General features: G+C 32.6%; 3 pseudogenes; all 3 read right to left on the bottom strand.

Annotated features, from left to right (window-relative positions):
* Positions 1-35,985: 35,985 nt before the first annotated feature.
* Positions 35,986-36,619, bottom strand: LOC149538794 (glycine dehydrogenase (decarboxylating), mitochondrial pseudogene; annotated as a pseudogene).
* A 13-nt stretch (positions 36,620-36,632) lies between these two features.
* Positions 36,633-37,416, bottom strand: LOC149538793 (glycine dehydrogenase (decarboxylating), mitochondrial pseudogene; annotated as a pseudogene).
* Positions 37,417-37,666: 250 nt separating this feature from the next.
* On the bottom strand, positions 37,667-38,107 carry LOC149538792 (dynamin-2A pseudogene; annotated as a pseudogene).
* Between the last annotated feature and the right edge of the window lie 33,982 nt (positions 38,108-72,089).

Raw genomic sequence — 72,089 nt, 5'->3', positions numbered from 1 at the left:
ATTTCCATCATCACTTTTGGTGTATCACCTTTTTCTTAATTTAGGCTATAGGTTTTAGGTTTACTCTTAGCAATTTCTCTCCTCTTTCCTACAAGTTTAAATTAAGTTCATAGAGATTTCACTGAAATATTGCATAGGAGCTAGCTTAGAACCCAAAGGTTTCACTTTATTTGCATGTCCCACATAGTGAAGTGATTCCCATGTTAAGTCAGGATTGCTGAACTCTTTTAGTTTAGTAATGGGTGCAAATTATAATACTTAACAGTACTATTTTACTTAATTATTTTCAGTTTTATGTTTTATATATACATCAAATTTTATTTTATTTTTTAGTTTTAATATACATAAAATTGTAAATTTACATTTTTAATGAGTATTATCTTATCTGTTAATTTAAACAATAGTTTCATAGATGTTCGTTTAAAAATTATTATTTTAGATGTTTTGAAATGTATTTAATTTATGTATTTATTACAATATTGAATGATTAGATTAGATGTAAATTCATTGTTTAAACATGTAATTACAAATAAATATTGATTTCAAATAACTAGTGATTAATTATCTAGATTAGTTTGTAAACCATATAACAAAGAAAGTACTTAAACTAACTATAACCTCAACCTAACCATATAGTTATGTACAATAAAACCCTAAACATATAACTAAGTATTTAATTACATAACACTCCACCAAGGGATCCAAACACAAAACTTAGTATTTAATGATTTTACTTATTGTATTGTACTTTGTTTCATGGATCGAAAATGGATGATGTAAACTATTTTATAAATGTATATTCTTTCAGGCTTTCATACCTTGTGACATGTACAATGGATGATTGTGCATTCTGAATTAATTTTCCAAGTGGCATTTGGAACAAATGTATATTATTTAATTGGATTGAACTCAAGTAGTTATTCTTTAATGTGGTTGTGTTATTTATTTTACTTCTAGTACTTATAATTATTTAAAAATGAAATGTAAATGTGCTCGTTAAGGAATGTAATCTCTTATTTTTTTTTATGTAAATTATTGTACATGTTATTGCTTGCTCAGTAAAACTTTAGAATAGTTCTTTGGATCCCTTGGCTAGGCATCATTTAGGATTAACTATAATCCCAATTTTAACCAAAATCCTAACCATATGTAATCTTAATTTTCTAAAACCTACACCCTAATATATAAATAATTGAATAACTATCCTAAGAACCAAGTACTAATTATAAATGTCAAACCATAATCGTAACCTTAAATGATAAACTATTATCCTAGAGGAGCATTATATCTACATCTACATGTCATATGAATCTAAAAACATTTACATATCTAATTACATCATTTATTGCATAGGAAGGATTTAAAATTTTCATTATATTATCCATGCATATCATATCAAAAGAATTATATAGAGACATGTCATTTACTACATCCATCATAGATAATCAAGAATGACACTCTGGTAAATTTATATATAACACAATATTATAAGAAAATAAAAACATCATATAGGAGAATCTCATGTATAAACTAGAAAAAATGATCATGACACATGTAATGAGATCAAATAATATTTTTAATCATCGCATATACTATCAATGTATGGGGGTGATATAATCAAAATATCAAAAAATGAGTGATAGATCAGAGCATTATCAATATCAAGATCTCAAAATGATACAAAGACAATGATACATCATAAAAAAAATAGAAGAGAAGAAGGAATCATGCATCTAATTAAATAACCCTCCCTCACCATCAAGAGGTGGAGGTGGAACATCAGTTTGAGTAGGAGGGACTATACACCCTTGGATGCCTAAGAATATATAGAGAAGTGAATAACTTGTTTTTCCACTAGAATAGTTGCCGAGTATTCATCATAATAGTAAGCCTCTCTAGAGTTATGATAAGTGGCCTCACCTTGTGTAATCCTTAGTTGAGAAGTTAGCTCTACAATCTGCCTATCATGATCAATTACCATGCTAACTCAAATGACCACCTATGTCTAGACTATCACCTAGTACTGTGATACTCTCAATATTCTCTAGAGTCCCCTAATGACATCTTCTTATGTGGGCTCTCCTTCAGCTTCCTGCTCTAGAGGCCCATGATAAAACATTAATAATTTAATATAAAAAATCAATTTTAAAAAAGGGGCATTAATTAATTAATTAATCCTCACATAATTAATCAAATCAGGTTTTTAAATCCTATGGCTAGAACTAAAATAAATAAATTAAAATGATCAATTATCCATATCATCACTAATGGAAAATGAAATTAATTCCCACCAATAAAGCGTAATCATGTATTGATCAATCAAGGATTCAACCTCCACCACTCATGGAGAATGAATCCAAACCATTGAACTCCCAGAGATTTCTATAAATGTGCCATCAACTCAAGCTTTTGAGATATCTACATTTTTTGTAATAAGGTTATGCAAATCATTCTAGGTGATTTGCAAGCTCTTTTGAGTGAATTATGGGCATTTGAGAGCTAATCCATGTATTACAAGATGATAATCTCATTACACTTTATAGATTTCTAGCATCATGTAGGGTTTATTTAGTGTGACTTGAGTTCATGATTACATCCATTTTATGATTACATGCACCTAATTTAAAAAATATTAAACTTTGACATTAAGTTTTAAATTCTAATTATGTCAAGTCTAACCCTTATCCTAAACCTTTATATCCTAAATTCTTAACACTTAGACTGACTAAGTTATGGACTAAATGCTAAATCTTCTATCTATGTCTTGTCATATATACTTCTATCTACCTCTATATCAAATAATATATCTCAAATTCTTTAAATTAAATATACTATAATATTCACTATTTAAAATCAACTAATATATCTTAAATTCACTTGTGAATTGAAATCATTTAAAAAAATAAAAATATAGAACAACAACCAACTTACCAAACATATAAGAATTTTCCATTCTTTAATTCTTTAGTGCAATTACTTTCCCATTGTTCTTTGATGAATCCAAAAGTATAATAATTCTTCAAAATGCAATTAATTTCCTTTGCCTATCCATTTTTCAAGAGTGTGATCAATTTATCTTATAAAAAGGCCTAATAACCTCCAGGAGACTAATCTTGTGTCAATATGGAAAGTGGAAAAGATTTTCAATCCTTGGAAGTTGTGAAGAGTGCACAAGACTATATCAAGGTGCATTTTATAGTCATTTAAGTTAGGAATATAAAGATGAAAATGCTAGTTGGTCATTATGGATAAAACAAAAGACTGATAGGAAATAAAGTAATGAGTCCACCTCAACATATTCCAAAGGGAGATCATTGTCATTGGTATTATTTTCTATAAAATTAGCAATATTATTAGTTTCATGATAAAAAAGTTTAAAATTGTATTGAGATAATTTATGGAGATGAAAAGGAACCTCATCCAAATAATATTAAAGCTTCTAAGAATAATTTGTTGTATAAAAAAAGTGCATGATAAATGACCATATAATCCCCTTGGTGATAAATATTTGATATATGATGGAAGAGAAGATGAAATAGCTAAGATTAAAGCTTCTATTTTATCCACATTATTAGAAATTAACTACATGAAGTTTATTAGAAATGACTTTGATGATTGAGCTAGAGAAATCCATTTTTACAAGATGATCACAAGACAAACTAGGATCAACCCTAAAAGAATCTTCGAATGTTATTGGATCAAAACAAGTTCATTTTCTAGAGGGTTTAAAATAACCATGTTCTCTCATTTAATTCTAATTCTAAGGCACATGTAAGCTCATAAGGAAAATTGAGGACATGAAAACCATAAACATAACAAAATTGTAAACCATAACCTTGCCATAATCTTATCTTTTTTTGATCTTGAGATGAACATATAATCCATAATGAGAATACAATTCCCCACTGTCATATAATCCATAGAAAAGAAACCTTGAAGTAACCTATATAGGTTTAATGGAGTATTATTCTATGATTAGACTTAAATTTGGTATTTAATGTTCAATTAGACTTAAGTGTTTAACTTTATTTATTTAATTGATATGATTTTAACGATTTGTGCAGTTATATTTAATTGATATTTTAGATTTAAATTTTATTAAATAGTAATTTTGTCATTTTTTATGTTGTTTAAACATATATGCAGATTATATTTGATGGACCTGCCGCCACCCCCTCCCGCTCCCCCACCCCTGCTTCCACCCCCTCCATCTCCACCTCCACCTCCACCTCCACCCCCACCTCCATCACCCACCATAAATGAGCTCTGTGAGAGCATGAGGCATAACCTTAATGACCTCATGTGTGATATTGAGGCTATCTGAAATGAGACCCACCCCCCTCCTCACCTACTATGCCTTGTAGATAGCATGCAAGGTGTCATTCACTCCATACAACATTTAGAGTCTGATATTGATTCATTCAGATTATGGAGGCAAAACATGTGTGCCTTCTATTTTGATGACTTATCATATAGAGAGGTTCATAACCTCAATATAGGTAGAGGAAACTTTAAAAACTATTTTCTAAACTCTAAGATGGGTGAGGAGATTAATGAGAAGAAGCCTTGCATTTCTATTAGGTGGTGCACACATCCACGTATAGCAACACATTTTTGGGAGTGGTAATGGATGGTATTTGACCATCCACCACACACTAATCATAAGGTGCCCATGTAATTCCTTAGGAAGCTATGGGATGAGCTTGAATTGGGTTTGAAACCCAATTATTTTGATATGAAAGCATTTCAGGGGGTTGGTGAAGGGATACCACAGGGTAGGCTTGGGAAAAAGTTGAGTGATAGAATGAGAAACCATAGGCAAGCTTAGCCCCTTGTACCTCTTCTTGTGACTATTGTACCAGCTCCACACCATCACCAAGAAATTTTATCTACTCTTAGCTCTTTGAGTTCCCTTTCAGGCAATTTAGTACAGTAGTGGACACAAGTGAGACATGTTCGTCCACTTGGACATATTTGTACTAGTTGCAGAGGCATATGCATAGGCACCTAGAGTGATGCTAATGCAACACATGATGACCATTATGCTGAGGGTGTTAATTTTTATGATGACGTATACACTACCCATGGTGATGGTAGTGATGAGATTGATGAGTCATCATTTGTTGACCTCATGCAACAGGGAGAGCTGGGAGAGGGTCAAGAGTAGCAGGTAAAATTTTAATTTTAATTTAAATATAAAATACACATAATTATTTACTTTCTACATACATGTGTAATTGTATTCACCATATTAATTTGGACTTTTGAAATAATAGAGGATGGATGATATTGTTCCTCTTAGGAGGTAGTATAGTCTTTTTTCGAGACCTACAAACATTGGCATCCCTCATACGGTATGCACTTTGAATTACACTATAAAAATGTACATTCAAACTCAAATTTAATAACATGTGCTCATATGTTATTTTTATCTAATTTTGTAGGGATTATCTGTAGCTACATAGTTTGATGTCAGCATAGGCCTTACTCTAGTTACCACTAAAGCATAGCCTACAATACATATGTAATTTGTACTATTTTATGTATGTACATTGTTATTAACTTATAATCTGAATTTTTTTGACTCATGTATATATAATTTATGTGTTTTGATTTGATAAATAGGAGATGGGTTGTACTCATCCATATAGGGCTCGATATAGTCTATTTTTTACTCCATCTTATGATTATCATGCTAGCATAGCTGTAGACACATTTGTGACATTGGCTAGTACTTAGGTATGATATATATACACGTTAAATTTATAGTGTATAAAAAATGTAGTGTACAAATTATGTACTTTTTAGTTTGCGTACTTTGTAATTATTCATGTATATATAATTTTGACCTAACATTTATGTATCCATAATTTTAGGACTATGTCACCATTAGTGTTGTTGAGATCATAGGACTTAGCTAGATGGAGGTACCTACATCATCCTTTGAGGTCAGTATTGTGATTTATGTACATAATGTATAGTTTATTACACTCTAAAATCAAATTTTAAAAATGTATGTATTGTAAATTATAGGACCTCACTACTACTGCATTTGGTAGTTTTCACAGTGCGCCTCCTCCCATTACTGAGGGACACCCATCTCACGTGGTATTTATTTTATTATGTAGTGAATATTTAATTTATTTTCAAGCTAGATTTTGAAACCCATTTAAATTAAGCATGTACATTATGAGATGTGCCTCATGTCACATAGGGTGATCCATCTACCTCATAGGATGTCCCAGATGATGAGACAACTCATATTACACAGGTTGATCCATCTGAGTCCTCTTCACGTGGAGTAAAGAGGACATTCAATCAGATAGATTAGGTCTTGTTGGCACCTGTAGATTTTGTTTTTATGACACATATTGTATATTTTGATACACTTTGTGTTAGGATAGTTAAAACTATATTATATATGTATTTTTTAATTTTATAGATCATGTTATGATGTATGTTAGACCATGTACTATTTTTTATGACTTCTTATCATGATTGTGTATGTAGTATATATTATTATGTTTCATCATGTTTAAAGTATTCAAACCATTTTCTTAATTGCAACATATCTTATTCATGAACATATGACACATTTTATAAGTATATATGCTAGATGAACAATAATTTCAACTATTTATAGAGCATTAGTACTAATATAAAAAGCTTATTGGATAAATATCACATCAAATTTATGCATTGAGATTCATACAAATAAAATTGACCTACTATTAAATAAATATTTTTCATCCTAAAAATTTAAATTTATAAAATTTAGGTAAAGATTGAAGATTTTTTTAATAAAATGATGGATGGTACCCTTTCACACATTATGAACCCTTATGATACATTACAATCATTAACATCCCATTTGTGTGTCCTATCATAGTTAATGTGTTCTAAGGGGTCCTAATAGGCCCTAGTATGTCTTAGGACTACTAAGAACCCATTATGACCCTTCATGATATATTAAGACCACTTACAAACTATTATAATGGCTTTGGACATTAGGACCTAGTAGGACTCCCTAAGTCCTATTAACACACATATGAATTAGAGTACCTAGAAATGTATCATAAGGAGTCCTTATGTGTTTTATGTTAATGTAAGACTAATTATTACATACTAAGACATGTTAAGACCTATTAGAACCTATAGCATATATCAGGACCAAGTAAGACTCTCTAGGTCCCCTTAATACAAATATGGATCTAAGTACCTAGAAATTTATCATAAAGGGCTCTTATCTGTTGTTTGGTAATGTAAGACTTATTATTACATAATAAGACCTATTAAATCCTAATAATACATATTAAGACTTATTAAAACCTATAAAAAAATGATGACCTATTAGGACTCCGATGTCCCCTAATGACACATATGTATGGATAACGTACCTAAAATTAATCTAAAATTAGGACCTAAAGTACTAATCCTAATTGACATAATTTTGACTATTTATAAAGCATTAGTACTGATATCAAAAAGATTATTGGATAAATATCACATCAAATTGAGGTAGTTTTAATGTGTCCTAATTGGTCCTAATATATTCTAAGGTTTTGTAATGGGTCCTGGGGCAACTTACAATCCATTTTGACCCCTTATGATACATTAGAATTATTAACATCCCATTTGTGTGTCCTATTATAGTTAATGTGTTCTAAGGGATCCTAATAGACCTTAAGATGTCCTAGGACCACTAAGAACCCATTATGACCCTTCATGATATATTAAGACCATAGTTTAAAATCCAAGAGGAAACATTAGGATTGATTACAACCACTTAGGAACTATTATAATGCCTTTGGACATAGTAGTGTATCATATGATGGTGAATGTGTTCAGAGGGGTTATAATTGGTTCTTATGAGTCCTAAATGCCCCTAATTGATTATAAGGGTTCCTAACAGGTCTTAAAAGGTCATGGGATCACTTAAAACACATTAGAACCCCTTAAGACACATTAGGACCCATTAGGGCATATTATAACCCATTAGGTGTCTTAAATGCATGTTAAGATTATATAAGGGTCATTAATGGATTTTAATATGTTTTAAATGGTCATAACATGCACCCTAAACAATATTAATGGGCTTTCAAACCACATAGAACCAATCATGATCCATTGTGGGATATTAGGACCACTTAGGACACATTACTATGTCTTGCAATGGTTAATGTGTTATAAGACGTTTTAATGGGGTCTAATGGGTCCTAATGTGTGCGAGTGGATCCTAATGTGTCCTAATGAGACCTAATGTGTACTAACGGGTCCTAAAAATCCCTAATGTCCCTTTAGAACATATGATTAATATGACTATAAAGGTTCATAATGGGTCATAATGGTTCTTAGGAGGTTGTAATTAGTCTCAAGGATTCCTGGAACCACTTAGGACCCACTAAAACTCCTTAGTAAAAAATAGGATTGAATAGGACACATTACAACCCTAAAATGTATCCTACAATGATTAATGTGTTCTAAGGTTTCATAAAGTGTGTTAGTGGTATGAATGGGTTCCAAGGAGTCATAATGGGTCCTAAGGTTTCTTACGAGCACATATGACCCATCAAACCTCTTGGAAACATTAGAATGTACTAGGACACATTAGAAAAGAATATTTTTAGGACTGCAATTATAACTAATGTGTTGTAAGGGGTCCTAAGAGGTGCTAATTTGTCCTAAGGTGTCGTAATGGGACCCCTTTCTGATAAATTACAAGCACTTATAACCCTCTCCATATCTCTCCCTCCCTCTCTCTCCCTCTCTTCCTCTTCCCTTCCTCTCACTTAACATGGTTAACATGGTTAAACATACATGTCAATTATCAACATAATAATAGCATATAATCAATACAATGAGTAATGATCTTTAAATTATCATGTACAAGTGAAGGGTTATTAATTACAATCAATAGTAATTTGAAACTTCAAACAAACATTAATTTAAACATGCTTGAATGTAAAAGTAATGGAAAAAAATAGGATGCCATTACTTATATTGACAATTAATTTATAATATAAAGTGCACACCTTTAACTTTCAAATAGAAGTAAACTCCTATTTTTAAATTTGTTTGTACAACATATTTCAATATATATGTAAGACAATGTCAATGATAAAATATAGAAGCACGAACTCAAAATATAAAATTGGTTCAACACATCTCTTCAAATGAGGTCCTGTAAAATAAAATTGTAAAACAAAAACATATGTTAATAAATACATAAATTAATATGAGGTAGCTGAACTATGTAAATATATGTGTAATTTGTATGTACTCACTATGTGGAATTGCACAAGATGTTGATGCTCGATCCACTTTAACACTTAAATTTGCATAAATTGTAATTGAGACCTAAATAAGAGGAATATATATAATTACATATATCAAAATACATACATGTAATTAAATTATATAAGTACATATATAAAAAAAACACACTAAAGGAAAAACTTACTTGTGTTTGATTTAAATGTAGTCATCCCACTATACCATCTGCATCCTCTCTCTTTTGCAATGCATCTATGATTGTCTCATGCTCATCCATTGAAATTCCATTGAAATTGTCCATAATAACTTATTGGTAGGTCTCCCTTTCTATCTTTCTAATTTGATATTCATTGCCACAACCAAATGAGAATAGTGTAAAATCTTCTTTTCGGTTTGGTAGTCTTCAAATTCTAGTAAACCATTTCTTCGTGTTAGATATCTACGTAGCCAAGTGCCAGCTACAACAATAGACCCAATTGGATACTCAAAACCATCATCATCTACTTGATGACGTATCAATTTTTTCTTAGGTTCCACACATCTAGCAAGCCAATACTCAGCCTATTCATCATCATTACTAGGTGCAATAATAACATAAACATGTCCTACAAGATATGATAAAGCAAAGAAACACTTTAATCACTTGAGTACATATGAAAATTATAAAAATTGAAGCATGAGATCACAACAAAATCTAATTAAATTGTGCATACCAGGTTCTATGAGATCTAAAATATGATCATAGTCTTCTGATGCAAAAGTAACATTCTGACCTTCATTTACTATATCATCTTCAAAATGCATGTCAGTAGGTGCTAATGATCTTTGTTGCCAATCTTCAACCCATTATGTATTCTCACATTCTTCCTATTCACCTGCAAGACAAAATTGACAAAAACAAGCAAGCTCCCTAGTCCATATAGTCCAAGTGTTAGAATCTAAACTCCTAAATGAATGCCATTTAGCTGACCCACTAATTCTATCATAGTCATATCTTGAAAGGATATTCTTTTCTTCAACTAGGTAGAAAAAACATTTGATTGTAGAGTTCTAACTTGATCCCATGTATAAATATTTGTTACACCATTCAAAAATCTCATGTGCATTTTAAAATTTAGCTTTTTCCTCAAATTTTAATTGCTCTTACTAAGGGCTCTCTTCACGCATGCACCAGCACCATCATGTTCTCCTTTACCATGTCCAGCCTCAAAAAAACTCCACACATGTTGGATGTTAGTTTGCCTATGTGTCCTACTCAACCAATAGAACATTCTAGCATTCTTGAATTGTCCTGTACAATTATCTAACCATATCCAATGTTGTGTCATTTGAATTTGTCTCTCTTTTAAATTATCATAAAAGACCTTGAAACAATATTGCACAAACTCAAACGAATTGAGTTTATTATCACTCATATAAAAATGGTACTCTCTCAATATTTTTTGATCCTCCTCTATACTATCAGGTGCATGCCTATAAACTATATGAACATATATTGTTACTTGCACTAAATTGCAATATTGTGGTTGTACCTCTTCTTGTGGTGCAAGCATGTAGTTCTCTGCAAAGTCAACAACTGAAAGTATAGTACCAATTGGAAATGTAATCTTACATATGCAAAATTGTCCATCAAGCCATCTAGAATATTGAGAGTGTTTAACATATTTTGGTATGATCACACTCTTAAACTCATCCATAAATGCATGAAAACTAACTTTATTTGTAACTACATCACTCCTTCTTCCAATCTTCCCATCCTTCAATGGATATTCAATAGTTTTGTATCCTTTTACCTCAACTAATTTTTGTCTAAAAGTAGTCAAAGCATTTTCATGTAGACATTCATCTAACAAAGAAAGATTGTCACACATATCACATGTACTAGAAATACATGCATTGAAAAGAAAGTATTGATCATTAGGTGGCTTACAAAACAAACCTGATATGAAATCCTTTATAGTTTGAGGTGGTATTTTTATACCACATTCCTGCAACATTTCTTTACTATGCATGGTACCACATATAGATCAAAATACATCATAATGGTAACAAAATTGAATGTGAGTTTTACAACATGTGATTCTTTCCTTGTTAATCCTTACATACCATGGTTTACACTTCTCAAAAGGTCTTTGACTAATGGTAATATTTAATACCTTACCATATCTACAATTTTTTTAAACAATTTAGTTTGAGTCATGTCCAAAAGGTGTTTAGGATGTGGATCATGTATTTTTGACCCAATTCTCAATTTAAGAACATCTCTTGAATTAGGTGATACTCTTGTATTATCATGCCAAAATTTTTCAATCAAAATTTTGACTTCACTAGTAAGTTTCATATCACATCTCGGGAGTCTACCACTAGAAGTCCATAAAATATTTGTTGGATCACATTCAAAGTTAACCCTTCTCTTTACAGATCTTTCTAAAGTCTTACGATTCACATTAAGATATCCACTCATGTTGCTAATCAATTTTTTGTCAAATGTTGATTTTTTAACTAAAGCTATTGTTATTGCTTGTCATGTTGGATTCTTATCTTTAGACTGACTTCTCTTTTCGATAACATCAAAGACACTAGCAACAGTGGACATTGAAACCCAAATTTCTTATTATAAAAAAAAGTCTATACAATCTATTAGCATGTGTCCTAATTTGTCTCCATGAAACCAATCCCTCAAGATTATCCAACACATCATTAGGAATGTGAAAATTATGTTCAGACACTTTACTATCATTTTGACATATTTGTTCAATAGTCGGTGTTTCTATGTCTATATTCATGCAATTTTTATTTTCAATTGACATTTCATTTTCACTGTTATTTGGGATTTGAATCTCATTTTCAATTTTTCTTGGTATTTCTTTCGGGGCATGCATTTCAATTGAAGTTTTTTGTGCATGATCATTTGAAAATTGCTTCTCATGAAGAAAATCTAAATCGTTTAAATTGTAACCTGCTTAAAAAATCACCAATTTCATCATGAGAGAAAATTTGAGGGTTTGGAGACACACCTATATTGAATGCATGATTAGAATGTGCACTTGAATTTTCTTGTATTGGGTTCTCTTCTTTGACCTCTTCATCCATTGTGGCATCCTCAATGTCTTTCTCCTTTGAAACATTTTTCAAGTCTCTAATTCTATGTCTTTTCTCTCATTGACGTCATGCTTCATTCTCTTTATTTGCTGCAATCTCCTCATTTGTCAAAACTTTTGCTTTCTTCTTTCTTCGTTATTTTGATCCCATGTTTGCACCAATTTTGAATTTGAATTAGTAGCTTGCAAATTGTATAAGAAGACAAGAAAAAAAAACAACTATGACAGAATTCGATGTTGCAAATCAAAACTATTATTCAGTTATTTCAATCATTGAAAGTCATTCTGTGGGGCAGCTTTTGGGGCCTAGTGGGTAAATTAGAAATAGGTACCCAATTTCTTAAAAAAAAGGTACCCGATTGTTTAAAAATTGGGTACCCATTTACAAATCAGGTACTTGATATTAAAAAGAATCAAGTACCCGATTTTTAAATAATTGGGTACAATGGTTGAAAGCAATCAGGCACCCAAATTTTGAATTACAAATCGGGTGCCTGATTCTTGAGACATGAGTAGAACTTTGGTATGGCACCCGACTTTTGCATGGGGTTTTTCCTTGGGGAAAGGCATGGCATAGGCTTGATCCCACCAAGCCATGTCTTTACGATCCATTTTTTTCTAAGGCATTTAATCGATAATTTTTGGTATTGTCATAATCTTTTTATAGTCGTCCCCATTGAATTTTTTGACGAAACAAAAATTCATTATAGGTCTTACTATTCTAATTCTAAAAATGTAAATTTTATAGTGTTATTAGTTTATTTGCTATTTTTCCATTATTTATTAATCAAAACTATCTCTTAAATATTAAAAAGTGACATTGACTAAAACTTTAATAACATTTTTATTTTATAATTTTTCTTAAATTAATTTATATGTCATCAATCTACATACAATTCTTTTGAGGTTAATTTTTTTTTTTGAAAAAAGTGAAATTTTCATCAAATTATGTGGTCTATACATGAGAGGTTTTAAAATTTACCTTTATAGCCAATTAATAAATAATAATAAAAAAATTATTAAATAAAAAATTAAGGAAAAATATTGTCATCAATCTTAGGTGTGTTAGGTAACTCCCTTTAAAAGGATTTGCAAAAAAATATTTATTTGGGTCAAATTATGGTGCTCGTACACGAGCGTGGTATGGTCTTGAAATAGGCATTTTGAAAAAGTGGTTTTTAAAGATCCATACCAAAAAAAAATCTATCATATGGGTACACAAATAAATTACATATTCAAAAATTAGATTCTGAACACTAAAATTTTTATTTCTAGAGATTTTTTATATTCAATTTCTAAATGCCTCAAATTTTGACATCAATTAACAAAAAAATTGAAAAATAGGAAAAACACTTCCACTTTTTGGCCAAAAGTGAGACCCAACTTCTTGCACTAACCCACTTACGTGTACATTATTTTAAATTGCTTAGCTGTATAAGGCACAATTGTCCAATAAATGTTCCTAGTTTCTTGTATAACATGTTATGCATTAGCATTGAAGAAACCCAAAAGGGGAAGGACAATTTTGTCAGCCATCAAGCCCTAATCAAATTACTCATAGAAAAATCACTTAGGGATGCCTCTCCTATGACATGGGCAAAATTTGTCCAAGCTAAAATCCTACAACCCCAAGCTACCCTTAATGAACAACCCAGTGAGGGGAATGTAGTTCCCACTAATGAACCTACCGAGTAAAGCACTCAAGATGCTGAAGCCAAAGATGTGAAAGAAAATGTGTAAGAGAATGTGCAAGAAACTGTGTCTTTACCTGTTCAAGAGACTCAAAAACCTACCTCTACTTGAGGAAGGAGAAAACAAAAATTACAGGAGGAGACCTTAGCTCTAATAGTAGAAAAGCCAAACCCTGTAGTCACAAAACAAAAGAAAACTAAGATAGGTCCTATAGAAGTTACTTCTACAGAAGAGACACCAAAAGGAAGAAGTAGGAAGAAGGTTGTGATATAAGAGGAGACCCCTATGAGAATAAGTCCTAGAATGAGGAGATAAATTTTTAAGGTGATAGTAGAAGCTTAGTCTACTTCGTCCAAACCATCTACTAAAGAATCCCTAGTACAAATTATTCTCGATAATTCTCCTTCTCACCCTAAAACTACAAACATTCCTAAAAACCCTAATGAGGAATGTAGCGTTGAAGTAAATGAAAATCAAAATGATCCTCAGTAGGCTAACTAATAGTTCCCATAATGAATGAGTGAGTCTATTCAAACACTGGCCTAGTTCCCTATAAACCAACATGGCTTGCATATTTTGTCAGGCAGTTATGGAAGGAACAAAGGAAGAGGAAAAAAAACCATGAAGAGGACAACGGTTCCATTACCCTATAAAAACTTCTTTTCCAATTGTTTGGACAACATATGTTTGCTATAGTCCTATGGAAAGAAGAGAGGAAGAAAATGAAGAAAGTCATAGTGTCTCTAGGTGTAGAAATTATAGATTTGGAAGAGCAATTGGCAAACCAAAAACAAAGGATGGATCATGCCCTTAAATTGGCTGATCAAGCACTTTCTTGTAGACCACCACTACAAATTTATGCTCTGTGTTTAAAGGAAAAATTCCTTTTATTCCAACTTATGCTAACCCTCAAGAACATAAATTCATAATTCAAATAAGCTCAAGAATTCTATAGTTTATACTAGACTTTGCCATCTTGGTAGTAGAACTTGCTTTGTGAGTTATATGTGCACAATTTTATCATTCTAGAAAAAACTCAATGGAATCCCTTACTTTATATAGGGGACATACATCTAAGGGATTCGATGTCTTGGATGCATAATGAAGCTAATTATGGTAGAAAATTGAATAACTACAGAGATGAGGAAAGAACAAAGCCCCTGTCATTAAGAGATGAGAGCACTAAAGCAAAAAAAGTTCTTAGGGAATGGTTTAGATTAACCTATGGGGATAAGAACAAGGGAGTAAGGGATATAATCTTCACTACCAAAACCAAGGTGTATGTAGAATATGAGAACCTACCTTACTTTTCCTTTCAGAGAGCCATGGTTGGTGCTAAAAGTAGGTGGGCCAGATTACCTGAGACACTTAAAAGATCAGAGCCACATAGTCCTATCAACTTAGAGGCCACCCTTCACCAAGCTCCAAAGTATATAGAGTTGGGGAAATAGGCTAGACCAGAACTATGGTGCCCACTCACTATGCAACCTCCAATGCTTATTTAGCTCCTATATGATATTAATGTTGATAGACTTGATAAGATGCATGAGGAAAATAGAAGGGAAGTTTGGGAAAGAACACAAGGATTCTACTATACCTTCAAGAGCAGTAGGAAAGGAAGGATTGAAGTTGGGGAATTTAAGTCACTGACTAGGAAATACAATGCTTGAGGACAAGCATCAGTTTACTATGGAGTAGATGATGAGGGTAACTATTGCCTCTATTTTATGATAGTTTTAAACACTCTTTTATTCCCACCAAGACATTTGTGAACCTATGTTTGTTTGAACTAATTATTAACCTATGGGTAGATAGTAAGTTATATTTTTCCAACATTATATATAATGTAGTATTTCATATAACCATCAGAATGTGTGTTCTCATATTTGAATTTAATTTGATAATGCTTATTTGCAAATATGTCTACATAATAATGATAGATAGGGGGCCCAACTAAACTATATCCATAGCTACCCCACCCATAGATAACCTAATTAACAAAGGGAGCTGAAGAGGGTTAGAAGCATTCAAAGGGAAATATTGAAGACAACCGATAGAATTCAAGGAGAAAAGACATTAAGCTATAGTGGAAAGAGTTATAATGGTACCAAGGGACACGACTACTAATATGGAGGAGCTATGAAGAACTATTATATTTCTCTGCATTTATTATTATGACAAAGTAGTTGTGCAGACTTTATTATTCCTGGCTTGAGCTATTATCTTTTCTTCCTTTTTTTCTAGTAGATTTGAAGTTAGTTTTTTTTTTTAAAAATATTGTTGAATAAGCATCAATCTTCTATTTATAGAGATCAAACCAATAGTGTTGAAAAGTTAGAGGAAAGTTTATGACAAGAAACTGTTGACTCTTACAGTGAGTTGTTTTTATAGTTCTATGTATTATTCTCATGTAAGGAATTTCTGGGACATAATGAAATAGCTCATGGTTTACATTATATGTTAGTAAATTAGCAGAAGCCAACCAAGGGGGTCCACTTGGGAGGTGGATTAGATTAGAGTAGTATAGATTTGTTTTCAAGATTTTTTAGTAGTGCAGGTAGAAGTTATAAGTTCCTTCCTGTAGCATCATACTTTGTGAGTGTTCCTGCAACATTTGTAAGAATAGTTATAGTAGATGAACTGAGTTGGAATATATGTTAGTATTTCATTGCATTTCTAGTATTCATTTTAGTAAAGAGTTAAGTGTGTTAGCTTACTGCAACACTAGTGTTCTTTCCTTGCATTCTACTTTCCTGCAATATAAGAATAATGACTCATTAAGAAACCTAGTACACATACTATGCTGACCATTTCAAGTATATGTCCCTAGGTTGAGAAAATTAAATGCACCTCATACTGGGAAAAATAGTCCTTAGATTGAATACATTATTCCTAAGTATGACCTTTGGCATGATTATTATACACCTATTCTAAGGCAAATCATTCATAGAGCTAATGAATGTAAAGAGAAACTTAAATTTGAGGATAAATGTCACAAATGCAAGAAGTATGGAAAAAAATATTTTTAATGTAAAAAAAAGATACTGAACACAAGAGAATAGATTTCGAAAGCTATATTTGGTTTGGACTACAATACATGGTGTAGATGCCACTACTATGGAGAATTTGGGCACATTGGAGAAAATTGTGTGAAAAATCACATGAGGACAAGAGATACCATGAGAAGATGTTTTATTTGTATAGAACTTGAAAATCTTTCCAAGAACTATATGAACACTAGAAGGATTAAAGATGAAAAGAAAGACAAAGCTGACAATACCAAAAAGCATATGAGGTAGCAATGGATTCCAAAATCTTCTAAGAATGCAATTCTGAGCCATGAAGCACATGTAACTTAAGAATTGGGTGACTCAAGTATTCTACTTGATATCCCACAAGGATGACTAGAGCTAAGACTTTGAAGTAGACATCTTACATTAGTTCCAACTAGCTAGAAGGAATGCTCCATATTAGCATTCAAGATGCAAAGAGATCACTGAGTGTCTAAGGAAAATCTAGACTTTATCGAGCTAGGTTGGGTTGCAAGACCCTATCGAGCAAGGTTGAGATACACTTAAAACATTGTGTAGACATTGAGTTAGGAATGACTCTACCAATTACTAAGGTTGAACCAACTAGAAGAGAGTCTGTCACCAAATAAGCAATCATACCAAGTATCTATGGCAATTAGAAAGTGAAAATTTGTTAAAAGGGAGGGAATCAAATTCATTTATCAACATGAATTTTTGAAGAGATATTTGCAAAAGGTGATTTCTATGCTTCCAAGTGATTTGTGCATTTGTTGTTAAATATTTTTTTTCATAAACCCTACCAAGCATGATGTCCTCTAGTATAAAAATAGGAAAGGATCCAAGATGTTGGTTTGAGGAGTCGATTGAAAGGCACTAGACTTCAAGTTGAATTTTGCAATTGAAGAAGCACTTGATCCAACAGGAGCTCAGTCGTAGATTCCACCAAAGGTATTACTTGTTAATAACATTTGTTCATATTTTTACTATTCAATACAAGATATTGGAGCCCTACAAATGAATGAGACTCTAGAAAAGCTATGTGTAAATGGTGTGTTGAAACCCAAGCATTAACATTTGGAGACCAAGGGTTTAACACACATTCTGTATATGCCCTGAGATTTTTAGATAAAATGGATAAGGTTTATCCTTAGTCATGTACACAATAGGCAACTATGGTTGGAGCAGCCTATTCAAACAATAAAGAAAATGATTCATCAAATCACAGGGCTCCCAATGTTGAACAAAGCAAAGAATACCAAAACCTAAGTTAGGTAGAAATGGAAAGGGAAACTCTTGCTGAGTGTGATGGAAGAGGCATGAAGGTCAATAGTGTGACTAACATGGAGCTGAAATTTGGAATTCATGTGATAGCTCATAAGATCTATAGCTCCATTTTTCTCAATAGCATGTCCTGTGAGATAGTTGATTTGACTCTTAAGGTGGTGAAAAACAAGATGTCATTTGACCTTGCCAAGCTAATGTTGAATCAAATTAACAAGAACATGGAGAGAATTAGGACTTTAAAGAAAAACTTGTATAAGTTTGGTTCACTCTTGACTTGTTTAATCTTCTTTGTGTAATTTTTTTTTCCTTAAAAAGGTTCAGTCATATGGAGAAAATATGTACTGGTATTAGATCATATTAATGAATATATAGAAGAGATGGGTGAGAACTTTGTTAGTATCATGGAAAATTACTTTGATTCATTCAAGGAAAAGATGAATAGTAGATTTAGAATCCCTAAAAAACTTGTAAAATATTATAAGGATGATGTTTGTTTCATGGTAGATTGTGACATAGAGTATATTCAAGTAGTCAAACCTAGAGTGGTGTGGCTTAAGCCTCTAATCTATGAGGTTAACATTGATGACACCAAGGATATCATTGAGGCACTATTGAATGAACCTATGGATCCCAAGGCCACAAATTTTGGTACTTTTGATGAATCCAAAGCTAGAATAGAACTTGAAATTAAGCTTCCTCAAGAAATCAACAAAGGAAATAAGAGGATAGCAAAATTGAGGCAAGAAAGTTCTACTCTCCTATTGATAGAAGGAAATGAAGATGATGTGGAAGAAGATGAAGTAGAAGAAACAAAATCTAAAGAAGAAGATCCAATCAAGAAGAAGGGTAAGGTTATCATAATCAAACCTAACAAGTCATCTACTATAGTATTCACAAGAAGAGTATCTAGATAGAGAAAGAAATTGAAATTAGGTGAAGAAGATGCAGAGGAAATTATTTCCAAAACACCTCCACCTACATTTTAGGAAAAAATAAAAGAAATTGATGTAGGAGCTAGCATGGAAAACTTCAAATCTCTCAGATATGAGACCAATAATGTAGATGAGAAAAAGCAAGTTGAATACATGATAATGTCAAAACTAGGTAAATTGAAATACTCACTTGATCAACTTGCACAACAAATTCCCAATGAGTTTATGGAAAGAATCAAGCCTAGATGGGAAAATGCTAGGAAAACTAAAAAAGATATATTTGAAAAGACTATAAGGAAGTTCATGTTGAGTCTTTGCAATAAAGAGGTAAAAGAATCCATGAAGAAAAATGAGGAAAAACTCACTCTAAAATTCAACACTTGCATGATATTGGTCAATGATATTGAACATGTGGTGAAGACAACTACAACTACATGGAAGAATATCTACAAACTTCATCAATAGAGTGATTTTGTTGTTCATGTTAGTAACATAGATGATAAAGATAAGGAATAAATTGAGGCCATTTCTATTCATGATTGGTGAAAAGGATAAGTTAAGAAGAGAGATTACAGTAGTAATTAGTCAAATGATGTCAGAGTCATAGGTAGCATCTCCTCTAGCTCCTAGAACCTTGGAAGGGTCAGTAAGTGGTGATACTATATAGATTGATCAAACCAATGTTACCCTTAACATTGATGATACTAATCCATTTTGTGGTTCCAAACCAAATTAACCAGATACCAAGGATATAGAGGATAAATTAAGACTGATTGAAGTAGAGAAAAGGTTACTTGAAGTAGAAAAGAAGAAAATAGAGGAAGCCAACCATAAATTGCTTGAGGAAGATAAGAAAAGAAAGGAAGAGCAAGATAAGAGAAGGATTACATAAGAAGAGAGGAAAATGAAAACTAAGGAAGATGAAAAGAAAAGATTAGAAGAGAAGAGAGAAAGAGAGGAAAAGGAAAAGAAAGAAGAAGAGAGAAGAACAAAAGAATTAGTGAAGAAAGAGAGGGAAGATGATACTAAACCATCCAATTCATCTACTCCACTCTCTCTCATCAATTTAGCTACTATTGATGATGATTAAATAGATCTGATCTCATCCCTAACCAAGTTTATTGAGAAAAATAGGAAAGTAAAGAGTTTACAAAGAAAATTAATAGAAGTGATAGACAAACTACATAGTACATTGGTAGTTCAATGCACTGAACTAGATCCTGAATAGAGAGCACAAGTAGTGCTAAAATCATTTGATGAAGAGTTTACACATTTTTTGAATGTTGCTAAGGTGAAGGCACAAATTTCCAATGATGCTAACTTGTTTTGCAACATTTGTCAGAATATCAAGAATGATTTAGTTAATCTTGATACTTGTATTAAATAACTTTGGAAATACTAGCAAGAAGGGAAAAATTTGTATGTTAAGTGTACCCTATCATATAAGCTGACTAAACACATGGATAGTCACATAAAGTTAAAGATGAGTGAGCTAGAGGCTTTATCTAGCCAAATCTAGCATCCACCTTGAAAAGTAGATGATTTTGAAAGCCCAGTTGCTAGTATTCACAGTGACATCAGGAAATTAGAACTTTAGAAAGAGAAAATTTTGAAGAGGACATCTAATTTCAGAGAATCCATTGCTCTAAAATTATCTTTTGCAAAGAAACAACTAGAAGAATGTGTCAAGGCTAAGGATACATATTCAAACTTTTTGTATTTGGATATTGATGCAATTGAGATTGCATCATATGCTTTATGTGCAATTCTCACATCAACTAAGTCTACCAAAGAAACATGGACCAAAGATATGGTTAGTCAAAAAGCTATTTTTGATGATTGTATGAAGATCATATAAGCATAAGAAAGGACAACAATTTTGGACAATGTTTTGAGAGAATCTTGACATTTTGAACTTTGTCATTGATGTCAAAGGGGGAGAGATAATCATGAAAATTGTATACATGTCAAAAAGGGAGAAATACAATATATAGAGAAGATAATACTATAAAGTATATTGTAAGGGGGAGCATATGTAAAGTTGAACAAGTTGTAATAGATGTAATGTTTATATGTTTATTTTTGTCACTTAGCCAATTTTCCCTATTTTGTTGCCAGTAATGCCAAAGGGGGAGATTGTTGACAATTGGCTAATAGTGATATGTAATTTTTTTCATTTATGGCAACATGTTAATAGGAAACCTAGGAAATAAAGATACATAGTGTTTGGTAATAAAAAAAATTGTCTAAGTAAAGAATTTGGTTTACAACAATGTACTATTTTGTTTATAACTTGTTGTTGATGTCATATTATGAGTAGAAAAGTTACATAGAGATAGTATACATGTTGCTGATGATGTATATAACTTTGGAAGTTAGTACAAATTGTATGGAATATAGATATTCATGTTTTGATGAAGCATGATAGTGGAATTGAAGGAAATAATTGTTTTGTTTACAAAACAATTACTTGTCCAATTAGCATCGATGTCCTATATGTTTACTCTAGCTTGGAAAAGTGAATTGTGGTCTTAGCCAACCTAATAGTAATTTGTGTAAAGGCATGGTATTTATGCAAAAGACTTTTTGCAATAAGAAGTGTAGCAGTTGTAATTGCAAGTGCTATCATGTAATTGTGATTATATGTAAACTTCTGTGAAAGTGATATAGATGAAGTTTTATATGAGCTATTTGGTGATTTAAGATTAAGATAATGATCAAAGATTAGTCAAGAAAGAAGATGATGCAAGAGCATCCTGGGTTGCCTTGTTATCCTGCTCTTTTTTTTGTTCATTCTGCATGTTGATACCTAGTTATCCAGTGTTCACCAAGTGACTCTTCATTAACCTAGTTACCCAGTGTTCGCCAAGTAACTCTTCATTAACCTAGTTGCCTAGTGTTTGCCAAGTGACTCTTCATTAACCTAGATACCTAGTATTTTCCAAGTGAATCTTCATTAACCTCGTTACCCAGTATTTTCTAGGTGACTATTCATTAACCGAGTTACCCAGTGTTCGCCAAGTGACTCTTCATTAACCTAGTTACCTAGTGTTCGCCAAGTGACTCTTCATTAACTGAGTTACCCAGTGTTTGCCAAGTGACTCTTCATTAACTAAGTTACCTAGTGTTCACCAAGTGACTCTTCATTAACCAAGTTACCTAGTGTTCACCAAGTGACTCTTCATTAACCAAGTTACCCAGTGTTCACGAAGTGACTCTTTATTAACTAAGTTACCCAGTGTTCGCCAAGTGACTCTTCATTAACCGAGTTACCCAGTGTACACCAAGTGATCCTTCATTTTTCAAGTTACCCAATGTATGCTAAGTGACTCTTCATTAACCGAGTTACCTAGTGTATGCCAAGAAACTCTTCATTCACTCAGTTACCTAGTGTATGCTGAGCGTCAACATTTGAACATCATTTTTGCGAGCCGACTTGCAGGATTTATTTTTTTTGTGACATTTATGTTAAAATATCTTCTTGGGATGCATCCAGACCATTGTTGGGTCAACCTTACTCTTATGTAATTTTCTAAAATAATCTACAAGCCATTTTGGCAAGTATATATAGAGTGTTTAGGCTTAGAGTTAGGTAAGCTTTTGGGAAGAAGATTAGAGAGTAGAACTAAAAGTGTGAATTTGTAGTTGGATCACTGAATGTGAATGTATTTGTAATTGGCCATAACCCAGAAGGCCTTATAGCTAGGCATGTATGAAGATATCTTGATGAATCAATAAAAGTATTTCACTCTTCTCCCTCTTGTGGTTGTTATTCTTTGTTTTTGCTTCCATTGTGTTAACTCTTGCAGGGTGGTTTGGATAGCTAGGTGAGCCTTTGGCCCTAGTTATTCACCTTTTGCCTGTGTTAGAAGATATAGTACTTATATTCAATCTGATTACTTGCTTGAGTAGTGAGCTATTATTATGATTGAAAGTGCATGTTTGGGCAGTGGGCTCATCTTGCATCTACAGTGCCACAACTCCTAATAGTGTTGGAATCTCCTAATAGGGAATCAAAGTCTCCTAATAGAGACTCTTTATACTAAATTTTCTCATTGACTCTTAACAAGGTCCATCTTCTAACAAGGAACTTGTATATCAGTATATTACCTAGTGGGTATCATCCCCATTAGGGTTTTCCCTTGGCTAGGGTTTCCTTAGTTAACAAAATATGGTGTTATGAGTTATCTTTGTGCATTGTTACTATTACTATTCAACATTACTTCATTGATTTGTTATGCATGGTTTAAAGTAAGTAATAATATCTAGTTGGCAACCAAAGTTTGTAGATTATTGATTCAACCCACACCCCCCCCCCCCCCCCCCCCTCCCTTCCCCCTCACTAATCCCTATTTCGAAAACTAACATCGTAGGAGAACTATTACAAAATAAAGATAAGAAACATAAGCATAGAGAAGAGAAAAGTAGAGAAAATTAAGTCCTTGAAGATGTAAAGAACATACTTTTAGATGCACTAAGTACTGAGGTTGATAACACACAACCTATTTTGGTTCAATTAATAGAAGTTTTTTAGAAATTCAATGAAGATATGAATGGGCAAGAAAAGTTGTTACAAAGAGTAGAGAGGAAATTTGAGAACAAAGTATTGGAGAAAGTTGCAAAGAAAATTGTAATATATCAAGTAGACTTATCTATTATTCTTATCTCGTTAGAAACCTCTATGAATAATGTTACTTTATGGTTTAGCAAGTTACATGGTACATATATCTTCACTTAGGAAATCAAACATAAACTATCTAAGATAGATGAAGATTTGAAGGCAAGTGCACACCCATTGTCACTTGACTCGAGCTATAGTTTTGTTCACTACTCAAAGATCAATTTTTTTGAATATTATGCGAGTATAATTATTAAGGGAAGAAGCTAGAACCAAGGCCACACTTATAGAAATCTAAGGCATAATTCTCCCAAACATGGATGCATTGCAAAAACACATTGCACATTCCAAAACTCTCATCCATGATAATAACTTCTCCATAGTTGATCACATGATGGAGTTATTAGCAAATGTACAAATTGCATTACATGCAAACAAGGTGTTACTGAAAAATTGGGACAAGACAATGACATTGATTTTGAGGGTACATTCTAACTTCTTGTCATATTTTGACATTACCATGTAGCATACACCTTTGGTAGTTATGTCAAAAAAGGGGGAGAAGAAGAGATAAGATTAAAAGGGAGAGAAGATGTAATATAAAGATATGAGATATATAGTAAGTAAGGGTCCATTTGGTTTGTGGAATTCAAAAAACCAAGGTTTCTACAAACCTTGGTTTAGCCAAATAAAGGTTTTGCAAATCTTAATTCTAATTTTGTGGATTTTGCTTGAATTGTTTGTTTCACTCTGAAGATGTGTGTGAAGACACAGTTTTATGCTTAAGCTTGGAGTTGAAGGAAAATTTCAAAAACTAGTCCAATCTATTATTTTTACACTCCTTAAAAAACAAAACCAAGCTTTGATTTTCAATTCCTACTTGCTAGTAGGAAGTCAAAAAAATTAGTTTTGAGGCAAAATTGGAAGTCTGGTATGCTAATTTAATTTTTCCAATTTTGAAACAAACACAAAAATTTTCAAAACCATATTTTGAAAAAACCAATTTTTGTCATCTTCTAGGAACCAAACAGACCCTAAAATATAATATGCATATATGTATGGGGGAGTATCATAATATTCATGTACAACTAATAAAAAAACATCTTTTACAATAGAAAATTTGAAAAATCTCAAAAATAGAGTATGTTACCAAGTTGAAGACATGGGATGGAGACTAAATATTTTTTTGAAATTGAAATTTTAAGAATTTAGTTTTTGATTGATAAATGTTTTTGTTACTAATGCCAAAGGGGGAGATTGTTGACATTATGGTCAAGTTTATTTATTAGTGACTCACACGTAGTCAAATAGCTAGTAGCTATTGCGCTTATCTTGTAGTTTATAATTTTAATCGAGTCATTAAGGTTTTACAAAGTTCTACAGTTGCTATTAAGTTCTAGAATCACTGTTTAGTTTACATCGAGTAGTATCTACCAAGTTGATGAGTATCAGTGCAAAGCGAGCTTCATAGTATTTAATGAGTTGCACAATGAAAACCATGGTTTCCAGTGTTTACAGAGTTTGCAACATCAATGATGTGAATCAAGTCTTGATTGAGCCAAGAAGTGTCAACCAAGTGATTCAGTTTATGCCAAGTTTTGAAGTGTTCACCAAGTCACCAGTATTGACTGAGTTCATACTACTTGGAAGTGATCAGTATGAATTGAGCTTCTATGTTTATAAAGAGAATAATAATGCTAAGTGTTGACAATAGTTTTCAAGTATCATAACCTCACCAAGTTTGTCTTTAGAATCCAAGTACTAACAATTGAACTGACTTTATGTATTTTGGTAAAACTTGTATTATAGCTAACTTTGATGAATTGTAATATGGATTGATGTATATGTAATGTATTGTATCACATCCAAAAAAGATAGATATGAACATATGATGCAAATATAATAAGAATAGAGGTTCTATTTAAGAAGGCTACAAGTAGTATAAGGAGCAACAAAGACTTATCTATCACAAAAAGGTGATCATTACACTCCAAAGGAATCTTAAGTAGAAAATCAAAGTTGCAGATTAGAGATCAGCCATTGGCTCATCCTAATAGGTGGAACAATTAAATACTTTCAAAAGGTAGACTTAAAAATCTTTAGCAAATCTCTTTACCAAGTGCATCCTTCATTGTATGTTTTGTAAATCCTTTAGCAAGGTGGACCTAGTAGTCCTTATTGCTCCTAATAGGGAAGATCATTACAAGTGATCAATTGTAAGCCTTAACCAACTGACTTTATACTCTAGTACTAAAGCTTGTGGGTATGATCCCCACCCTAGTTTTACTTCCTATTTGAGAGGTTTTTGGGTCACCATATCTTGTGTCAAAGTGTTATGAATGTTTTAATGCTTTCAATTTTTTATGCATGCAATTATATCAAAATATATATGAAAGATATAATTGGTGAAATAAGAATAAGTTTTGTTGGTTCCTGATTCACCCCTCCCCTCTTAGTAACGTAGCCTATCCTATATTTCCAACATAATGTTCATGTTGTCACTTGGTCTCTATCTTCTTGGCTCATACTATGTGATTAATCTTATATATGATTGGAATGCACTATATTCTATATTACTCTAATATAAATAGATAATACTAAGAGGGGGGAGGGGTGAATTTGTATTCTACAAACTTTTACCCACAATTGGATATTATTAATTACTTTGCAAAATATAGATGAAAGTAAACCAATAATATTAAATAGTAAATAAAACCATTCACAAAGAGAACTCATAATACCATATTTTTTTAACTAGGGAAACTTTGGCCAAGGGAAAACCCCGGTGGAGATGACACCCACAAAATGATCAACTAAACAAAAGAATCTTGTTAAGGATATTGAACCTGTTAGGAGTCTATGAATAACATATAGTGTCTTGGTCTTTATTAGAGGACTATGTCACGTTAAAAGCCTCAACCCTATTAGGAGTTGGTAATACAATTCCAACTATATGCAAAAAGAGCTCATTGACCTAACATATAATTATACAATATAGTGCCTTTATACAAAATGAGATAGATAAAAAAATCTTTATTTTTGATTGTTATACTTCACATAGCTTTGATTTGACATCAAAATTTACACCATATATCTCTTATACAAATTTTTATGTCATATACATAGTTAACATACTCATCATATACTTCAAATTGCATCACATTCGCAACATATTCTATTTCTTCACATGAAATGATTCTTTAGTTATACTCTTTTCTTTCACAAAAACTCTTATGCAGTCAGCTTGATGCAATCACATATTATGCTAACTTAGGGTAAACATGTAGGATGTTGTCCCTAAACATCTAGGATAAAGGTTATGCTAAGTAATTATTTTATGACTGAAATAATTCCTTAACACTTTATTCCTCTATTTCTGTTGTACTCTATTCTATTATGCATACTACCTTTACTGGTATTTGATCTATAACTTTGTATGTATTGTCTATACTGATCTACACACTTAGGTACATCATCATGACACTCTGTTATACCTACCCTTATTTTTTCATGTGTCAAACATCTCTGTAGCCTTCGCAATGCCAAAAACTATCTCTGTACTACTAGTGAAATTATCTAACACTTAGATAATTTTTTGTCTCTGCCTATAGAATCTTTAACAATATATTCTACCATCTCATCTTGAGATATATGTTTCCATAATTGATAACCTTAACTCATCCTACCTATCCATTTGCAAAAAATCTCCCATGTTGGCATTGAGGGCAACATATAGGAAAGTTGGCAAAGTCCCACAATGTTATACAAAAAAGAACTTTATAAAATTTTGTGGATCATTACACTTATAACCATCTTCCTTATTTCTACTAATATAATATGATATTAGGTAAAATTTCTCCTCGCTTTGTATATAACTATTTACTTTCTATACATACTATCACTTTATATAATTTTCCTTCTTCCCCCCCTTGAAATCAATGATAAAGGTGTCAAAACTATGTTTCATTACTTCTTATTATGATGACAAGAGAGAAATATAGTTACCAAAACTGACTACAAGAATCTTCCTATTCTTCTCCCATGAGTCCTTGACTCCTAAAATGCTGAAAAGAGCACACATTGTCAAACTCTTTTAGGGCTAGTTTTATGTTGATGGTTAGCAGCATTGTTTCGAGACTATCAAATATTGTGCTATGGATTCAGTTGATATGTGATGAGATTACTTAGACTCTACATTTCATGTATGCATGATGATTATTCAAGTGATTGTAGTTATTAATGATGATTAGTTAGATGATTTATTATCACATGTGTTTTCCTATGGATACTTACCCCATACTTGCATGTGTATGGTGTGTGTGTTTATTCTTGGATGGCATTTCTGATGTGGTTAAGGAAGGGAGTTGTAGTCACCTACTAGTTGGGATCTATACGATGCACCACTTCCTGCCATTGCCTATTTAGCTTAGCATATATATTGTATGCACATGCATGGTTTTATGCAGGTTGCAAGTACCGGGTATCGACTTCCCTGAATTGCCAAGATGAGCATACCCTATCACATTATCTCAATGGTAAGAGAGGGGAGATAAATTCTCAAGTCCAAATCTCAACCTTTTAAGCCATTTGTGCTAATTGGAAATTAGGACAAGTATCTGGGTTGAGTACTCTCTGAATGCGTTAGATGATGTAATTCATGATATTAACCCTTTTTTGGTTTGATTTTGTATGTGTTTTGCTATAGTGAATTTTTCGTATTTTATTTTATGAGTCTTTGGTGTATTTTCTATTAATTAAGCCTAATTAAAAGATTTTATTAATGGTTTAATTTAATGGAAAATTAATATGATATTTTAATATTTATTTTATTTAATTAATTAGGAAATTAATTAAATAAAATAATTGAATTTGAAGATAAAAGCTATAATTTTAAAGTTGGAATGTGATAATATTTATTTAAGTTAATAAATATTTATCAATTAAGTTTCAAAAATGAATTTAAAAGTAGAAAAGATATTAAAATTATTAAAAGATTCTAGATTGCATGATGTGTGCATGTGATTAAAATATAAATATATTAAGATTAAACAAGTGGATTTTATTAAAGTGAGTGCATGAGATGTAAAATTAATAAATTAATTTAATTAATTAAATTAATTTAATTAAATAAATTAATTTAATTAAATAAATTAATTTAATTAAATAAATAAATAAATAAATAAATAAATAAATAAATAAATAAAGTGAAAATTAAATAAATTAATGTGCATTATTTTAATATTTATTCCCATAGGAGTATGTGAGCTCTTGGGAGTTGTCATGTTGACAACACAAGAGTTTGCACTCTAATTATGGACGTATTGTCAACAACACAAAAGTTAGTGCACAAATTAAGCACATGGTGTCTACAACCTTATGACTCATTTAGAAGGTTGAAAAAAGCTCATTCTTAGTTGTCAACACCTTATGGTTGCTTCTAGAGACATTTTAGGTGCTTCTTGAGAGTTCTTTATAAGGAGGCACTCTTAGAAGCTTAGGGGGAGTGTTTGGAGCATGGTTGGAGGATCGGGAACGTGAGAGAAGGAAGGAGCTTGCTCTGTGGATTTTGAGGAGAAGGGAATTGGCATTAGTATCTAGGTGCACTTGTGATTTTCACATATTTTTTTTTGCATGCTTTCTCTTCCTATCTTCATCGTGTCTACTAGATGACTACTTGGATAGTTCTTGTGATGAATGTTTAATTCAGTTTTGTATGTTGATTCTCTCTCCTTGTGCGAAAAAATCAATAGAGAGCTCAAGTAGGATAAACCCTAGTTCTAATTAGGAAATAAATTAGTTTTAAATCGGGTTTGGGTTCAAATTGTAATAGAATCAAGGATTTGATTAGACAAGGGTTGTATTTTGATGAAGAATTCTAAGTTAAAATTTATAGTCAAATCTAATAGATGGAGTATTGGGTAAATTTAGAGAACAGTTATTTCAAAAGAAAATTCTTAAGATTTAGAAAGCCCTTTTTATTTTAAAATTATGTATTTGTTCTCTTTTAAAAATTATGCAAATCTGCACACACACACACACACACACACACACACACACACACACACAAACACACACACACACACATATATGTGTATATATATATGTGTATATATATATATGTATATATGTATATGTATATATACGTATATATGTATATGTATATATATGTATATATGTATATGTATATATGTATATGTATATATATATGTATATATATAAAAATATATATACATATATGCTATAATTCTTGATAATAATCTACATTTAATTATATATATACATATATACATATACAAATATATATATATATATATATATATATATATATATATATCACTCTTAAATCGTAGTTGGGAAAAAAATATTATTAAATCTGAATTGGCAAATCGAAATATGTTGTTTTAAGAAAAATATATATAAAAGTGGGGAGGTGGAACAAAACCTGCGCTCCCATATAGCAGTGTACTTGCCATCACAAGTACTGCGACGGGAAGGGTACTTGGTACCCATTGACGTCACAGGCCCTGCGACCGCAGGGTCCCTGCATAGCGCGAGAGTTATATGTATATATATGATGTTGATGGATATGTGTGTTGCAAAAAATGATTTTTGCATATCAATTTTATAATGTTTTAAAATGTTATTATTATTATTAAACATTTATAAATTTTAAAAAATATATATATATATATATGTTATTAATAAGAAATAATTATTATAATGATTTAAAAATATTTAATTAAGTAACATTGAAATGATAAGGGGTCATGGATTGTGAAACTATGTACATTATTAGTCAACTTAATTAATATGATTTAATTAAGATTAGTTAATGGAAAAGTTGTTTAATTCAAGTGTTGAGATTAATGTAAAATTGATTTAATAGAGTCAAGATGAATTTGTTGAAATTCTAGAGCATTATTTTAATGATATTGGATTAAGATTTAATTGATAGGGAGTCATTGTTATATTATAACATTGTTATAATATTGCTATGATTTGAATTATTAATACGTTATGTAAATTATTGATATACCTTAATTGTGCTAATAGTTAGTTAAATATCAACCAATGAAGTTTTGTAAGATTTCTCTAGATCGATTAATTATAGTTTTGATGAGTTTATTATTTATTAATGTTTGTTGGGTCTAGCAAATTATTAATAAATAATAGTATAATGGTCTAAATGATTATCTATAATACGAGTTTGTTAAGAAAATGTTAGTATTCATTGAAAGAATGACAAATGTGGTCATTATAGATTTATTAATAAGATTTCTAATATAACTTGTTATTAAATAATAACAAGTCATTATTGAATTATTAATATTAGAGAATTGAATTATGGTTGGCCTTTAACTTACAAATTATGGCTAGTTATTAATTGGGTCATTGATATGGATATATAATTATTAATTAAATTAATTAATTAGAGTTAATTAAATTTAATTAATAAATAAGCTATGTAATAAAGTTTTAATTGATATGATTCTTTGAATGAAGTTGTAGAGTATTTACATCGAAGTTGATAAGTCTTATTCTAATGACTTGAATAATGACTTCAGATATTTTAATGGTTATTAGTGATTATTTAATTGTTATAATGATTAATATTAGAAGGCTTAAATTTTAGTAATATTTAATTAAGTTTTAATTAAGTATTATTAGAATGATAAAAGTAATGGATTGTGTACCTATGTTAATTGATTGATTAAATTAATCATTTTAATAAGTTATAATCTTCTTATTCGAAGATTAGTAATTGGCTTTCTTATAATTTAAACAAATAATGATCCTTTGATTATGTTGAAAAGTTGAATTAATGATAAGAAGAGTTATTCAATTAGTAACATTGATCTTAGCAAAATAAAGTGAATGATTTTATTAAGTGTCAAATGATTTAATGAGTAAATATTTATCCTTTAGTTATTCTTGGAATGTAATATTAAATAATGGAAGGATAATGTTATCGAGGGAACAAACGGGTCACTAGTACATTTGAGACCATTTTTCAACCATTATTGGTCGAAAATTTGACCCAATTTTTGACCAAACTTTGACCAACTTCGACCAACCCATTGGTCAGAATTTTTTCGATCGAAAAACCTCCATAGCCATGGTGCAAGTTCTGCCAGGAATTGGTCAAAATTTTGACCAATGAAGGTAAAAAATTTTGACCAATAAAGGTAGAAATTTTGACCAATGAAGGTCAAAAATTTTGACCAATAAAGGTAGAAATTTTGACCAATGAAGGTTAAGAATTTTGACCAATGAAGGTAAATTTGACCAATGAAGGTCGAAAATTTTGACCAATGAAGGTAGAAATTTTGACCAATGAAGGTAGAAATTTCTACCAATAGGTAGATGTAAAATTTTTTTTAGGCATTCTATAAAACAGTCACATGCCTTGCATATGATATGACATTTTGCATGCATCGTGCAATCTCTCATCCGGCTGATGATGGATTACAGAGAGTGATCTGAAACCATGATGCTAAAAAACACACACAATCAAATCCAAAATGAACTTGCATTACAAATGGATTGTGGAAATTTGATATTGTTAATTTTGCATGCATGTCTACTAGGACAAATATATGTTTAAGTTGTGATTGTCCTGGTAGACATGCATGCAATTTTACCAATATCAGATTTCCACAATTCATTTATAGTGCAAGTTCATTTTGGATTTGATTGTGTGTTTTTTAGCATCATGGTTTCAGATCACTCTATGTAATCCATCATTAGCCAGATGAGAGAGAGTGCAGGATTCATGCAAAATGTCATATCATACGCAAGGCATGTGAACTATTTTATAGAATGCCTAAAAAACACTGACAGTAACTAATATGAAAAATATATAATTAGTTATATGATTGAGACAAATCATGTACTAGTGAGTTGGTCAAAATTTTGACTAGATAAATTTTGACCAATGGGTTGGTCAAATTTGGTCAAAAATTGGGTCAAAAATTTGATCAATGAAGGTCAAAAAATGAACCCAAATGCACTAGTGCAAGTATGCTTGCCAAGTTGACTCTTTGAGTTCGGTCATCAAGTCACCCCACCAAAGTGCCTCATCAAGGTCAGTCTTTAGGTCTGCTCATCGAGCTTGCTCACCAAGTCAGATCACCATGTCGCATCTCTAAGTGGCCTCGCTAAGTCGGCTCGCCAACTTGCCCCACCAAGTTGCCACTTTAAGCCCACTCACCATGTTAGATCGCCAGGTCGGCTCCCCAAGTCAGCTCGCCAAGATGACAATTGAAGTATGCTCACCAAGTCTATTTCTAATTCATTGTCTATAGCTTAAAACAGGAATACATCTACTAAACAAAATACAAATCACTCAACAAATTTGAATGTAGTAGAAGAGTGATCAACAACACAATGAATCGAGTCTATAGGTTTGTGGCATTGACAGCACTTGCTGGTTTCAGAAGAGATTCAAAAGGAGGCCTGGTTGAGGATGCATTTCAATAGCAAGCAAGAGTGAAGACATGATGCATGCATCACTCTGATGAAAAGACTAGCAACGAATAGCATGCAAACATATGCTTATTTTATAAACTTCAATGAAATCTATTTTCTCTTGATCAGATCAAAAGATTGCAAGACATCACTCAAGGAATTCACATCATGATCTTAGCCAAATTACAGGAAGTCATTGTAATCAAATTACTTTCTTTCAATATAATGGGAGGAATCTCCTTTCACAGCAATTCACCAAAAACAAAAAACTCAAAACATGTAGAAAACAAAAAGTAGAGAATGCCATTTAAAGAACTTTTTCAGTGTGCTAAAGAAAGCTGGTAGGCAATATGGTACAGAACTAGATTAAACATATACCCATGATTTTAATCTCAAACAAGACATCCACTGAATTGTTATCCTATTTTAAAACAAAATCAAGATTCATGAAACTACCAATTTAAAAGGTTCATAGTGCATTCTATCCATTAAGCAAAGTGCAACTTGAGATAAAATTGTTTGAAAAGTAACCTTCCAGAACACGTGTAAAATGAAATGTACACTTTCTGCCAAGTTTGGATCAAGGATGTTCTACTTCTAGATGAAGAGGTTCTGCAAGTTTAAAATAAAACTACAGCTCCAAAATCAATGACAATTTTTCTATTTATAGTGTTACTGCTGCCACAAACATAGGAAAGATACATAAGAATACACCCACTATTTAGAAACATTAGACAGTAAGACATGAGATCTTGAAGGGACAAGAAGAGGAGGTTCATAGAATTAAAATTACAATTAACGAAAAAAAATCATTTTGACATATATGTGAAAAAGGAAAACTCGCACAGTCTAAGCCAAGGATAAATTCCATTTTAATTTCAGGCTGGGCATAAAATGCATTCACCAAGCACAAATGATTAAATAATATCTGGAGCAAGTCTTGATCTATTTCTCTAAATTTAATAAAATTTGATAAAATTTGAACCCCTCATCCAAAGAAGAGTCTTTCTTATCAACATGATGTACTTGGAGATTACCATTATCTCTACTTGTTTGATAAAAATATTTGGCGAGCTTCAAACCCAATAAGAAATAATCATCCCAGGCCTCAGCAATTCTACCAAAAAGATCTCTGTGCGCACACAACAAAGCCAACAAGACAGAAAAGTTCTTTTCAAACACTTTATGGCATAATGTAACAAGGGAAGGAAAGTTTTCCACTATTTCCTCTGGCATTGTAGATACTATGGAGGATGCAAATGCAGTTGCTGCACCAGATTTCCTCTCACAATCTATATTCTCTACAAGTGACAACACTTGGGAAAGAGATCGTTGAATAGTAGGATTGCCTTTTCCCAAAAAGTGAGTATCTATTGATTCCAAACTGGATCTCACTTGCTCTTTGGATAATATGCCTTGGGAAAAATGAAGCAAACTTCTCAATGGACTCCATTCACAAAGGAAATCTTTTGAACCATGATCAGATTGATATACTTGATTGATTTTTGGAAGCAAAGTAGTCACAATTGTGAAAGATAATGTCCTTGAATTAGCCTGTGAGAGGAAATATCCACTTATCAACATAAGGATCTAACTTCAAACTCAGAATGAACTATATGAGGAAGAACAGATACACACCTAAGCATGCAAAAGAAAGTTCATCACACTGGCCACATAGAATGAAATCATTGTCCGGTGGGCAAGCTTCTGACTTTTGGAACTTGACTCGACAACTCGAAGGCACTTTTGCAAGACACAGATCACAAGAGGGCTAAAATGTGGAGGTGAAAGATCTGCATAATTTTTAATGAGTAAGTTATTAATAAAAAATAAAAGAGTAAATGAACAGACAAGAAACTTTATTATACAAGCCCAACTAATAATTTTCACTTTTCAGAATGAAATTGTGGTTAGTTTCAGACATCTATTTTCCATAATTCATTGCGCATCAGCAACTACTCATCAAAGGCTAAGAAAACCATTTAGTGTTTGGAACTAGGCTATTATTTTCTTCAAGTCAAAGGGATGAAATCATTTGAAAGAAAAAAATATTTTTTTAATAAAAATATAATTAGTGCTACAGTTAAACCCAAGACAGACAAGTCGTTCTATGATTCTAGATATTTTCCAATAAAAGAAATGGACAGACATGAAATGGACTGTCCACTCTAATTTGTGGAAGCTCCCCTGACAGTGCATTTGAAATATCTGTAGGTAACTCCAAAATTAAGTTGTGGGATCATATCAATGGTTGTTAGTCAAAATTTTCTCTTGAATAGGGTTGTGAGGATATTTTGTCAGCATTTGGTTCCTAATTTACTCAAGAATTGGGGTCTGATAATATTGTCTTACAAATTGTTTATTTTACAATGGAGTTGTATCTTCTATTTTATTCCTAACTAATAGAAGTTTATCTGACCCCGAGATGATCAAATCCACTTGATAAATGTTAATCTCTCTTTAAGTTTTACACTATTTTATATATTAGGAATAAATCAATTCTTGAACTATCTACAACTATTGATTGCCTTGTGTTTCTTTTTATTCTTGTCAGAGCCTTCATTCAACTCTATCTACCCTGCTTGTCATTCCAAAACATAAGGATTTATAATTTTTTCTCTATACACATTATCTGCCATCAAACTAGTATGTTTAATGTCCATTTTACCATTCTCAATTTCCGTAATCTCCCTTTTTATTGATATTGGTAGAATCATGGTTGAGCCCCATGGTGCTATTGATATCATATCAAGTGGTTGTGGATTCCCTTCAGGAGTAGTAATTCCATTTATTGGTACCAGAGGTTGTGATGGTAAAAATGGTGCCAAATGCTTCTTTACTCCTATAGGCTCGATACCAGAGTGTAGAATATAGAATGTCTTCTAAAGATTGAGATGGCATACATCCACTCCAATTCAACTTGAGCTAGTTAGTCCAACCTGCACATTCATGTTTGCACCATCCATGTACACTTGACTATCATTGTCATGAATGATTTAACATATCTTATTTAATACCCTCCTCATACACACCATGCATTGAAGGATAGGTAATCATAAGTGCTACAAGGTTTCCTTATTTTCCTCTACATCCTTCATTTCTTTAGCAACAGTTCAAACAACAACAATTTTCATTCCACACATTGTAGCACTTGTAGGATTCATTCCATGAGTTGAGATAGTAATGATAGAAGTTTTGATGCCCATATCCCCTTGCTTAATGATAAGCATATAACCTTTACAGTATCAAGGAATGGAGCATCCTCAACATTAATAGTGCCTAATTTCTTTAATCCACTAATAAATGCTCCCACCAAACCATGTACACATTCTACATTTTTTTTCAATCCTGCCATACCATGATAGATTGCATACATAGAAGATATATTGTAATTAATGCTTGTATCATGTAGATATTTCTAGTGGCATTATCTTGCCTGATGTGTTGCTCCCTTGTCTACATTTCCATCCTTAGCATAGGATTCCTATGGGAATCCACATTAACTCCAATAATCCTACCAGGCATCATTCATTTTTACTCTTAAGATGTAACCAAGCAATATAAATGAGGGGCCCCCATAGTCTAGGGGGACACCAAATCTTTGAGAAGACCCAAAGATGATATCCACCCCAAATTCCTCAGGAGGCTTCAGTATTGTTAGTGTAGAAAAATAAGAGGCCATGACAACCTTCACACCATTAGCATGAACATTCTTACCAAAATAAGATTAATCAATAACTTCCCTCTCTATCCTAGGGTGCTGAACAAGCACCCCACAAACATCCTTGGAACTATAATCAAAGTACTTTAGATCAGATTTCATGACATTCAACCCCAACCAACTTACCCTTATCTGGCACACATAAATGTCTAAGGATGAGAGTTACTAAAAATGATAGAAGTCTTCTTATTATCTTTGGTTATATCATTACATATCACAATAGCCTCAAAACTAGTAGTGGCCTCATCCAAAAGAAAATTATTTGACATGGGAGCCCAGTAAGATCTAATATCATGTTCTAGTGATTCAAAAAAGATTCTAGTATATCATGGAAACCATGTTAGGAGGGGACAAGGGATGACGATGGGGCTGAAACCTACGATAAATTATACTCTATTAAAAGTATTAACTTATTACTATGAAAAGAAACATTTCACTTAACAAAAACTCATATATCAAGTACCTCCATTTGAAGAAAAATTATCACTTGTTGCTCAAAAATCATGGATACTTAATTGATGAGTAAGTATTGACAATAAAGATGCCTATTTTTTGAATCTCTCACATTTCCTTTTTGCATTCTGATCTTCTTGGAGAAGTTCTTCAATCTTTGCTATACTCTGAGAGCTGTTTGAAGTAGAATTGAAAAATAATATATGAGGAACACAGAAAAAAAATATAACTAGTACCATGGCCATATTAGCCACATGTAATTAACCTTCACCTGATAGAGCTATAAAGTTGAGTCAGCATTTCCTCTTTGGCTTTCTCAACTTGGCAGAGCACCACAGCCTGTCAATCATTGAAGGACAAGTTAATACTCATGAGAAACATATAGAAGAATGCCTATTTCTATAGTGCTTTAATGCAAGGATGTTCTAAGGTTCTTACTTTGGGTACATTTGCAACAAGACTATTCAGAACAGCTTCCACATAACCACATACTTCCTGAGACATCAACCTCAACTCCTCCTCTGGATCAACTAGTCACCTAGCCATTGTATCCTAATTACAAAGAACATGAATAAACTGAATATTAGCTTTGCCTCAGTATTTAATTTGTGTCTTGTTAGATAAATTAAGACGCATCATGATCAATCAACCTTACAGAAGGAAAAAACCATTCCTAGCATTTTCATTAAATAATTAATAGAAAACTAGCACAAATGTTTTTTACCACATTACATAAGTTTGTTTTAAGAATGCAGACTGTAAAGCGTAGAGCTACTACAATTTTATTGTAAAGCAAATATGAGAAATAAATTGGCACATTGTTGAAAAGTCATGTGAGCTCCATATGAATGGATATTCCTAATAGTACATGAGTCTGTGTCTCATCTCATATTCAAACTTAGTGACCTTCATTACCTAAGTTGAATTCCTTCTAAAAGGTAGCAACTAAGAGATAAAAAGATTTGTATGGTTGATAATTGACAATAGTTCCATAGGGAAGACTAAAGGGGAATCTGTTTGTCCATATCATATTCAAACTAAGGTTTTTCATATCATCTCCACAGTTGAGTCATTGTCTTTACCTTCGAAATTCCCCTAACCCATGGACTTACTTGGAGTAATGTGCACGTTTGTCAGGCTAGAAATCCTACTTCCAATGCAAGAGGACTTCTCTGAAGGTAAGTTCAGCATTTTGGACATGGGCATTAGAGCTGAGATACTATGTTCCCAGCTTGACTTTTGACTGTATGAAATGATTCTTGAGACAATTTGGCTCAGAATCAGAGAGAAAATTGGGACTTGAATTAGAGTTGATAGTCTTCTTTCTGGCACGGGCATCCTTGAACCTGAGGAGGAGCATCTTGGCAGTCTCTTTGCCCCTCAAAAGGCAGGCTACTTCATCCTTTGCAAGTGAACAGTATCACCACAATTTTTTGTAAGTGTCTCTAATAGCTGCAAAAATAACCAGGCAAATATTAAATCAAAGTTATCCATCAAAGTCAATCATAAATGAATTCTTACTATAGTAAATTTTTTGCACTCAGAATTCAACCAAATATCTCAGTAATGATAACTTAAAATAAATCAAAATGTATATAGAAATTTATAATATTATTCAATACTAACCGTCTGAGAAAGAATTTGGATCTTAGGATTCTTATTGGCAATGCGTTTCTTAATTGCTTTGGTTACTTCCTTTGCTTGTCTGTTCCAACACAATCATATTGACCAATATAGACCCTTCATTACTATCACCATATCCAAATGTCCATTTATAAGAAAGAATTTAGAAGACAGAGCTGTTAACCTGCTTTATAAAAACCATACCAACATCTCTTATGCAAACTCTATTCATATAACAAAGATGGGATTACATTCTCCGAACATGGACTACCATTAATGCATAATACAGAGCAACTACCAATCAAATAATGTCAAATTGGATTTATAAAAGAGGATAACAGTGTATCAATATTTGCAAAGCATAATCAAGAAATCTGAACCTAAGGTGGATTAAAGCAATTTAGCATGATTCTATGCCTTTTAACTCAGAGATGAAGGTATTTACAAATATTTTGTATGACTTCTCATGTTAGAAAAAAGATTATACAAACACATCTTATAAATATAGCCAAGATAGAATATATGACAAAAGGAGTAAGATTTCTTTGTGCCATTCAAGGTTCTTGGATAGGTAGCATGAATAAAATGAAATGCTTTCATTTCCTTAAAAATTCTTGAAATCCATGTTTGATTGTGACTACCATACATGTTGATCTGAGCATGCCTGGCTCCCAGTTACTGCTATGATATAGTTTAAGATTATTGCTAATACTGATAAGTGGTGATGTAGATGAGAGAATTTGGATAACAATTTCTATATGTTAGGTGTCGAGAAGCTTCACTTTACAATTTAAAAAATGGTTCTACCATACATGCTGTTTTATTTTGTGTCATCTTGGAAAACATTGGATCATTCATGTAAACAAATCTAACAAGCTCTCTTGTGTGTTTATACTTAAGTTCTAACATTTCTTTTCTAGCCTGCACTAGAAGACTCTTCTGAAAAGTAATTCAACATTATAACATAATTATGAGCTGCGGAAGCATCAACTGTACCAAATCCTTACATAGCTGAAAACTATATAACCCATCACTGAAAAGTGATCAATATTACTCAAAAGATGCATTTGTTAAAACCATTGATTGATCAAAAGATGCACATCTTGTTTCCAGCTCGTACTGTTTCTATTTCTTAATCTATTAATTCTCTGAGCTTGATTGTTCTAACACCGTGCATAATGCTTTTATTGTTCCTTCCTAAATAGGCTCTGAAAGGTATTAGAGATAAGGTGCATATTGTAACTAAGTTTGGATTGACTTGGAGTAATGGAGAATTTGGTGTGAAGGGAGATCCTGCATATGTCAGGGCTGCCTGTGAAGCAAGCCTCAAGAGGCTTGATATAGACTACATTGATCTTTATTACCAGCACAAGGTGGATATTACTGTACCCATAGAAGCTACTATAAGTCTTCAGATTCCAAACCCTTAACCTTGCACCAAAATACTATTTTGTCATGGTGGTGTAAGTTTTAAGATTCAAAATCTGTACTACTGTGATAGGTTTTTTATTTTAATCTTATTTATAAAATTTTGAGCAATGGTTTTTCTCCAAAAACTACATAGTTGAATCTTGAATTTGATTTGATGTGAGAAATATATTTTACATATCAATTCTTGAGATTGATAAGTATGAAATATTTTCTATAGCAATTCAAATTGTGATTTTACTACAAGGATTCAACTGTGTGGTTTTCTAGTGAAACGCATTGACACAAGTTATTTTAATAGTAGTTCACAAGAACTCATTTTTCATAAGAATGAATGGAACACATAGTACTCATTACATTTAGATGATGCTCATAAGGTGAAGCATTAAGCCTTTCCAGAAGGTCACTAAGTGCAATACTACTCCAACTTATTATCATGAGAGATGAGTTCTTATGAAGCTAATGTAACATGAGTCAATGAATTTGTCTTAGAAACAACAAAATCAAAATTTCAAACCTCTAATTTCACTAGAAAATATGTGTCTAATAATCAAGGTTGTATGGCTTTGGAGGGCAAGATTGTATCCCGCTGGCTCTTTACCGACGCCTAGCAAAACATAAGAAATCTGATAACAAGCAAATTAGTTTTCCTTTTATACAGATGGGTGAGTTGAAGAAGTTGGTAGAAGAGGGAAATACAAAATATGTGGGTCTGTTTGAAGCCTCTGCTTCAATAATCCATAGGGCCCATGCAGTGCATCCAATCACTGTTGTGCAGCTTGAATGGTCTCTCTGGAGTAGGGATTCTGAGGCCCAAATTATTCCCACCTCTAGGTAAATGTTGTGATGATATAATACCTCAACAGTCAGTGATTCAATGTTTACTTTATAGATTGCAAAGAACTGAGAATAAATATTTGTGAATTGGGTTCACAGTATATACCAAAAGTTGAAGTTTTTAATAAGATTTTTTTTTGAACTTTGTTCCATTTGAACTTAGATAAGGAATACAAGCTTACTTATATTTATTTTATTTCATTTTATTCCATTCATAGGGAGTTGGGGATTGGGATTGTTCCATACAGTCCTTTAGGCATGGGTTTCTTCAGCACAGGAGGAAAAATTCTTCAAAGTGTGATAGATAATGACTTCGTAAGGTAAAGGATAGGATTTTTTTTTCCATTTAATAATTGTACCATTTTAAAGATGATCTGATGTTGAGTTCAAACATTGAGACTGAACAACAAAGTAAAATCTAAACAAAAATCTACATGACAAGACTGACAATAAAGGTGAAAATTAATATGATTTGATTTTGTCATTGTTGATTGTTTCATATCATAATAATTGATCTGTTAAACAGGGGAATCTAAGGTTTTAAGGTGAGAATCTTGAGTGGAACCAAGATCTATTACTAAAGCTAAGTAAGATCAGTTTAAGAAAAGGGTGCAGCCCAAGCTAGGTTGCTCTTGCATGGGTTCAAGACCAGGGAAATGATGTTGTGCCCATTCCTAGAACCACCAAGATGAAGAACCTGGATGATAATATCTTCTCTCTCGGTAAAATTGATAGTAGATGACATGAATGAAATCAAAGCCATCTTTCCTGTAGATGCTGCAGCTGGAGACCAACACAGAGCTGTTGATTTGCAATTGACCTGAATAAATTCAAAAATGCCCCCATACAACACTGTCCATTGAATTAAAGCACGTAAATATTTGTGTTCCAGAGCAGAACATTTGCAATTGAGCTAGTTGAATAAAGGACTCTGAAGAGTTAGCAGCGTTTAAAAAAAAAGAATCTAAATAAATGGATTTTTTAGCCTTGTACTATATCAGTTATAAATGCTTATTATTGAAAATGTAGTATTTTTAAAGTCTATTAATAGAGTATTTTTAGAGCCTATTAATAGAGAGCTTTTGGTAAATGACTCTATAAAGAGTTTTATAAACTTGGTGAAAATATATTTCGTTAATAGTAATGCTACTAGCATTTTAACATTTATGCATGACAATATTTATGGACTAGTGATAAACCCAAACCCTTCCACATGGATCTTAAGTAGGAGTTAGTAATAAAGATCCAATAAATGAGTCGTAATGTCTCCAAGGTTCTCTCAGAGACTTCAATATTCAACCATTGTTACTCCACATAACTTGTGGGCTTGGACATCAGGATAACAATATGCCATTTATTATCAGTGCATGCCAAGGATACATTAGAGGTTTTCACCCCATATGTCAACAAATTCACATTTCAAAGTAGATAATCTAGAATTTCCATCCGGTGCCAATTACATGTTTTATTATCAAGACAAAGCACAAGAACCCGTAGCTACAAATAAATCCAAATTTCCTTGAATTTCCTTGAAACAATATGAAACACACTCAGAGAAGTGGTATAACATTGAATAAGACCCATATTACATTACAAAAACCATATAAAAATCTCAAAGTCTTTCTAATACAAATTTCAAACTCATTTATGATCATATTAATTTAAACAAAAATAAGTATATAATGGTAAGAAGTTGCATGCAGAAATTATTTATAATATTGCATTCAAATTCATTGATATGCACAGAAGTAGTGCCATGTAGAGTGCGGGAAGGGTCTACGTTGTATGGGTATGTCTCTCTTGATATAGAGGTGTGACACCTGAGAAAGAAATGGTAGCCCTCGTTCACTATGTTGTGTACACAGATGTCACTTTTCTTGATACTTTAGAGTCTTAGACACTAATAAAATTATTGTAGGGAAATTCAGTCAACTTACTAAATCTATTATGACACTTCCATTCTAAACGGCATTATCATATTAGACTTTGTGATCCAACGTATTGAAGAAATTACCTTAATATTGAAGAATTAATACAAGTGATGTTGCAGGTGTAGTGGGATTGCTTCCAAATTCTGACTCTTCCACAATACCACTCTAAATATATAGTCCATGTCTAGTTCCTTTGTGCTCATTCCATTAGGAAGACTCCAGTCGAAGGAGTGAACCAGCGAAGCCAAAATTAAATGAAGCATCTTATCAGCCAAAGGAAGCCCTAGGCATATTCTTCTCCCTACTCCAAATGGTATAAGCTCAAAATCTTGTCCCTTAAAGTCCATAGTAGCTCCCTCTCCCTCCAAAAACCTCTCTTGCATAAATTTGGAAGGCTCCTTCCAACACAACATGATCCCTCGCAATCGCCCACACATTAACCCATACTTGTGTGTCTTTGGGGATCACAAACCCCCTATTTCACAAGATCTTGATGCTTTATGAGGGATCAAAAGAGGACCAGGAGGATACAGTCGAAGCACTTCTTTCACCATTGCATGAAGGTAAGGTAGATGATCAATATCAGATTCCTCCACTCTTCTACTATGACCTACAACCTCCTCTAACTCCCCTTGGACTTTTTCCATTTTATCTAGATTATGAATGAGTTTTACCATTGCCCATTCTATTGTTGCACTAGTGATGTCAAAACCAGCAATTAACAGATCCTGCATTATCAAAACACCCCATCCTCATTAACCAATGCCGCCACTCTCATCTTCAGCCCTAACTTGGCCTCCTCATTAGCAGACGACAACATTGATTGCAAGGATTTCATTAACATCACCGCTGCCACACCTATCTCCACACACCCCCTATACATAGATGCCCCTTTCTCAAAAACCTTTGTCTTTGCCTCCTCCAGCCTGTGAAACCCTTCCTCCATTTTCGTCCTCAGCAACAATGAGTTTTTCCCACTTTTTAAAAAATTTTAACATATGAAGCCCGTGTTGGTCAAAAATTCGACCAACACGGGCATGGATTTTTCAAAAAAGATATTTTTCCTTGCATATTTCAACCAATCTAAAACATTTTAATAGATGGTCAAAAATTTTGGTCAAAAATTGGGGTCAAATGTACTAGTGGGTTGACTTATAGGTCAAATGATTAATCTTATATACTTGAAGTATACTTGCAAACAAAAACTGAAGCCTCCACACTCATTCAACTATGTAAATTTTAGCAAACTTAAATATGTGCTTGCATTTTGTTTTCTCTATGCTTCTTGTTTTGGGTTTTTGGGTTGACTGTTGTAGGACATCTACCAGAGGCTCGAGAGTTATGATTGTGATGTCATGATGATCTCGATTCTTTATAAACCCAACCATGGTTATGTGATGGTATGCTCTATGAGATGTTTGTATTTAATAATTTTTATTTCTCATCAGTCTTCTTGAGTGAAGTTGAGTTATATGTATTTGAGACACTTGACTTAACCATTTTTGAGTCATCGATTAGTTATACTTGGGTTACTTTTTAGTCACCATGATGGGACTAAAGTGTTGATTTATTTCTTGATGATGTCATGTTGTCATGTTTTGACTCAACCATTTTGGAGTCTTCGATCAGTATTACTTTGAGATACCTTTTGGTTTCTTTTTAAGAACCAATGGATATTGTGATTCATATTGGAGATTATATTTATGAGGTTTATTTTGTGGAGCTTTTATGTGTTCTTAGATGGGAGAACCATCTTATTATCAAATTGCTTGTTAAGGAACCGAGTTTGATCTTTATGAGTGTTGTGGTATGGGACACAACTGTGGATTTATGTGCTTAGGAGAGGTTGTCTAGGTACATGACTGTGAGAGTGGCTTGCATAGGGGTTTGGGGCCCAAAGTGGTTAGTACCAGGGTAACCTAATGCAAGTTATGTAATAAGTGATAATCTAGTAATTAAAATTTATGGGGGGAAACACACTAAAAAGATAAGTCAGAGATATTTGATCCACCCATGCCTTGAGTGCTTGTATAAACTAAGGATGGGAATTGGATGAGTGCCTCGTCTTCTTGAGAGGGCTTTTTGGTTTTCACATGTGCCACATTGAGGGTCCGAGGTTTAGAGTAACCAGTCTAGGGTAACTCAACACTTGAGGGTTCGGGGTCTAATGAGAGACTAGTCTAGGGTAACTCAAGCAGCCATGTGATGAAACTCCCTAGTATGTAGCCTGAGTCTCCTCTATCATCTTTGTTGTGCCTTTGGGATTAAATTTTGATTTGTGACTGGAACCTTTGAGTTAGTATACTTTTAGGATTCCTGGACTTAGAGAGTATTTGTTCCATGTGATTTGATAACCTGTTTGGGACTTGAGACTATCTCCTCAGTGCGGTGGGAGTGGACCATTTAGGTACAACACGGTCAGGTGGTAGTGCTTTCCACTCTTATCATTTGAGATCCATTTGAGACACCATGGCTGATGCATTCTTTTATTATGATGGTGGACACATATTGGTGGTAATGTTTCTTATGCTTTATCTTGCATGTTAGATTTCTTTTCTGCATATGATGTAGTATGATTTAGGAGTGACATTCCTACTATGATACTATTGATGATCTCTTTTGTGATTTGGGATGTTACGCATGGAGGGATGGCTAGGACCCATGATGGTCTAATGATGCTATTTACGGTTGGGAGGAACCGTGCACTTAGTTTATTAAGTTTGATCTTTTACGATAGATGTTTATATCTTCTATGATGATGTCTCATGTATGGTATTTGGTTTCATTTACTTTGTTGCATCATGGATTAGAATTAGGATGATGTTGTACTTTATTTTCATAGATGTATATTCTTTTAAGCCTTTCATACCTTAAGACATGTATAGTGGATGATTGAGCAATCTGAAATGTAATTACAAAAAGAGACACTTGTATATTGTTTAAATATGTTGGGTGTATCATTATTATTTCATAAGGATGTGATGTTAGATGAATAAATGAATTAGATGTGATTCAACGTTAATGGATCCTTAAGAATGTAACATGTTATGTATGTTTATGTTTATTTTCAATTGAATGTTTGTTATTGCTTCTGCTATTGCGTGAATGTTGTAAATGGTTTAGCTTTCATGTTTTTTTAAAAAAATGCTACCAAACTTAGTAAAACTTTAGGTTAATTCTTTGGATCTCTTGGTGGGGCATTACATGAGACATGTGATGGGTGTACTTTCCTTCTCATCCTCCTCTTCTTTCCTTTGTTCTTACTCTCTTTTCTTTTCCTCATCCATTTTCTTCTTTTCATCTTCCTTTTTTTTGATTTCTTCATAATTTTTTCCTCTTTTCTTCTTCTTCTCCCTTCTTCTTCTTTTCTTCTACTTCTTTCTTCTTCTTCTCCTCTTCTTCTTCTTCTTTCCTCTTCATTTCTTCTTCTAACTTCTTCCTCTTCTTTTCCTCTTCTTTCCTCTTCTTGACTTCTTCTTCCTTCTTTTTCTTTTCTTCCTCTTATTTCTTTTTCTCCTCTTCTTCTTTTTGCTTCTTTTCTTCTTCTACTCTTCTTCCTCTTTCTCTTCCTCTTCTTTCATCTTCTTCTCTTCTTCTTCCTTCTTCATTTTCTTTTCCTCTTCTTTCCTCTTGCCTTCTTCTTCCTTCTTTTTCTTTTCTCCCCCTTGCTTCTTTTTCTCCTCTTCTTCATTTTGCTTCTTTTCTTCTTTTGCTCTTTTCTTCTTCTTCCTCTCTTCTTTTTTCTTTTCATCTTCTTTTATCTTGTTCTCTTTGGCTTCATTATTTCTCTTCTCCATTAGAGTTGGAGTAATCAATGATATTCCCAACAATATTTGGGCCAAGATCCTTGAATGGATCTTCTGTGATATTTACTATCACACTTGTAGTACCAAATTGCATAGTATTTGTTGTAATGGAGATCTATGAAGATAGATCTTCCATCTAAATGTCCTTAGCTTCCACTACTATTGCTAGAATACTTTTCTCAATAGGCATAGGGATTCCTCCCCTAACTTTATACTTTCTTCTTTGGGTGTAGAAGTCATGTATTTAACTATGGCTTCTTATGTCTCCTTGCTTACCTCTTCATAATTACCTCCCATCATAAGAATAACTCTTCTTTTATTTCTTAGTAAGGGCTCAGTTCCCTTTATTATATCTTTCATGTCTTCATCACTATTGACTTCACAAAGCTTCTTAATCATATTTTCTCATATTTTCTTATCTTCACCAATAACTATTCTTCTCTTTTTTATCAACCTATTATATAGATCCTTTTGTATATTTCATTGTACATCTTCAAATCTTTTATTCTTCAAAGTCATATTCCTTACTACTACATTCTCTAACTAAATTCTATTCACATTGCTATACATGCTATAAAAATTGTTCAATTGGATGAAATTGTTGTCATTAATGATTTTTGTATTCAAGTCCTCTAACTTTGGCTTCCAAGGCTTCCTTCTAGTGGTTTTGCTTGCTTCATTAGCTACCTATTCCATAGGTCAATCCTCTTCATCTTTAGGTTCATTTGATTCAACCATCTACAATATCCTTCTTCTCTTTCTAGGGCCACTTGTACATTGCTTTGTCCTTTTCTTGTTAGGTGACTCAACCTCTTGTTTCACCTTAGTGAGCCTCTCTAATTTCCTTTTGGATAGAGGAGTAGATGATTTACCTTCTACTATCTATACCTCCTCTTCATTATCCTTCTTCACTAGTTGTACAATAGTAGGTTGCATGTGGGCTACCCTGACATAGGGAATAGTAGGTATCTATAAAGTAGATCTTACTACTATTAATCCGTCTAACAGTCCCACTATGGCAATAGGAGTAGCTACCACTACCTTAGTTTGATCACTAGCCTTCATCTCCAAGGATACCCTTTATCTCATTGATATCTTCTCTAGTCATTCTTGATTTTTTGAGAATTGATTCAATTTTCTTCTCAACATTCTTCTTTATTTCCTTATCATATATTTTTCTCTCTACTTCTCTGATTTTCTTTGGACATGTTCTCCATATAGGAGTGTCCTTATCTTCTTCAGACTCAAGTATGATCTGTGCATACCCTTCAATTATTTCTTCACTTAACTCATAGCCCATAGGGTCTATGAACTTAACTCCCAACACAACTTCCTCCATGCATGATACATTTGTTTCAACCATGAAACATATGTCTTCCTTGTACTTACCTACTAGTATGGGTGGTATCCTATAGCTCTGCTTATCTCAATTTTAAAGTCTTTCATCATTCTATTGATGTATTCAAAAATCTTTTCCTTAGACTATCTTCTATAATGATATGTCACCAAGCTCATGGTGCATTGATTTTTGTTGACCTCTTTCCTATTAGGCATACTAGAGAATTGCCTAATCACTTGAAAGAATAGGTTTATTAGTAATGACTCAAACCTGAACCCCACACTTCTTGTCTTCTTGAGTTTCTCTATGTTGTCCTACAATTTATACCTCAGAATATCACACATATTTACCTTTTCTTTCTTAGCTATCATCATGTATGTTGCATGTAAAAATCTAGTAGGTGTTGAGTTCAATCTTGAACTATGATTCATCTTGTGAACAATGATCTTGTTGATTAATATCACATCTGTATGCTTTATGAGATCAATTCTTATATTACTACCATATTATTTGGTCTTCATATTGGTCTCCACCAACTTCTTCACATTCTTTTCATTAACTAGTTTTGTTCCCTCATTGCATAAACTAGTTAACCTATGTATCATATCATTGTCAATCATGATAGATATATCTCCAACCCAAATAATTCCTTCATGAATGTAGCTTAGAATGATTCTACTTCATTCATGGTTGTCAAAGTCCCTATAGAACATATGACTTACAATGTTTAGCTCCTTAAGGTGTGAAAACTCTTTTTTCAATGACAAGTCTGTTGAAAATAGATTGATACAAGTATGGGAATGTATTTTAGTCATTGTTTTGTCACTAATTTCAAACCTAGCACTTGCTAGTATGCTAACTATTTAGTTTATTAGAGTACTATCATTTGTTTGATTGATGAGGAGGATTTGATCAAATGAGATAACAAAAGAATCTAGAGAAAAGGTTGAGTTATGGTATGAAAAAGGAGTACAAAGATCAAGTAAGATAGTGATGATATAGTGCATTGATTATCTACTTAAGGTTGCAAAGGTTGGATACACTGACAAAGTCTAAAAGAAGAATTGAGTTTGCCAAGCTTAACCGAGTGGACAGTAGGTGCTAAGAAAAGTTAGTGCAAGTTGAGAAAAAAATCAATTGGAGATGAGCAATGTCAAAGCTTAGTGTATGCTAAGTGATATAGTGTAATCAGAGTAAATTTTAGTTGATGCCAAGCACCACTAAACTTTAAGTGTTTGCTGAGTGATCTTGTTGAAGATGAGTGGAAGAATAGTATGGAAGCTAAGTGACAACATATTGCTGCCAACTTCTAATATTCATGTTATATCATAGATTTGATGAATTTGAGTTGACTATTTTGTTTTCTTGAGTTTTGTGAAGTGTGTGAAAGATAACTATAACAAGTTGGTGGAACATAATTTATAATAAACCATTTTGAGGCAAATTCAAAGAGGAGTAAAGGAGAAGTTTCTAGAAGGGACTAAAATGAAAAGATAGGTAGATTTATTGAATCCTACCTAATCCTACCTAACCCTAAAATTGATGATAGAGAATTAATGACAAAAGATCTTAATTTTCTATTTATAGAGATGGCTAGTCAGAAGCAAGGTTGATTAATGTTTGAGAACCTAATCTAGACAAGAGGTCTAAGATATTGCTTCATTTAGACACTAAATTGAAGAGATTGCTATTAGAAAGAAAAGTAAGAAGGCTTAAGAGTATGAATGATTGAAGGGTGAACAAGTTATTAGAGTTGAAGTATGTGAAATCCAAGAAGAATGGAGGACTAAAACAAAGATCTATAATCTACAAGTGAGTTGTAATTTTTCATCAGATCAAGCCTTACTATTACTTTCTAATCATTGTACCAGTCTAGGATAAATCCTGTGGGTTAAGGTTGACCTAAAAGTCATTTGTAAATCATTGAATCAGGTGACATTCCAAGTGAATGATCTAAAGTACTTTAACAAGGCTCAAAATTAATAAAGTGATTGAAATCCTCTAACTAGGTCACATTTAATAGTGTGTATTGTAACCTTTAACAGGTTTGACCTTTCATAGGGCATCACTTCAAAAGAGTGAGAATGAGTAGCATGTTACCAATGGTTTTTCCCAAATTGGGTTTCCACTTAAAATCATTGTATCAAATGTGTTATCAAATCTATTATGTTTTATGGATACATTTCTACAAAGTTGATTTGATAGTAACCTACAAAATTTAAGTAATTGTATGATCCAATGGATGCATGCATGAATATGTTTTATGGATATGGGTTCACTAAGTTGTGAAAAGTTTTTTTTGTACATATAGACCTTGGGTAATTAATTCACCTCCCCCCCCCCCCCCCCCCCCTTAGTTATTCTAAAGGATTTCAACAATTGGTATCAGATCCATTTGCTTAAAGAGGGCTAGTTTGAAGGTACTAGAAGCAAAAGATCAATATGTCAAAAAGAAAGTTACCCAAGCTTAACAGGGACAACTTTCCTGCATAGAAAAGTCAAAAGAAGCTACACCTAGGAGATCTTGGAGACCATGCACAATATACCATTGCCAATAAGCACATTGAACCTATTGGAGCCCTAATTACTAAAGATCTAAAAAAGAAGAAAGAACATAATGAGGCAATGTTGGAGATTTCTTCTTCCCTAAGTTATGCTAAGTTTGATGACATCAAGGGTTGTGATAGTGTAAAGAAGATGTGGAATTCTCTTCACACCATCTATGGAGGTGGTGCAAATATTTTGAGAGCCAAATCTAAAAGTCTTAGAGGTAAGTTCAATGATATGAGGATGCAAGAAGGTAAGAATGTTGCTCAATATTTCTCTAGGATAAAAAATGTTGTTAATGCTACTAGAGGATCTACTAGGAAGATAGATGATGAGACTATATTAAGAAAAAATTTGAGAACACTACTTCACATCTATGCTATTAAAGTTTTTGTAATACAAGAACAGAGATGTATACTAGGTTCTAATCTAACTCTTGAAGGTTTGGTAGGTAGGCTCACTACTTTTGAGCTATTTAATTTTGACAACTTTAAATCTGACAATGTTGAATCTATTTTCAAAGCTAAGTTGTCATTGATGGAACCTAATGAGAAAGAGAATAAAAAGGTAAAATATGTTTCTAATAATAGTGATACAGATGAGGAGGATGTAGAACAACTTGAAGCACTACTAGAAAGGATATTTAAAAAAGGAAAAGTAAAATTCAAAGGTAAGTTACCTATCATGTGTTTTAATTGTAATGAGGTTGGTCATATTGTTGCCAGATGTCTAGAGAAGAAGAACTATAAAAGTGGAGACAAGTACAAAAGTATAAGAGGAGAGGATAGCAAAGATTACAAAGACAAAGGAAAGAAGTCTTGCTACATTGTAGAAGAGGAAACCAAAGATGGATTTGATGATCATGATGATGAAGTGGTGTATGTTATAATGTAGGATGATTTTGATGAGGATGACACAACTGCACTAGAGTCTTGTGTGAACAAAAATGACAAATGAATCATTAACAGTGGGTGTTCACATCACATGACTAGAGATAAAGGTAAGTTCATTACCTTGAATTATTATGATGAAAATAGTGTAAGGTTTGGTAATGATGCATCTTGTTTGATAAAAATAAATTATAAACATAAAGGCAAGAAGTCTTGCTACATTGTAGAAGAAGAAACCAAAGATGGATCTGATGATCATGATGATGAAGTGGTGTATGTCGTAATGTAGGATGATTCTAATGAGGATGACACAATTGCATTAGAGTCTTGTCTGAACAAAAATGATAGATGAATCATTAACAGTGGGTGTTCACATCACATGACTAGAGATAAAAGTAAGTTCATTACCTTGAATTATTATGATGAAAATAGTGTAAGGTTTGGTAATGATGCACCCTATTTGATAAAAGGAAAAGGTTATATCATAAAAGGAAAAGGTTATATCAAACTCAGAAAAAAGATTTTATGTGACAATTCTTATTATGGAAGGACATAATTATAGTTTCTTGAGTGTGTCATAACTAAATAGTTCAAGTTGCAAAGTTGAGTTTGAGAAAAAGATTGCTAAGATATATGATATTGGTGAAAAATTAATAGGATAAAGGTGATCAAACTAGAGGTAATCTATTCTATCTTGATATGGATGATGCTACTTATCTAGTTGTAGAATTTGATGATGTGTGGCTATGGCACAAGAGGCTATGTCATCTTAATTTTGATAACTTGGTTAGTATCAGTAACATGAGAAGAGTCAGAGGTTTTCCTAAGTTGAAAAAACCTGACAATATAATTTGTAAACAATTTTAGTTAGGCAAAATGACAAAGTCTAGTTTTAAGAGTAAGACTCACACCTCTAAAGGAATTTTGGTGATTATTCATACTGACTTGTGTGGACCAATTGATGTGCAAATCTACAAAGGTGATAAGTATATTATGCTATTTGTTGATGATTATTCTAAGATGATGATAGTTATGTTTCTGAAATAGAAATATGATACTTTCCAAATGTTTAAGTGGTACTTAGCAAGATTTGAGAAGGAAATGGGTAAAAGCCTAAAATTTTTGAGATCTCACAAGGGAGGAGAATTTATATCAAATGAGTTTGAGATTTTTTGTAATGATAAAGGAATCAAAAGACAAACATCTACCCCTAGAACCCCTCTATAAAATGGAATTTATGAAAAGAGGAATATATCTATAATGGATTGTGCTAGGACACTCACGATGGAGAAATATGTTTCTTTGAAATACTAGAGAGAAGCTATAAGTACAACTATCTATACCTTGAACCATGTGCAAGTCAAGAGAGGTACTTATTCAAAATGTTTTAAACTATGGTATGGATACTCACCCAATGTAAAAATTTTATAAGGAATTTGGAAGCAAGTTTCATATTCTCAAAGATTTTAGGAATGGTAAATTAGATGAAAAAATTGAAGAAGGTATATTCCTTGGCTATTCCATAAGAAGTAAATCTTGCAAGTGTTTAAATACTAACACTAACAAAGTTGTGGAAAGTGAAAATGTGAAATTTGATGAATATATAGGAGTACATAAGGCTAAACTTACAAAGGAACTAGAGGAATACAAATAATATGTATACTTTTATGAAGGTATGCCTACTGATGAAGATGTTGTAAATTAGGTTGAAAATCAACAAGAAGTTTCAGTGACTATCAAGTCACATATAATGAATTCCAAGTTGCATTTAGAAATTGAGTTACAGTTAGGTGTCAAGTTATAGAACAAAGTTGAGGCACATTCTAATTCTAAGATTACTATACATGAAAGAGATGATGAAATACCTGATAGATAAGTACATAGTGACTCAGAAGTTGACAGACCAAATGATGAAAATAGTTAAGAAACAAGATTATCAAAGTATGTCAAAACACATCACCCTACTATATAAATGATTGGAGATAAAGATGTAAGACCAATGAAAAGGAACAAGTTGATAAATGATACATGTTTTCTTAGCATGCATGAACCTAAAATAGTGAAAGATACCTTAGAAGATGTGGACTGGAGTAAAGCCATGAAAGAAGAGATTGAACAAATTGAGAAAAATAAGATATGGATTCTAATTCTTACACCAAAAGATAAAATTGTGTTTGGCACCAAGTGGGTGTACAAAAACAAGTTAGATGAAAATGGTGAAGTCACAAGGAATAAGGAAAGATTAATTTTCAAGGGGTATGCACAAGAAGAAGGGATATACTATGGAGAAACATTTGCTCTTGTTGCAAGATTTGAAGGAGTAAGAACTCTTCTTGCTTACTCTACATACAAGAAGAGGTCTATATAGAATAGAAAAAAGAATTTGTTGATGCTAACAACAAAAACATGGTATGTAGACTACACAAAGCCTTATATGGTTGAAGCAAGCACCAAGAGCATGGTATGAGATGCTTCACAATTATCTTGTGAAGATTGAATTTGAGAGGACTGATGATAATAAAAATCTATACTTGAAGACAAAAAAAAGGAAATGGTATTTTATTATCTAATATTTTTGTTGATGATATCATATTTGGAGGTTAGGATACTTTATATAAAGTTTTTGCAAACCAAATGAAGAAATAATTTGAGATGTCTATGTTTGGAGAGATCAAGTTCTTCGTGGGTTTTCCAGTACATAAGATGAAATATAGTATATACATCACTCAGTCAAAATACGTGAAGTAGAAACTAAAAACTTTTAGACTGGAAGATTTGAAGGTAGTAAGTACACCTATGATAACAATAATAAATTGTCAAAGAATGATGATTTAACTAAGGTGAATCAAACACTGTACAAGTCTATGATTGGAAAATTATAGTATGTAGTGCATAGAAGACCTGATATTGCATTATCTATTGGGATAGTTGCAAGATTCTTTGCTAATCCCATGGAGAAGCATTTGATGGTTGTTAAGAGAATAATGAGATATCTAAAAGGTATAGAAGACTATGGTCTATACTATACGAAAAATGAGAAGTTTGAGTTGAGAGCCTACACTGATGTTGACTGGCAAGAAATATTAATGATAGAAAGTGCACTAGTAGAGGAGCATTTTTCTTAGGAAAAAGGCTAGTTACATGGACTTTTAAGAAATAAAATTGCATATCTCAATCTACTATTGAAATTGAATATGTCATTATTGCAGTAAATTGTACAAGCATTTTATGGATCAAATAGCTACTCAGAGGTATGAAGGATGAAATTACTGAACCTATGATATGTTATTGTGATAAGACAAGTGCTATAAGTATATCAAATAATCCTATGATGCATAAAAGACCAAGTACATTGCAATCAAGTATCATTACTTGAGAGAGTTAGTTCAAGACAAAGAGGTGAAGATGGAATATTTGAATACAAAAGAGAAAATAGTTGATATATTCACAAAAGCATTACCTAAGGATGCTTATGAGTATCTAAGAGGTAAACTAGGAGTGATACCCCTATCCAAGGCTATTTAAGAAGCGTGAGAAGTGCTCTACATCAATTGATATGATTGACATATGTTACACATTGATGTACTAGATCTTACTTTAGGGGCTTCCTAAAGTAATCAAACAAAAGGAGCTATAGATCAATCAAAAGCTAGATGACCAAGGGAGAAACTAAAAATGTTCATATCTGCATATTAAGATGACAAGTCTTTGACATTATTGTCAAAGAGGGAGAAATAGAAAGAAAAGGGAGAAATGTAGAAGTAGAAATATAACCGAAGGAGAAATACAAAGGAAGGATAAATATAGAAAGGAAGAAACTTGAAATATCTACTCAGAGGGAGAAAGTGTACTTGATGATTGCTACAAAGAAAAAAATTATTACATCTACCTAGTAAGAGGGAGATAGTGCTAAGGGAGATATAAGAAAAGAATAGATAGAGATAGATACTTGAATATTAGAAAGAGGAAGTGATCAAGAGGGACTCATAAGGATGAGTTAATTGTCTATTGATCAAAATATAATTTTGTACCTATATAGAATATGAAAGCTGATAAAAGGAGAGATTTTAATGCAAGGGATTATTTTCTTTTTGGTATTGTTATTGGTACTAGTTTTCCATCAATGCCAGAGAGGGAGATTGCTGAAAATAGATTGATACATGTATGGGAATGTATTTTAATGAAACCTACTACTTGCTGGTAAGACAACTACTTAGTTTATTTGAGTACTATAATTTTTTTGATTGATGAGGGGGATTTGATCAAATGGGATAACAAAAGCACCTAGAGAAGAGGTTGAGTTATGTTATGAAAAAGGAGTACAAAGATTAGTTAAGACAATGATGATATAGTGCATTGATTATCTACTTAATATTGCAAAGGTTGGATACACTAGCAAAATCTAGAAGAACAAGTAAGAAGAATTGCATTTACCAAGCTTGACCAAGTGGACAATAGGTGCCAAGAAAAGTTAGTGCAAGTCGAGAAAAAAATTAGTTGGAGCCAAGAAAAGTCAAAGTTTAGTGTATGCCAAGTGATACAGTGTATGCCGAGTGATACAATATAAGCTGAGTAAAGTTTAGTTGATGTTGAGCACCAATAAACTTTAAGTATTTGCTGAGTGATCTAGTTGAAGATGAGTAAAATAATAGTATGGAAACTGAGTGACAACATATTGATGTCAAGTGCTAGTATTCATGTTAAATTGCGGATTTGACAAATTTGAGCTAACAATTTTATTTTCTTGAATTTTTTGAAGGGTGTAGAAGATAAATATGATGAGTTATCGACACAGAATTCATGGTAAACCATTTTGAGATGAATTCAAAGAGGATTGGAGGAGAAGTTTCTAGAAGGGACTAAAATAAAAAGATGGAAAGATTCATTGAATCTTACCTAATCCTACCTAATCATAAAATGGATGATAGAGGATTAATGGAAAAAGATCTTAGTTTTGTATTTATAGTAATGGATGGTTAGAAACAAGCTTCATCAATGTTTGAGAACTTAAGTTAGACAAGAGGTCTAAGATATTGCTTCATTCAATGACTAAATAAAATAGACTATTATTGGAAATAAAAACACGAAGGCTTAAGAGTATGACTTTTTGAAGGGTGAACAAGCTATCAGAGTTGAGGTGTGTGAAATCCAAGCAGAATGGAGAACTGAAACAAAGATCTTTAATCTACAAGTTAGTTGTAATTTGTTATTAGATCAAGCCTCATTGTTACTTTCTAATCATTATACCAGTCTAGGATAAATCCTTTGGATTAAGGTTGACCTGACTATCATTTGTAAATCCTTTAACTAGGTGACATTCCAAGTGAATGATCTAAAGTCCTCTAACAAAGCTCACTCCTAACAGGGTGACTAAAATTCTCTAACAATGTCACATTTAACAATGTTTATTGTAACCTTTAATAGGTTTAGCCATTCATATGGCATCACTTCATAAGAGTGAGAATTAATAGCATGTTTCTAGTGGTTTTTCAAAATTTGAATTTTCACATAAAATAATTTTGTCAAATGTGTTATTATCTATTATGTTTCATGCTTACATTTCTGCAAAGTTATTTTGGTAGTAACCTTCAAAGTTTAAGTGATTGTATGATCTAATGGATGCATGAATGAATATGTATTTGTTGGAATATGATTAAAATGATCATTATTGAAGAAAAAAGATTGTTTGCAAAGAGGGAGATTGTTGATAAAAAGTGTTTTCAAATTGTTTTGTCACTGATGTCAAACCTGCTATTTTCTAGAATGACAATTGCTTATAAGATCTAAGTACTATCACTTAGTTGATTGATGAAGAGGATTTAATCAATAAGATGTAACAAAAGCACCTAATGGAAAGATTGAGTTATGGTTTTGTAATAAAGTCCAAGGATCAATTAAGACAATGATAAAATGATGTATTGATAATATACTTGAAGATACAGATATTGGGTACACTTAGAAACTCTGGAAGAATAAGTTGTAACAAACCTATCTGCAAAGCTTGATTAAGTTCATTAGTGGGTGTCGAGCAAGCTAGTTTATGCCAAGTAGATTATCAGTAAGTGCCAAGCAAATGCATAATCTAGTGTGCACTGAGTGAAACAAAAGGTGTCGAGTACATAATAGGTGCCAAGCATTAGTAAAAACATAGTTGATGTTGAGTGAATCCATAGTAAGTGCTGAGCATTAGTAAAACATAGTAGGTGCTGAGTAACACAGTATGTGTTAAGCATCCAAATTTTAATAGTGTCAAGTTGCTGGATTATTTGAAAGTTCAAAGATTCACTAGATCTAAGCTAACAAGTTTGTTACCTTGAATTTTGGGAACTAGATGGAGGATAAGGATGATGAGCTGGTGGCACATAATTTTAGGTAAATCATTTTTGGGTGAATATAGGAGGATTCTTCATGATGTTTCTAGAAGGAACAAGATATGGGGTAGATTCATTGAATCCTAGCTAATCCATTCAACCTAAAAAAAGAGCAAGAAGATTTGAGTGGGAAAAGTATTCCAGACTTCTATTTAAGGAGTTACATGTCAAGAAGCAAGAGTTGCTGAGTTGCCAGGGTTGTTGAAGTAGTTGGAAGGATGTCAAGGTGAAGGCATTGAGAGAGGAGGAATAGAGTATAGAGACTCTACTTTGTTAAGTGACCATATAGGAGATTGCACTAGTATATTGAGTATGGAGACTTAAGGAGACAAAGCTTTAAAGAAGGACAAACTGTCAGAGCTATAAAAATTGAAAGGCAGGTAAATTTGAGAGCTGAACTGAGATCTAAAATCTGCAAGTTAAGTTGTGAGTTGTATCAAGTCAAAAGCCCTTGTTGTTACTCTCTAACAATTGTATTAGTTAGGGTAAAAATCTTATGAACTTAGGTTGATTTAACAACCATTTGTAAATCTTTTAATAGGGTGGTATCCCAAGTGAATGTTCTAAAGTCCTCTAACTAGGCCCACTTCTAATAGGGTGATTAAATCCTTTAACTAGGTCACATTTAACAGTATGTTGTAGCCTATAATAGGGTAGGCCTTTTATAGGGCATCACTTTAGAAGAGTGAGAATTGAGTAGCATATTACTGGTGGTTTTTTCCAAATTGGGTTTCCATGTAAATCACTGTGTTATGTGTTGATTCTTCATTTGTTTTTCTTGCATGTTGATTTTATAGTAATTTTCTAAGTATAAAAGTTTAATCTTGGATGCATGAATAGTTTAATGAGCTCACTTTAATTGGTGAAAAAGTTTTATCAGAACATTTGGACCTTGAATAACTAATTCACCCCGCTCTTAGTTATTCTAAAAAATTTCTAACAATTGGTATCAAAGCCATCTGCTGATTTGGTTTAAAGGTACTAGAAGCAAGAAGATCAAAATGTCCAAGAGAGAAGTTCCCAAGCTCAATAGAGATAACATCATTGCATGGAAAAGGTTAATGAAGCTGCACCTTGGATCAATAAGTGATCATGTACAAGTCTCAATTGAAGTGGAACATGTTGATCTAGCTGTACCCACTATAGAAGATATGAAGAAAAAGGAGCACAATTAGGCAATGCTAGAGATTTACTCTTCCCTCAACTATACTAAATTTGATGACATCAAGGGATGTGACTCTGCATTCAAGATGTGGAAAGCATTAACTAATATTTATGGAGGAGATCATAATGTTCAAAGAGAAAAACGAGAAAGCCTCAGAGGAAAGTTTGATGACATGAGAATAGAGGAAGGTGAGAATAGTGCTCAATATACCTCTAGAATGAAAGAAGTGGTAAGTGCAATAAGAAGTTTGGGTGGTCATTTAGATGATGAAATTGTTAATAGAAAATTCTTAAGAACCTTTCTCCCCATCTATTCTATTAGAATTTCAGCCATACAAGAATTAAGATGTGTACCAGGAAACACACTAACTCTTGAAGCCACAGTGGAAAGACTCACTACATTTGATTTGTCTAATTTTGATAACTATAGACCTAGGAATCTTGAATTTGCTTTCAAGGCCAAGCTATCATTGAAAGATGTTGAGGAGGTGAAGCCAAAGAAGAAGAATAAAAAGGTAAAGTATGCATCCAATGAAAACAACACAGATGAAGAAGATGTAGAACAATTGGAAGCATTACTAGCTAGAAGATTTTACAAAGGCAAAGGGACATTCAAAGGTAAGCTGCCCATCATATGTTTTAATTGCAATCAAGTAGGACATATTGATACAAGGTGCACATAGAAAAAAAACTATAGTGAAAGAAACAAGAACAAGAACAAAAGAGAAGATTATAGCAGAGATTACAAAGACAAAGACAAAAAGTGTTACATTGTTGAAGAAGAGGATTCTGATGAAAATGATGATGAGGTAGTCTATGTAGCCATGAAGGATGAGTTAGATGAAGATGAGACAACAAAACTGGTAACTTGTATGAACAAAAATGATAGGTAGATCATAGACAGTGGATGCTCACATCACATGATAGGAGACAAAACTAAGTTTGTTACCTTTACTCAGTATGATGGAAATAGTGTTAGATTTGGAAATGATGCCCCATGTCTAATCAAAGGAAAAGGTTATATTAAACTTACAGAGAAAATTTCATGCGATAATGTGTACTATATTGAAGGATTAAATTACAATCTGCTGAGAGTGTCACATTTAGGCAATGTAGGATGAAAAGTACAATTTGGAAATAAATCCACCAAAATCTATGATACTGAGGGAAATCTAATAGGAAAAGGAGATCAAAATAGGAGTAATTTGTTTTACCTAGATATGGAAGATGCAACCTATCTTATTGTTAGATTTGATGATGTGTGGCTATGGCATAAAAGGCTATAATCTAATTAACATCAACAAAATGAAGAAAGCCAGAGGTTTTCCTAAACTGAAGAAGCCTAAAAATATAATGTGCAAACAATGTCAATTAGGGATGATGACCAAGTCAAGTTTCAAAAAAAAATCTATACTTCCAAATAAGTACTAGAGTTAGTGCATATTGATTTGTGTGGGCCAATTGAAGTGCAAAGCTATAGAGGAGACATATATATAATGTTGTTTGTTGATGACTACTCTAGGATGATGACTATCATGTTCTTAAAATAGAAATCTAATGCATTTCAAAGGTTCAAGTGGTATTTGGCCAAGGTTGAGAAGGAAATAGGAAAAAGTCTGAAGTGCCTAAGATCAGATAGAGGAGGAGAGTTCACATCAAAAGAGTTTGAGACATTTTGTAATAACAAAGGAATCAAGAGACAAACATAAACACCAAGAACTCCCCCATAGAATGAAATTGTAGAGAGAAGGAATAGATTAGTGATAGACTATGCTAGAACATTAATGATGGAGAAAAATATTGCTCTAAAGTACTAGAGAGAAGTTGTAAGTACAACTATCTACACCCTAAATTGAGCACAAGTCAAGAAAGGTACAAATGCAAAACCTTTTGAATTATGGTATGTTCACTCACCTAATGTAAAACATTTCAAAGTATTTGGTTGTAGATGTTATATTTGTAAAGATACTAGAAATGGAAAGTTCAATACAAAGAGTGATGAAAGCATATTCCTTGGATACTCCACTAGAAGTAAAGAATATAAGTGTTTCAATACTAACATTAACAAGATTGTGGAGAGTGAAAGCATAAAAAAGTTCAAGTTGATCAAACCAAGAAACTAGAAGAGTATATATCATTTGTATACTTCTATGAAGGAATGCCTACTAAAGAAGAAGATGCCAATCAAGTTGGGAATCAACAACAAGTTTCAATATTAGCCAAGTCACAACCAGTGAATGTCGAGCTGCATTCAAAATTTGAGTTGCAAAATGAAGATAATGCACATTTTGATTCTAAAATTAGTCCATATGAAAGAGATGATGAAATACCTAAAAGAGATGTACATAGTGACTCTGAAGCTGAAAGATCAAACATGAAAAGAAGGACAAAACCAAGACTATCCAAGTATGTAAGAAGACATCACCCTATAGAACAAATCATTGGTGACAAGGAAGTTAGACCAATGACAAGAAACACACTAAGAAATGAATCATGTCTACTAAAAAAGATTGAGCCCAAAATAGTGAAAGATACACTGCAAGATGATAATTGGCATAAATCTATGGAAGAAGAGATAGATTAGATAGAGGAAAAAAAACTAGACTTTAGTTCCTAGACTAGCTAATAAGAATGTGATTGGTACCAAATGGATATTTAGGAACAAGCTAGATGATAATGGTGAGATTAAAAGAAATAAGGCTAGACTACTCTACAAAGGTTATGCACAAGAAGAAGGACTGGACTATGGAAAAATATTTTCCCATGTTGCAAGAATGGAAGGAGTAATGACACTGCTTGCATATGTTGCTTACAAAGGTTTTTAAATCTACCAAATGGATGTAAAGTCTACTTTTGTGAATGGTATACTAGAAGAGGAAGTCTACATAAAACAACCAAAGGAATTGGTTGATGAAAACAACAAAGATATGCACTCTATGGTTTGATGCAAGCACCTAGAGCATGGTATGAGAGACTACACAATATCTTATGAAGATAGGATTTGAAAGAATAGATGACAAAAAAAACTTGTATATCAAGGTAGAAAAAGGTAAAGACATTTTGATAGCTGAAATATTTTTTGATGATATAATATTTGGAGGAAAAGTTGCCCTATGCAAAGATTTTTCTGATCAAATGAAACATGAGTTTGAGATGTCAATGTTTGGAGAAATAAAATTATTTGTTGGATTGTAAGTAGATAAACTAAAATATGGCATATTCATGACCCAATAAAAATATATAAGATTCAAAACCAGCAATACACCAATGGTAACAAGACATAAGTTATCCAAGAACGATGAGTCAACTAAGGTAAATTAGACAATGTATAGATCAATGATTGGAAAGTTACAGTATGTTGTGCATAGTAGACCAAACATTGCATTAGCTATTGGAATAGTGGCAAGATTTTCTACAAATCCAAGAGAAAATAATCTTATGGTAGTAAAAAGAATATTGAGGTACCTAAAAGGAACTAATGACTTTGGCTTATACTACAAGAGGACTGAAAAGTTTGAATTGAAAGCCTACACTAATGTAGATTGGGTGGTAATATTGATGATATAAAAAACACCAGTGTAGGAGCACTCTTCTTAGGTAGAAGATTAGTCACTTGGACTAGCAAAAAGAAAAGTTGCACCTCACAGTCCATAGTAGAAGTTGAGTATGTTGCTACTGCTACCAACAACACCAATATTGTATGGATCAAGCACCTATTGAAAGGTATGAAGGAAGAGGTAACTAAACCTATGATACTCTATTGTGATAACACAAGTGCCATCAACATATAAAAGAATTCTATGATGCATGCCAAAACAAAGCACATTGTAATTAAGTATTACTATGTAAGAGAATTGATGGAAGACAAGCAAGTGAAGATGGAATATTACAACTCAAAGGAACAAATTGTTGATATCTTCACAAAAGCATTACCTAAAGATGCATTTGAGTATCTTAGAGGTAAGTTAGGGTGATACCCCTATCCAAGGCTATTTAAGCAACAAGAAGACTACCCTACATCAAATGAGTTGATTGTTGAAATGTTATAAATTGATGCAGAGGATACTTAGTTTAGGTTTTGATCTGAAGTAATTAAAGTACTAAAAATCCAAACAAGTCACAAGCAAGGTGGCAGAGGGAGAAATTGGAGTTCTTGCAAATGCTACACTTGCATGATAAGATGCTAAAATAACATGTCTTTGGTATTGTTGTCAAAGAGGGAGAAATAGCAAAAACTGATCAAATCTATAAAATCAAATGGACAAAGGGAGAAGTCGCTAAATTTATCAAAATAATGAGATGATACCAAAATAGTAGAAACTAATCAATGTATGAAGAAGGAGAAATAATGTGTAGAGGGAGAAATAGTAGTTAAAAGCTAGAGCAAAATTGATCAAAGTGGTAAGCTACAAAAAAGAGGGAGTCATACTGAAAATTGATCAGACACATAGAGGGATAAATGTGTAAAAGGTAATAGCAACTAAGAGGGAGAAAAAAGTGTAGACAAGAATCAATCAGAGAAAGAGAAAAATGGAGTAGGAAAAAAATGAGAAGATAGTGTATCAGAAAAAGAGATATACTTTTAAAGAAGGAGTTACTTAATAAATTTAGAAGGAGTTATAAGAAATTCAACATTGCTAATAGAATGAATAGTTTTGGATAAAGTTTTCCTTTTGGCATTTGAGTTACTATTTTAACCTAGTTAGCATTTTAATAACTTGGTTGATCAATTTGGTTTTCCATCAATGCCAAAGAGGGAGATTGTTGGAATCTGATTGAAAAGATCATTATTGAAAAACAAAAATTGTTTGCAAAGAGGGAGATTGTTGATAAAGAATGTTTTCAATCATTGTTTTGTCACTGATGTCAAACTTGCTATTTTCTAGAATGACAATTGCTTATAAGATCCAAGTACTATCACTTAGCTAATTGATGAAGAGGATTTAATCAATAAGATGTAACAAAAACACCTAAGGGAAAGGTTGAGTTATGGTTTTGTAATGAAGTGCAAGGATTAGTTAAGACAATGATAAAATAATGTATTGATACTATACTTGAAGATACAGTTGTTGGCTACACTTTAAAACTCTGGAAGAATAAATTGTAACAAAGTTTTCTACAAAGCTTGATTAAGTTCATTAGTGGGTGTCAAGAAAGCTAGTTCATGCTGAGCAAATTATTAGTAAGTGCCAAGCAAATACATAATCTAGTGTGTGTTAGGTGAAACAAAGGGTGATGAGCATGTAATAGGTGTCGAGCATTAGTAAAAACTTAGTTGATACTGAGTGAATCCACAATAAGTTTTGAGATTAGTAAAACATAATAGGTGCCAAGTAACACAGTATGTGTCGAGCATCAAAATTTTAATAGTGCCATGTTGCTACATTATTTGAAAAGTCAATGATTTTCTAGATCTGAGCTGACAAGTTTTTTACCTTGAATTTTGTGAACCAGATGGAGGATAAGGATGATGAACTGGTGGCACAAAATTTTAGGTAAACTATTTTTTGGTAAATACAAGTGGATTCTTCATGATATTTCTAGAAGGAACAAGATATGGAGTAGATTCATTGAATCCTACCTAATCCATTCAACCTAAAAGAAAGAGTGAGAAGATTTAAGTGAGAAAAGTATTCCAGACTTTTATTTAAGGAGATATAGGTCAAGAAGTAGGATTTGCTAAGTTGCCAGGGTTGTTGAAGTGGTTGGAAGGATTTCAAGGTGAAGGCATCGAGAGAGAAGGAGGAATAGAGTACAGAGACTCTACTTTGATAAGTGGCCATATAGGAGATTGTACTAGTATATTGAGCATGGAGACTCAAGGAGACAAAGTCTAAAAGAAGGACAAGTTGTTAGAGCTACAGAGACTAAAAGCCAAGAAAATTTAAGAGTTGAACTAAGATCTAAAATCTACAAGTTAAGTTGCGAGTTGTATCAGGTCAAAATCCCTTGTTGTTACTCTCTGAAAATTGTATCAGTTAGGGTAAAAATCCTATGGATTTAAGTTGGTTTAACAGACATTTGCAAATCCTTTAATAGGGTGGCATTCCAAGTGAATGTTCTAAAGTCCTCTAACTAGGCTCACTTCTAACAATGTGGTTAAATCCTTTAACCAGGTCACATTTAATAGTGTGTTATATCCTTTAACAAGGTAGACCTTTAACAGGGCATCACTTCAGAAGAGTTAGAATTGAGTAGCATGTTACTAGTGGTTTTTTTGAAATTGGGTTTCCACATAAATCATTGTGTTATGTCTTGATTCTTGCATGTTGATTTTACAGTAACTTGCTAAGTAGGAAAGTTTAAGCTTGGATGCATGAATAGTTTAATGAGCTCACTTTACTTGGTGAAAAATTTTTATCAAGACATTTGGATATGGGTTGACTAAGTTGTGAAATTTTTTATTTGTACATTTGGACCTTGGATACTTAATTCACCCCCCCTAGTTCTTAGTTATTCTAAAGAATTCCAAGAATGTTTCCTTGGCACACACTATGTCTAGGTCCTTATGAATGCCATTATCTCCAAAGCTCTCAACTTTGTAGTGAATGTATGACTTGATATCCTTTATTCAAATAAAATTCTCTAGAACTTTTGAAAATGATCCTAAGGGATCATCAACTTGAGATGTGAAGTGGTGCTTCTTGAACATATATCTTGACACCTCACTAACATCACTGATAGTAGGATTCTCCATTTTAGCTGATTCAAATACTTGAAAAGCTTCATTAAATATCTAAATTTTGTGAAACTAGGGCTTTTTCCACTTCACACTATAAATGCTTCAAATTCACATTTACTTGCTATCAAATTGCTCAAAATTTCTCCTTAACTCTTCAAATGATACTCAAAATCTTGTTCACATCCTTTAAATATTTCAAATCAAACTTCGCATTGGTTGTACATCTACCACAATTCATAAAACTAACATGCTTTTAATTAATAAACTCACTTGTCTTCGTTCTCCTTCGTTTGATCACCAAATGACTTGTGCTCTTAATTAGAGATTCCTTATAACCTTTACTACCTTGTGTTAACATCACAACTCTCAAATCAACTCTTAACTTTTGTTCCATCTTTCTGATTCTTTGTCTTTGGTAAAAGGTTCTTAATTCAAATAAGATGAATCACACACAAATTTTCACTTTAATCTCTCATTAGGTACATCAAAATACCGTTCTTCTAAAATAGTATGTGAACTTTCTAGATCACTTTCTCTCACAAATATTTCCTTGAATTCTTCAACTTTCTCTTTTAGTGCTTCCTTGTGATTGTAATTGCTACAATTATCATTTCTTCTTTCATTTATGTTATTGTTCCTTCTGTAGTTAGGATTCTTGTTGAAGTTTCTTCTATCCATTCTACAAAATCTCACTATGTGTCCAAAGTTATTGAATAACTAACATATAGGTGCATTCCTTTTCTGATTGGTTCCATTCATATTATCTAGTGCTTTGCCATTCCTTGTAATGTGTCCAAGGTTGTTATACTTATAACATACAATCTAATTCCTTACTCTATTAGGTCTTTCTCCATCTGCTATGCCCTTAATATTGGTGTATATGGGGTTATGAGTAGTCAAATTGTTGCTATATTAATCCTTAATTATGTCAAGTTATAAGATAGGTAGGTTGGCCTAGGTGTTATGTAGGGTTGTGTCTATTCAACCCAAGCATAATTAGGTATATATAGGAGGTTGTGAGTTTTATTTCAACATCATATTGTGAAGTGTGTTCTCATTGGAGATATTTGGAGGTTGCCCCCTCGAAGTGGCATATTACTCTTATTTATTATCAAGTATATATATATATATATAATATTTCATATTATTTCTTCTATTGTGTAAGTTATTTCATTACAAGTGGTATCAGAGCATGATCTTGGCACCATAGAGGCAAGATTTTTTCTCAACATGAGGACAATTTTGGGAACAACATCACTATAAGATTTTAGTTAATTTTTCAAATATTTTTAAAGGGTTTCTGAAGACTATATTAAAGATGCTATAGTCCAAAATTCAGAAGAATTAGAGAAAACTTGAGTAAATTACTACAATATTATTATTTCTACACAATTTATTGAGTTCTACATATCTCTAACATCTTGCCGAATTGGAGTATAACTTGTATTGGGTTTTTGAACACATACTATAGGATCCTACATTTCAAAGCTTGGAGAAATTGAAGCAAAAATAAGAAATTTATTAAAAAATTAGGAAAATTCACTTTTAAGGCAACAATTTTGCCCATTTTTTTGGATTTTTCCTAAGGGTATCTTGGCCCTAGTAAGTTATAGCAAAAAAAGAAGGAGAGATAATCTATATTTCATTTGTGTGATTTATTTCAAAAATATTGGTTTCCATCATGATAAGGCCTCCAAAAAGAGGCGACAAGAATGCTACCACACCAGGGAAATCTTCTGATCAAGATTGGGAGACAATAGAGGATAGTAATCCCAATGGGAAAATAAGTAAGTTCAAGGAAGAGGTTAAGAGGGATATGTGTGACTTGAGAGGAGATATATCAGATATACAAAGCATGTTAAGCACCTATATGAATGAGAGAAGGAAGGATTTTTCAAGCAATCAAGATGAAACCTTCAAGTCAACTAATAATGACACAAATTTTAGTACTCCAATGGGACCTAGGATTTTTTTCCAGAGGTGGATATGTGCAAATTTGATGTCAAGGATCCTCTAACATGGATAAATCAAATGGAGAATTTTTTTGAGGTACACGAAACCCCATATGGATAAAAGGTCACTATGGCTTCCTTATATGTAGAACCATATCAATTCATTTGGTATCATTGGCTTTTTACTCATAGGAGGAAAAAGGGTCTCACTATATCATGGTCAATTTTTACAAAAGAACTCCAAGCATATTATAGCAATAGTGTGACAAAAAAATTCTTTAGCCAACAAGCTAAGCTTCAACAAATAGGATTAGTTATGGATTATATTCAAAAATTCCAAAATCTATCCTTAAGAGTGGATACAATTATAAAGGAGAACTTAAATGATTTATTCTTGGGTGGTCTCAAAGATCACATTCAACATGAGGTATGCATGTTTAGTCCTAGCTTAGTAAATGAGTCTTTTATATTGGCACATAGAGTAGAGGAGAAGTTCTTGATTCCTATAAAGCAAGGGGCTAATATGATAAGAGAAAAAGGTTATTGAACACCTTATCTTCCTCAAACTACTAGGTTGACTCCACAACAAATTGAGTAGAAAAGAGAAAAAGGATTGTGTTTCAATTGTGATAGAAAATACAATCGAGGACATAAATATAGTGAAAGTAAATTGTTCTATATTGAAGGTCCAAGTGAGGAAGAAGAGAATGAGACCATATCAGAGGAGAATAGGGAATTAGGTGAGGAATCACATGATTCTCAAACAATAATTTCTTGTCATGCACTTTCAAGTTTCAGTACACCACAAACTCTCAAGGTAGTGGGTTTCTTAAAGAAGTAGAAAGTAACAATGTTGATTGAATTAGGTAGTACTCATAATTTTATCAACAAAAAGTTGACAACTCTTCTAAACTATTTTATATATCTAGCCTCAAAGTTTTAGGTTTTGATTTTAGATGGGGACACAGTTAGTTGTTCAAGGAATTATCATAGCATTAAATTATCCATGTGATATTATCAACTTAATACCCCAATATATGCAATATCCATGGTTGTAGCACATATTGTTTTGGGAGTACAATGGCTTACTACATTGGGAACAATTGAGATGAAATTATAAGAACTATTCATGCAGTTTCAATCAAAAGGAAAGGTAGTGGAGCTAATGTTATTGAAGGAAAAATCCCCATAGATGGTAAGCTCTCATCAAATGCAAGATTTTCTTAAGAAAGAAGCAGATGGATTTGTGGTCTAGTTATGTTCATTAGAAGTATCTCAATATAATGCTCTTACTCATCTAGATTTACAAGCAATAATTGATCATCACTCAGTAATTCTTGGAGATATGCCTAAAGGACTTCCTCTTATGAGGGATCATGACCATGCCATACAACTAGTTCCATAGAGCTAGCCGGCAAGCTTTAGGCCTTATAGGTACCCACACATACAAAAAAGTGAGATAGAAAAAAATGTTGAGGAAATGCTAGAGGAAGGAATTACAAGGCATAGCCAAAGTTCTTACTCCTAAGCTATTGTGATGTTGCATAAGAAGGATAAAACTTGGTGCATTTGTCCATATTATAGAGTGTTCAACAAGTACATTGTTAAAGATAAGTTTCTAATTCTAGTCATCGATGATCTTCTAGATGAATTAAATGGAGCTACATATTTTACCAAGTTAGTTCTTAGACATGGTTATCACCAAATTCAGCTTAAGGAGGAAGATATTAGCAAGACAACATTTTGAATTCATGAGGGTTATTATGATTTTTTGGTGATGCCATTTAGTCTTACCAATGCACCATCTATATTGCAAAGTTTGATGAATTCCATTTTTAAGAAGTTCTTGAGAAAGTTAGTGTTAGTGTTTTTTGATGATATATTAACTTATAGCAAGACTTGGGAAGAACATTTTTAACATGTAGATCAAGAATTATAATTAATTGAAGGTCATCAACCCTATGCTAAGCCATCCAAGTGTTCTTTTGGTCTTAAGGAGGTGGAGTATTTGGGACACATAGTTTCACATGAAGGAGTAAAGGTGGACCCTAAAAAATCCTATTCCAAATACTATTAAGAAGCTGAAGGGTTTCTTGGGATTGATAGGGTACTATAGAAGATTTGTGAAGAATTATGGTCATACAGTAGCACCCCTTACCACTGTATTGAAGAAGGATTCTTTTCATTGAAATGAATCTACTAATGTAGCATTTGAGAAATTGAAGAAGGCTATGTGTACAACTCCAGTGCTTGCCACTCTAGACTTCACCAAGGAATTCACTGTGGAATGTGATTCTTTTGGAAATGGGATAGGAGTAGTTCTCATTCAAGAAGGTCAACCAAGTGCTTTTGAGAGTGATCAATTAAAAGGTAAAAATCAAATCAAACCTATTTATCAGAAGAAAATGCTAGCAATCCTTCATGTAGTTAAAAAATGGAGGCCTTATTTAATGGGTCAAAACTTCAAGGTTAAGACAAATCATGATAGCCTAAAATATTTTTTGGAACAAAGAATATCTTTGTAAGAGCAAAAAAATGGGTCACTAAGATGTTGGGATATGACTTTGAAATTGTATACTAGAAAGGGAAGGAAAATATTTGGCTGATGCACTTTCTAGGAAGGATGAAAAAGATGAAGACATATTTTGTGCCCTTTCAATATTACAAGAAAATTGGGTGGTAGAATTCAAATAAGAGTAGAAAAATGATGTTACAACAAGTAATCTCATCCAGTAAATATAAAATGGCCCTATTAGTTTAGATTAGTTTTGTTTAAAGGGGGATATTCTTTGGTACTTATATCTTTGCAAGAATTTCACTCTTAAACACAAGATTCTCAAAGAACTACATGAGTCCCCAATTCATGGTCATTCAGGATTTTTGAAGACATATCATTGAGTCAAGAAAGATTTTTTGGGAAGGCCTAAAAGGAAATTAAAAAAAAACTATGGCTGAATGTTTGGTTTGTCAAAGAAATAAGGGGGAAATAATTAAGACATTAGGTCTCTTGTAGCTTTTATCAATTCCTAGCAAATGTTGGGAAGAGGTATCCATGGCCCTCAATCAAAAGGCTTCCCAAATCTAAAGGTCATAATATCATCGTGGTAGTTGTTGATTGCCTCACTAAATATGCACATTTCATTGCATTATCACATCCTTTTACAACAAGTATAGTGGCAAAAGTTTCTTGGAGAATATCCAAAAGCTACATGGTACACTTAAGGTTATTATTAGTGATTGTGGTCCTATCTTTACTAGTCACTTTTGGAGAGATTTATTCTCATGTTTGGGTACTCAATTGGTTTATAGTTCTTCATACCATCCTCAATTAGATGGGCAAACTAAGGTTGTTAATAAGTGTTTGGAAGGATATCTATGTTGTTTCACTTCAAAAAAGAAATCTCAATGGGTAGATTGGATACCTCTTGTGGAATGGTGGTACAATACTTCTTTTCATAGCTCATCAAAAATGTCTCCATTTTTGGCACTTTATGGATATCATCCTCCTTCCATCACATTATTATTAAAGGTGTCACCAAGAGTTTAGGCAGTAGAGTACCACTTGCTTCATCAATAACAAGCACTTTCAAGACTCAACGAGAATTCAACTATGGCACAAAATCTATTGTAGCAACAAGTAGACCAACATCATAGTTAAATAAATTTTGAAGTTGGGGACTAGGTCTTCTTGAGATTGCAACCTTATAAAAAAATCTCAATAAAGCAACAAAAAAAGAATAATAAGTTGTCAATAAGATATTATGGACCATACCAAATCATGCAAAAGATTGGTAGTGTTGCCTTCAAGCTTGAGTTGCCACCAACAACAAAGATACATACAATTTTCATATTTTTTGTTTGAAGAAGGTAATTGGGTAGAATATTCCTACTCAAAAAGTACTACTAGAACTTGATGAAGATGGAAGAATAATTTTGGAACCAGGG

Source organism: Cupressus sempervirens, chromosome 9, assembly GCF_028749045.1.
Source record: "Cupressus sempervirens isolate cs-2001-9-10 chromosome 9, ASM2874904v1, whole genome shotgun sequence".
NCBI classification, from domain to species: Eukaryota; Viridiplantae; Streptophyta; class Pinopsida; order Cupressales; family Cupressaceae; genus Cupressus; species Cupressus sempervirens.
This window is presented reverse-complemented; position numbering and strand designations above follow the sequence as displayed.